Below are 72,089 nucleotides of genomic sequence, written 5' to 3' on the forward strand. Positions count from 1 at the left end.
AAAACTCTGCATGGGTCACCCATGTGACAAGACCTTGAATGTGGTCTGCCTAAAGGGGCATTGAGACATCATAACTGTGCACTGGTCACACAGGTGACAGACCCTTGTCTGTGATCTGCATATGGGGTTATTGTGACATCATAACTATGCACGGGTCACCCAAGTGACAGACCCTTGTCTGTGATCTGCCTAAGGGTGTATTGTGACATCCTAAGTCTGCACGAGTCACCCTGGTGACAGACCCTTGTCTTTGAAATTCTTAAGTGGTCATTGTGACATCATAACTCCGCACTGGTCACCAAGGTGACAGACCCTTGTCTTTGATCTGTTTACGGGAGCATTGTGACATCATAACTCTGCACTGGTCATCGTGGTGATGGATCCTTGTCTGTGATCTGCCTAAGGGGGCATTGTGACATCATAACTCTGCACGCGTCACCCAGGTGACAGACCCTTGACTGTGATATGCGTAAGGGGGCATACTGGTATCATAACACTGCACGGTCACCCAGGTGACAGTACATTGTCTGCAATCTGCCTAAGGGGCATTGACACATAATAAGTCTGCACTGCTCACCCAGGTGACAGTCCCCTGTGTTTGTTCTGCTTGAGGGGGCATTGTGACATCATAACTCTGCACTGGTCACCGAGGTGACAGACCTTTGTGTGTGATCTGCCTAAGTGGGCATTGTGACATCATAATTCTGCAATGGTCACCCAGGTGACAGGCCCTTGCCTGTGATCTACCTAAGGGGGCATTGTGACATCATAACTCTGCACTGGTCACCCAGGTGACAGGCCCCTGTCTGTGATATGACAAAGGGAGCTTTGTGACATCATAACCCTGCACTGGTCACCCAGGTGACAGACCCATTTCTGTGATCTGCCTAATGGGTTATTGCGACATCATAACTCTGCACCAGTCACCCTGGTGACACATCCTTGTTCGTTATCTGCCTAAGGGTTCATTGTGACTTCATAACTCTGCACTGGTTACCCAGGTGACAGACCCTTGTCTTTGATCTGCCTAAGGGGGCATTGTGACCTCATAACTAGCCACTCGTCGCCCAGGCGGCAGACCCTTGTCTGTGATCTGCCTAAGGGGGCATTGTTATATCATAAATCTGCACTGTTCACCCAGGTGAGAAACCCTTGTCTGTAAACTGCATAAGGGGGAATTGTGACATCATAACTCTGCTCTAGTCACGCAGGTGACCGACACTTGTCTGTGATCTGCCTAAGGGGGCACTGTGACATCATAACTCTGCACTGGTCACCCAGGTGACAGACCCTTATCTGTGAACTGCCTAAGCGGGCATAGTGACATCATAACTCTGCACTGGTCACCCAGGTGACAGACCCTTGTCTTTGTTCTGCCTAAGGGGGCATTTTGACATCATAACTCTGCACGAGGCACCCAGGTGGCAAACCCTTGTCTGTGATCTGCCTAAGGAGGCATTGTGACATCATAACTCGTCACTCGTCACCCAGGCGGCAGACCCTAGTCTGTGATCTGCCTAAGGGGGCGTTGTGACATCATAACTCGGCACTGGTCACCGAGGTGACAGAACCTTGTCTCTGATCTATATAAGGAGACATTGTGACATCATAACTCTGCACTGGTTTTCGTGGTGACAGAACCTTGCCTGTGCTCTGCCTAAGGAGGCATTGTGACATCAAAACTCTGCATGGGTCACCCATGTGACAAGACCTTGAATGTGGTCTGCCTAAAGGTGCATTGAGACATCATAACTGTGCACTGGTCACACAGGTGACAGACCCTTGTCTGTGATCTGCATATGGGGTTATTGTGACATCATAACTATGCACGGGTCACCCAAGTGACAGACCCTTGTCTGTGATCTGCCTAAGGGTGTATTGTGACATCCTAACTCTGCACGAGTCACCCTGGTGACAGTCCCTTGTCTTCGAAGTTCTTAAGTGGTCATTGTGACATCATAACTCCACACTGGTCACCCAGGTGACAGACCCTTGTCTTTGATCTGCCTACGGGAGCATTGTGACATCATAACTCTGCACTGGTCATCATGGTGACGGACCCTTGTCTGTGTTCTGCCTAAGGGGGCATTGTGACATCATAACTCTGCACTGGTCATCGTGGTGACGGATCCTTGTCTGTGATCTGCCTAAGGGGGCATTGTGACATCATAACTCTGCACGCGTCACCCAGGTGACAGAACCTTGACTGTGATATGCGTAATGGGGCATACTGGTATCATAACACTGCACGGTCACCCAGGTGACAGTACATTGTCTGCTATCTGCCTAAGGGGCATTGTGACATCATAAGTCTGCACTGCTCACCCAGGTGACAGTCCCCTGTGTTTGTTCTGCTTGAGGGGGCATTGTGACATCATAACTCTGCACTGGTCACCGAGGTGACAGACCCTTGTGTGTGATCTGCCTAAGTGGGCATTGTGACATCATAATTCTGCAATGGTCACCCAGGTGACAGGCCCTTGCCTGTGATCTACCTAAGGGGGCATTGTGACATCATAACTCTGCACTGGTCACCCTGGTGACAGACCATTGTCCGTTATATGCCGACGGGGGCATTGTGACATCATAACTCTGCACTGGTCACCCAGGTGACAGACCCTTGTCTGTGATCTGCCTAAGGGGGCAATGTGACATCATAACTCTGCACTGGTCACCCAGGTCACAGACCCTTGTCTGTGATCTGCCTAAGAGGGCATTGTGACATCATATCTCTGCACAGGTCACCGAGGTGACAGACCCTTGTCCGTGGTCTGCCTAAGGGGACATTGTGACATCATAGCCCTGCACTGGTCACCCAGGTGACAGACCCATTTCTGTGATCTGCCTAATGGGGTATTGCGACATCATAACTCTGCACCAGTCACCCTGGTGACACATCCTTGTTCGTTATCTGCCTAAGGGTTCATTGTGACTTCATAACTCTGCACTGGTTACCCAGGTGACAGACCCTTGTCTTTGATCTGCCTAAGGGGGCATTGTGACCTCATAACTAGCCACTCGTAACCCAGGCGGCAGACCCTTGTCTGTGATCTGCCTAAGGGGGCATTGTTATATCATAAATCTGCACTGCTCACCCAGGTGAGAAACCCTTGTCTGTAAACTGCATAAGGGGGAATTGTGACATCATAACTCTGCTCTAGTCACGCAGGTGACCGACACTTGTCTGTGATCTGCCTAAGGGGGCACTGTGACATCATAACTCTGCACTGGTCACCCAGGTGACAGACCCTTATCTGTGAACTGCCTAAGCGGGCATAGTGACATCATAACTCTGCACTGGTCACCCAGGTGACAGACCCTTGTCTTTGTTCTGCCTAAGGGGGCATTGTGACATCATAACTCTGCACGAGGCACCCAGGTGGCAAACCCTTGTCTGTGATCTGCCTAAGGAGGCATTGTGACATCATAACTCGTCACTCGTCACCCAGGCGGCAGACCCTAGTCTGTGATCTGCCTAAGGGGGCGTTGTGACATCATAACTCGGCACTGGTCACCGAGGTGACAGAACCTTGTCTCTGATCTATATAAGGAGACATTGTGACATCATAACTCTGCACTGGTTTTCGTGGTGACAGAACCTTGTCTGTGCTCTGCCTAAGGAGGCATTGTGACATCAAAAGTCTGCATGGGTCACCCATGTGACAAGACCTTGAATGTGGTCTGCCTAAAGGTGCATTGAGACATCATAACTGTGCACTGGTCACACAGGTGACAGACCCTTGTCTGTGATCTGCATTTGGGGTTATTGTGACATCATAACTATGCACGGGTCACCCAAGTGACAGACCCTTGTCTGTGATCTGCCTAAGGGTGTATTGTGACATCCTAACTCTGCACGAGTCACCCTGGTGACAGACCCTTGTCTTTGAAGTTCTTAAGTGGTCATTGTGACATATAACTCCGCACTGGTCACCCAGGTGACAGACCCTTGTCTTTGATCTGCCTACGGGAGCATTGTGACATCATAACTCTGCACTGGTCATCATGGTGACGGACCCTTGTCTGTGTTCTGCCTAAGGGGGCATTGTGACATCATAACTCTGCACGCGTCACCCAGGTGACAGACCCTTGACTGTGATCTGCGTAATGGGGCATACTGGTATCATAACACTGCACGGTCACCCAGGTGACAGTACATTGTCTGCTATCTGCCTAAGGGGCATTGTGACATCCTAAGTCTGCTCTGCTCACCCAGATGACAGTCCCCTGTGTTTGTTCTGCTTGAGGGGGCATTGTGACATCATAACTCTGCACTGGTCACCGAGGTGACAGACCCTTGTGTGTGATCTGCCTAAGTGGGCATTGTGACATCACAACTCTGCAATGGTCACCACAGTGACAGGCCCTTGCCTGTGATCTACCTAAGGGGGCATTGTGACATCATAACTCTGCACTGGTCACCCAGGTGACAGGCCCTTGTCTGTGATCTGACAAAGGGAGCTTTGTGACATCATAACTCTGCACTGGTCACCCTGGTGACAGACCATTGTCCGTTATATGCCGACAGGGGCATTGTGACATCATAACTCTGCACTGGTCACCCAGGTGACAGAACCTTGTCTGTGATCTGCCTAAGGGGGCAATGTGACATCATAACTCTGCACTGGCCACCCAGGTCACAGACCCTTGTCTGTGATCTGCCTAAGAGGGCATTGTGACATCATATCTCTGCACAGGTCACCGTGGTGTCAGACCCTTGTCTGTGATCTGCCTAAGGGGACATTGTGACATCATAACCCTGCACTGGTCACCCAGGTGACAGACCCATTTCTGTGATCTGCCTAATGGAGTATTGCGACATCATAATTCTGCACTGGTCACACAGGTGACAGACCCTTGTCTGTGATCTGCATATGGGGTTATTGTGACATCATAACTATGCACGGGTCACCCAGGTGACAGACCCTTGTCTGTGATCTGCCTAAGGGTGCATTGTGACGTCCTAACTCTGCACGAGTCACCCTGGTGACAGATCCTTGTCTTTGAAGTTCTTAAGTGGTCATTGTGACATCATAACTCCACACTGGTCACCCAGGTGACAGACCATTGTCTGTGAACTGCCTAATGGGGCATTGTGACTTCATATCACTGCACTTGTCACCGAGGTGACATACCCTTGTCTCTGAACTGCCTAAGGGGGCATTGTGGCATCATAACTCTGCACTGGTCACCCAGGTGACAGACCCTTGTCTTTGATCTCCCTAAGGGGGCATTGTGACATCATAACTCTGCACGAGGCACAAAGGTGGCAGACCGCTGTCTGTGATCTGCCTAAGGGGGCATTGTGACATCATAACTCCGCACAGGTCACCCTGTAGTCAGACGCTTGACTGTGATCTGCCTCAGGGGGCGTTGTGTCATCATAACCCTGCACTGGTCACCCAGGTGACAGGCGCTTGTCTGTGATCTGCCTAAGGGGGCTTTGTGACATCATAACTATGCACTGGTCACCCAGCTGACAGACCCTTGTCTGTGATCTGCCTAACGGGGCATTGTGACATCACAACTCTCCACTGGTCACCCAGGTGACCGGCCCTTATCTGTGATCTGCCTAAGGGGGCATTGTGACATCATTACTCTGCACGGGTCACCCAGGTGACAGGCAATTGTCTGTGATCTGCCTAAGTGGGCATTGTGACATCAAAATTCTGCATGCGTCTCCCAGGTGTCAGGCCCATGTCTGTGATCTCCCTGAGGGGGAATTGTGACATCATAATTCTGCGCTGGTAACCCAGGTTACAGACCATTGTCTGTGATCTGCTTAGGGGGCATTGAGACATCTTAACTCTGCACTGGTCACCCAGGTGACAGACCCTTGAGTTTGATTTGCCTAAGGGGGTATTGTTGCATCATACCTCTTCGCTAGTCACTGTTGAGACACACCCTTGTCTCTGTTCTGCCTAAGAGGGCATTGTGACATTTTACCTGTGCACTAGTAATCATGGTGACCTACCCTTGTCTTTGATCCGCCTAAGGGGGCATTGGGACATCATAACTCTGCACTGTTCACCCAGGTGAAAGACCCTTGTCTGTGATCTGCCTAAGGGTGCGTTGTGACATCCTAACCCTGCACGGGTCACCCTGGTGACAGACCCTTGTCTTTGATCTTCTTAAGTGGTCATTGTGACATCGTAACTCTGCACTGGTCACCCAGGTGGCAGACCCTTGTCTGTGAACTGCCTTAGGGGGCATTGTGACATTATATCTCTGCACTTTTCACCGAGGTGACAGACCCTTGTCTCTGAACTGCCTAAGGGGGCATTGTGACATCATAACTCTGCACGGGGCACCCAGGAGACAGACCCTTGTCTGTGATCTGCCTAAGGGGTATTGTGACATCATAACTCTGCACTGGTCACCCTCGTGACAGACCATTCGCTATCTGCCTAAGGGAGCATTGTGACATCATAGGTCTGCACTGGGTACCCAGGTGACCGGCTCTTGTCTGTGATCTGCCTAAGGGGGCATTGTGACATCATAACTCTGCTCGGGTCACCCATGTGACAGGACCGTTCCTGTGATCTGCCTAATGGGGTATTGTGACATCATAACTCTGCACTGGTCACCCTGGTGACAGACCTTTGTCCGCTATCTGCCTAAGGGTGCATTTTGACATCATAACTCTGCACTGGTTACCCAGGTGACAGACCCTTGTCTGTGACCTGTCTAAGGGGGCATTGTGACCTCATATGTCGCCACTCGTCACCCAGGCGACCGACCCTTGCCTGTGATCTGCCTAAGGGGGCATTGTGACATCATAACTCTGCACTGGTCACCCAGGTGACAGACCCATTTCTGTGATCTGCCTAAGAGGGCATGGTTGCATCATAACTCTTCACTAGTCACCGTGGTGACTGACCCTTGTCTGTGATCTGCCTAAGAGGGCATTGTGACATCATAACTGAGCACTGGTATCCCAGGTGACATACCCTTCACTGTGATTTGCCTAAGGGGGCATTGTCACATCATAACTCTGCACTGGTCACCCAGGTGACAGGCCACTGTCTGTGATCTGCCTAAGGGGGCATTCTGATATCATAACCCTGCAATGGACACCCAGGTGAGAGACCATTGTCTGTAACCTGCCTAAAGGGGCATTGTGACATCATAACTCTACACTGGTCACCCGGGTGAAGGACCCTTGTCTGCGGTCTGCCTAAGGGGGCATTGAGACATCATAACTCTGCCGTGGTCACCCAGGTGACAGGCGGTTGTCTGTGATCTTCCTAAGGGGGCATTTTGGCATCATAGCTCTGCACTGCTCTCCCAGGTGACAGTCCCTTGTCTGTGATCTGCCTGAGGTGGCATTGTGACATCATAACTCTGCACTAGTCACCCAGGAGATATAACCTTGTCTGTGATCTGCCTAACGGGGCATTGTGACACCATAACTCTGCACTGGTCACTGTGGTTACAGACCCTTATCTCTGATCTGCCTAAGGGGGCATTGTGACATTATAACTCTGCACTGGTCACACAGGTAACAGACCCTGACCTGTGATCTGCCTAACAGGGCATTGTGACATCATAAACCTACACTGGGCAGCCAGGTGACAGGCCCTTGTCTGAGATCTGCCTAAGGGGGCATTGTGACATCATAACTCTGCGCTGTTCACCCAGGTGACAGACCCTTGTGTTTCATCTCCATAAGGGAGAATTGTGTCATCATAACTCTGCACTCGTCACCCAGGTGAGAGTCCCTGGTCTGTGATCTGCCTAGGGTGGCATTGTAACATCATAACAATGCACTGGGCACCCAAGTGAACGACCATTTTGTGTGATCTGCCTAAGGGGGCATTTAGACCTCATAACACTGCACTGGTCACCCAGGTGACAGACCCTTCTCTGTGATCCACCTAAGGGGGCATTGTGACATCACAACTCTGCACTGGGCACGGAGGTGACAGTCCCTAGTCTTTGATGTGCATAAGGGGGCATTGTGACATTATAACTCTGCACTGGGCACCCAGGTGACAGGCCCTTCTCTGGGATCTGCCTAATTGAGCATTGTGTCATCATAACTCTGCACTCGTCACCCAGGTGAGAGACCCTGGTCTGTGATCTGCCTAGGGCGGCATTGTGACATCATAACTATGAACTGGGCACCCATGTGAACGACCATTGTGTGTGATCTGCCTATGGGGGCATTTAGACCTCATAACACTGCACTTGTCTCCCAGGTGACAGACCCTTCACTGTGATCCGCGTAAGGGGGCATTGTGACATCATAACTCTGCACTGGGCACTGAGGTGACCGTCCCTAGTCTCTGATGTGCATAAGGGGGCATTGTGACATTATAACTCTGCACTGCTCACCCAGGTGACAGAGCCTAGTCTGTGAACTGCCTAACGGGGCATTGTGACCAGTGCAGAGTTATAATGTCACAATGCCCCCTTAGGCACATCACAGAGAAGAGCCTTTCACCTGGGTGACCCGTGCAGAGTTATGATGCCACAATGCCCCCTTAGGCAGATCAAAGACAAGAGTCTGTCACCTGTGTGACCAGTGCGGAGTTATGATATCAGAATGCCCACTTAGGCAGATCACAGACAAGGGTGTGTCACCTGGGTGTCCCATGCAGAGTTATGATGTCACAATACCCGTTAGGCAGATCACAGACAAGGGTCTGTCACCTGGGTTACCTGTGCAGTGTTGTGATGTCACAATGCCCCCTTATCTAGATAACAGACAAGTGCCTGTCATCTGGGTGACCCATGCAGAGTTATGATGTCACAAAGCGCCCTTAGGCATATCACAGACAAGGGCCTGTCACCTGGCTGACCGGTGCAGAGTTATGATGTCACAATGCTCCCTTAGACAAATCACAGACAAGAGTCTGTCTCCTGGGTGACCAGTGCAGAGTTATGATGTCACAATGCCCCCTTAGGCAGATCACAGACAAGGGTCTGTCACCTGGGTGCCCAGTGCACAGTTATGATGGCACAATGGCCCCTTAGGCGGGTCACACACAAGGGTCTGTCACCAGAGCGACCAGTGCAGAGTTATGATGTCACAATGGCCCCTTAGGCAGATCACAGACAAGGGTCTGTCACCTGGGTGAGCCGCGTAAAGTTATGATGTCACAATGCCCCCTTAGGCAGATCAAAGGCAAGTGACTGTCACCTGGGTGATCAGTGCAGAGTTATGATGTCACAATGCCCACTTAGGCATATCAAAGACAAGGGTATGTCACCTGTCTGACCAGTGCAGAGTTATGATGTCAGACTGCCCCTTAGGCAGATCACAGACAAGGGTCTGTCACCGGGGTTACCCGCGCAGTGTTATGATGTCACAATGTCCCCTTATCTAGATCACAGACAAGGACCTTTCATCTGGGTGACCCGTGCAGTGTTATGATGTCACAATGTGCCCTTAGGCCGATCACAGACAAGGGCCTGTCACCTGGGTGACCAGTGCAGAGTTATGAGGTCACATTGCCCCCATAGGCACATCACAGACAAGGGCCTGACACCTGGGTGACCAGTGCAGAGTTATGATGTCAAAATGCCCCTTAGCCAGATCACAGACAAGGGCCTGTCACCTGGGTGACCTTTTCAGAGTTATGATGTCACAATGCCCCCTTAGGCAGATCAAAGACAAGAGTCTGTCACCTGTGTGACCAGTGCAGAGTTATGATATCAGAATGCCCACTTAGGCAGATCACAGACAAGGGTGTGTCACCTGGGTGTCCCATGCAGAGTTATGATGTCACAATGCCCGTTAGGCAGATCACAGACAAGGGTCTGTCACCTGGGTTACCCATGCAGTGTTATGATGTCACAATGCCCCCTTATCTAGATAACAGACAGGTGCCTGTCATCTGGGTGACCCGTGCAGAGTTATGATATCACAATGCGCCCTTAGGCATATCACAGACAAGGGCCTGTCAACTGGTTGACCGGTGCAGAGTTATGATGTCACAATGCCCCCTTAGGCAAATCACAGACAAGAGTCTGTCTCCTGGGTGACCAGTGCAGAGTTATGATGTCACAGTGCCCCCTTAGGCAGATCAGAGACAAGGTTCTGCCACCTGGGTGACCAGTGCAGAGTTATAATGTCACAATTTCCACTTAGGCAGATCACAGACAAGGGTCTTTCACCTGGGTGACCAGAGCAGAGTTCTGATGTCACAATGGCCCCTTAGCAGATCACAGACAGTGGTCCGTCACCTGTGGGGCCAGCGCACAGTTATGATGATTCAATGCCCCTTAGGTAGATCACAGACAAGGGTCTGTCTACTGTGTGACCAGTGCAGGGTTATGATGTCACAATACCCCCTTAGGGAGATCACAGACAAGGGTCTGTCACCTGGGTGCCCAGTGTTGATTTATGATTTCCCAACGCCCACTTAAGCAGATCAAATACAAGAGTCTGTCACCAGGGTGATCCGTGCAGAGTTATGATGTCACAATGCACCCTTAGTCAGATCACAGACAAGGGTTTGTCACCTGGGTGACCCATGCAGACTTATGATGTCACAATGTACCCTAAGGCAGATCAGAGACAAGGGTCTGTCACCACGGTGACCAGTGCAGACTTATGGTGTCACAATGTCTCCTTAGACAGATCACAAGCAACGGTCTGTAAATAGGGTGACATGTGCAGAGCTATGATGTCACAATGGCCCCTTAGGCAGATCACAGACAAGTGTCTGTCACCACCGTGACCAGTGCAGAGTTATGATGTCACATGGCCCCCTTAGGGAGATCACACACAAGGCTCTGTCACCTGGGTGACACGTGCAGAGTTATGATGTCACAATGCCCCCTTAGGCAGATCAAAGAAAAGGGTCTGTCTCCTGTGTGACCAGTGCAGTGATATGATGTCACAATGCCCACTTAGGCAGATCACAGACAAGGGTGTGTCACCTGGGTGTCCCATGCAGAGTTATGATGTCACAATGACCCCTTAGGCAGATCAAAGACAAGGGTATGTCCCCTGGTTTACCCGTGCAGTGTTATGATGTCACGATGTCCCCTTAGCTAGATCAGAGACAAGGGCCTGTCACCTGGGTGACCCGTGCAGAGTTATGATGTCACAATGCCCCCTTAGGCACATCACAGACAATGGCCTGTCACCTGTGTGACACACGCCGCGTTATGATGTCAGAATGCCCCCTTGGGCGGATCACAGACAAGGTCCTGTCACCTGGGTGTCCAGTGCAGAGTTATGATGTCACAATCCCTCCTTAGGCAGATGACAGACAAGGGCATGTCACCTGGGTGCCCACTGCAGAGTTATAATGTCAGAGTGCTCCCTTCGGCACATGACAGACAAGGGCCTGTCACCTGGGTGCTCCGGGCAGAGTTATGACATCACAATCACCCCTTAAGGAGATCACAGAAAAGGGCCTGTCACATGGGTGCCCAGTGCAGAGTTATCATGTCACAATGCCCCGTTAGTCAGATCAGACAAGGGCCTGTCACCTGGGTGCCCAGGGCAGAGTTATCATGTCACAATGACCCCTTTGCCAGATCTCAGACAAGGGTCTGTCACCTGGGTTACCCTTGCAGTGTTATGATGTCACAGTGCCCCATTAGGCAGATCACGGACAAGGGCCTGTCACCTGGGTGACCCATGCTGAGTTATGATGTCACAATGCCCCCTTAGGCAGATCACAGACACATGCCTGTCACCTGTGTGACCCGTGCAGAGTTATGATGTCACAATGCACCCTTAGTCAGATCACAGACAAGGGTTTGTCACCTGGGTGACCCGTGCAGACTTATGATGTCACAATGTACCCTTAGGCAGATCAGAGACAAGGGTCTGTCACCACGGTGACCAGTGCAGACTTATGGTGTCACAATGTCTCCTTAGACAGATCACAAACAAGGGTCTGTAAATAGGGTGACATGTGCAGAGCTATGATGTCACAATGGCCCCTTAGGCAGATCACAGACAAGTGTCTGTCACCACCGTGACCAGTGCAGAGTTATGATGTCACATGGCCCCCTTAGGGAGATCACACACAAGGCTCTGTCACCTGGGTGACCCGTGCAGAGTTATGATGTCACAATGCCCCCTTAGGCAGATCAAAGAAAAGGGTCTGTCTCCTGTGTGACCAGTGCAGTGATATGATGTCACAATGCCCACTTAGGCAGATCACAGACAAGGGTGTGTCACCTGGGTGTCCCATGCAGAGTTATGATGTCACAATGACCCCTTAGGCAGATCACAGACAAGGGTATGTCCCCTGGTTTACCCGTGCAGTGTTATGATGTCACGATGTCCCCTTAGCTAGATCAGAGACAAGGGCCTGTCACCTGGGTGACCCGTGCAGAGTTATGATGTCACAATACCCCCTTAGGCACATCACAGACAATGGCCTGTCACCTGTGTGACACACGCAGCGTTATGATGTCAGAATGCCCCCTTGGGCGGATCACAGACAAGGTCCTGTCACCTGGGTGTCCAGTGCAGAGTTATGATGTCACAATCCCTCCTTAGGCAGATGACAGACAAGGGCATGTCACCTGGGTGCCCACTGCAGAGTTATAATGTCAGAGTGCTCCCTTCGGCACATGACAGACAAGGGCCTGTCACCTGGGTGCTCCGGGCAGAGTTATGACATCACAATCACCCCTTAAGGAGATCACAGAAAAGGGCCTGTCACATGGGTGCCCAGTGCAGAGTTATCATGTCACAATGCCCCGTTAGTCAGATCAGACAAGGGCCTGTCACCTGGGTGCCCAGGGCAGAGTTATCATGTCACAATGACCCCTTTGCCAGATCTCAGACAATGGTCTGTCACCTGGGTTACCCTTGCAGTGTTATGATGTCACAGTGCCCCATTAGGCAGATCACGGACAAGGGCCTGTCACCTGGGTGACCCATGCTGAGTTATGATGTCACAATGCCCCCGTAGGCAGATCACAGACACATGCCTGTCACCTGTGTGACCCGTGCAGAGTTATGATGTCACAATGCACCCTTAGTCAGATCACAGACAAGGGTTTGTCACCTGGGTGACCCGTGCAGACTTATGATGTCACAATGTACCCTTAGGCAGATCAGAGACAAGGGTCTGTCACCACGGTGACCAGTGCAGACTTATGGTGTCACAATGTCTCCTTAGACAGATCACAAACAAGGGTCTGTAAATAGGGTGACCTGTGAAGAGCTATGATGTCACAATGGCCCCTTAGGCAGATCACAGACAAGTGTCTGTCACCACCGTGACCAGTGCAGAGTTATGATGTCACATGGCCCCCTTAGGGAGATCACACACAAGGCTCTGTCACCTGGGTGACCCGTGCAGAGTTATGATGTCACAATGCCCCCTTAGGCAGATCAAAGAAAAGGGTCTGTCTCCTGTGTGTCCAGTGCAGTGTTATGATGTCACAATGCCCACTTAGGCAGATCACAGACAAGGGTGTGTCACCTGGGTGTCCCATGCAGAGTTATGATGTCACAATGACCCCTTAGGCAGATCACAGACAAGGGTATGTCCCCTGGTTTACCAGTGCAGTGTTATGATGTCACGATGTCCCCTTAGCTAGATCAGAGACAAGGGCCTGTCACCTGGGTGACCCGTGCAGAGTTATGATGTCACAATGCCCCCTTAGGCACATCACAGACAACGGCCTGTCACCTGTGTGACACACGCAGCGTTATGATGTCAGAATGCCCCCTTGGGCGGATCACAGATAAGGTCCTGTCACCTGGGTGTCCAGTGCAGAGTTATGATGTCACAATCCCTCCTTAGGCAGATGACAGACAAGGGCATGTCACCTGGGTGCCCACTGCAGAGTTATAATGTCAGAGTGCTCCCTTCGGCATGTGACAGACAAGGGCCTGTCACCTGGGTGCTCCGGGCAGAGTAATGACGTCACAATCACCCCTTAAGGAGATCACAGAAAAGGGCCTGTCACATGGGTGCCCAGTGCAGAGTTATCATGTCACAATGCCCCGTTAGTCAGATCAGACAAGGGCCTGTCACCTGGGTGCCCAGGGCAGAGTTATGACATCACAATGACCCCTTAGCCAGATCTCAGACAAGGGTCTGTCACCTGGGATACCCTTGCAGTGTTATGATGTCACAGTGCCCCCTTAGGCAGATCACGGACAAGGGCCTGTCACCTGGGTGACCCATGCTGAGTTATGATGTCACAATGCCCCCGTAGGCAGATCACAGACACATGCCTGTCACCTGTGTGACCCGTGCAGAGTTATGATGTCACAATGCCCCCTTAGGCAGATCACAGGCAAGGGTCTGTCACGTGGGTGACCAGTGCAGAGTTATGATGTCACAATGCCGATTTGGCAGATCAAAGGCAAGGTTCCGTCACCTTGGTGAGAAGTGCAGAATTATGATGTCACAATGCCCCCTTATGGTGATCACATATAAGGGTCTGTCACCTGTGTTACCAGTGCAGAGTTATGATGTCACAATGGCCTTTAGGCAGATCACAGACAAAGTTCTGCCACCATGGTGACCAGTGCAGAGGTATGATGTCACAATTGCCCCTTAGTCAGATCACAGACAAGGGTCTGTCACCTGGGTGACCCGTGCAGAGTTATGATGTCACAATGCCCCTTTAGGCAGATAAAGGCAAGTGTTTGTCACCTGGGTGTCCAGTGCAGAGTTATGTTATCACAGTGCCCACTTAGGCAGATCACAGACAAGGGTGTGTCACCTAGGTGACCCATGCAGAGTTATGATGTCACAATGCCCCCTTAGGCAGATCACAGGCAAGGGTCTGTCTCCTGCTTTACCCATGCAGTGTTATGATGTCACAATATCTCGTTAGGCAGATCACAGACAAGGGCCTGTCACCTGGGTGACCCGGGCAGAGTTATGATGTCACAATGTCCCCTTAGGCAGATCACAGACAAGGTCCTGTCACCTGCATACCCAGTGCAGAGTTATGTTGTCACAATGCCCCCTTCGGCAGATCACAGACAAGGGCATGTCACCTGGGTGCCCAGTGCAGAGTTATAATGTCACAATGCCCCTTAGGCACATGACAGACAAGGGTCTGTCACCTGAGTGCCCAGAGCAGAGTTATGATGTCACAAAGCCCCCTTAGGGCGATCACAGACAAGAGCCTGTCACCTGGTTGCCCAGTGCAGAGTTAAAATGTCACAATGCCCCCTTAGTCACATCATACAAGGACCTGTCACCTGGGTGCCCAGTACAGAGTTATGATGTCAAAATGCCCCCTTAGACAGATCACAGACAAGGGCCTGTCACCTGTGTGACCAGTGGAGAGTTATGAAGACACTTTGCCCCCTTAGGCTAATCACAGACAAGGGCCTGTCACCTGGGTGACCAGTGCAGAGTTATGATGTCACAATGCCCCCTTAGGCAGCTCACTGACAAGGGCCTGTCACCTGGGTGACCAGTGCAGATTTATGATGTCACAAAGCCCCCTTAGGCAGATCACAAACAAGGGTCTGTCACCTGGGTGACCTGTGCACAGTTTTGATGTCACAATGCCCCCTTAGGCTGATCACAGACAAGGGCCTTTCACCTGGTTGACCCGTGCAGAGTTATGGTTTCACAATGCCCCCTTAGGCAGATCACATACAAGGTCCTGTCAGGTCGGTTCCCAGTGCAGAGTTATGATCTCACAATGCCTCCTTAGGCAGATCACAGACAAGGCCATGTCACCTGGGTGACCAGAGCAGAGCTATAATGTCACAATGCCCCCTTAGGCAGATCACAAACAAGGGTCTGTCACCTGGGTGACCAGTGCAGAATTATGATGTCACAATTCCCCATGAAGCAGATCACAAACACGGGTCTGTCACCTGGGTGACCAGTGCACAGTTATGATGTCACATTGGCCCCTTAGGCAGATCACAGACAAGGCTCTTTCACATGGGTGACCGTGCAGAGTTATGATGTCACAGTGCCCCCTTAGGCAGATCACAGACAAGAGTCTGCCATCTGGGTGATCAGTGCACAGTTATGATGTCACAATGCCCCCTTAGGCTGATCACAGACAAGGGCCTGTCACTTGGTTGACCCGTGCAGAGTTATGATGTCACAATGCCCCCTTAGGCAGATCACAGACAAGGTCCTGTCACGTCGGTTCCCAGTGGAGAGTTATGATGTCACAATGCCTCCTTAGGCAGATCACAGACAAGGGCATGTCACCTGGGTGCCAGAGCAGAGCTATAATGTCACAATGCTCCCGTAGGCAGATCACAGACAAGGGTCTGTCACCTGGGTGACCAGTAGAGACTTATGATGTCAAAATGGCCACTTAGGCAGATCAAAGACAAGGGTCTGTCACCTGGGTGACCATTACAGAGTTATTATATCACAATGCCCCCATAGGCAGATCAGAGACAAGGGTCTGTTGCCTGGGTGACCGTGCAGAGTTATGATGTCACAATGCCCCCTTAGGCAGATAACAGACAAGGACCTGTCACAAGGGTGACCCGTGCAGAGGTATGATGACACAATGCCCCCTTTCTGCAGATCACAGACAAGGTCCTGTCACGTCGGTGCCCAGTGCAGAGTTATGATATCACGATGCCCCCTTAGGCAGATCAAAGACAAGTATCTGTCACCACGGTGACAAGTACAGATTTATGGTGTCACATTGCCCCATTAGGCAGATCACAGAAAAGGGTCTGTCACCTGGGTGACCAGTGCAGAATTATGATGTCACAATGCCTCATTAGGCAGATTACAAACAATGGCCTGTCACGTGGGTGACCAGTGCAGAGTTATGAAGTCACAATGCCCATTAGGCAGATCACAGACAAGGGCCTGTCACCTGGGTGACCAGTGTGGCATTATGATATCACACTGCCGCCTTAGGCAGATCACAGACAAGAGCCTGTCTCCTGGGTGACCAGTGGAGAGTTATGTTGTCACAATGCCACCCTAGGCAGGTCACAGACAAGGCTCTCTCACATGGGTGACGAGTGCAGACTTTTGATGTCACAATGACCCCTTAGGCAGATCACAGGCAAAGGCCTGTCAGCTGGGTGCCCAGTGCAGACTTATGATGTCACAATGCAACCTTGGGCAGATAACAGACCAGGATCTGGGACCTGGGTGTCCCGTGAAGTGTTATGTTGTCACAATGCCACCTTAGGCAGATCACTGTCAAGGGTCTCTCACCTGCATGACCAGTGCAGAGATATGATGTCATAATGCCCCTTAGGAAGATCACAGAAAAGCGTCTGTCACCTGGGTGCCCCGTCCAGAGTTATGATGTAACAATGCCCCCTTAGACAGATCAAAGACAAGGGTCTGTAACTTGGCTGACCAGTGCAGAGTTATGATGTCACAATGCCCCCTTAGCAGATCACAGGCAAGGGTCTGTCACCTGGGGGACCCGTGCAGTGTTATGATGTCACAATGCCCCCTTAGGCCGTTCTCAGAAAAGGGTCTGTCACCTGGGTGACACGTGCAGTGTTATAATTTCACAATGCCCCCTTAGGCAGAACACAGTCAATGGCTTGTCAACTGCGTGATGTGTGCAGAGTTATGGTGTCACAATGCCCCCTTAGGCAGATAACAGACAAGGGTCTGTCACCTGTGTGAGCAGTGCAGAGTTACGATGTCACAATGCCCCCCTAGGCAGATCCCAGACAAGGGTCTCTCACCTGGGTGACGAGTGCAGACTTATGATGTCACAATTCAACCTTGGGCAGATCACAGACCAGGGTCTGTCACCTGCGTGAGCAGTGGAGAATTGTGATGTCACAATGCCCACTTAGGCAGTTCACAGACAAGGGTCTGTCACCACGGTGACCAGTGAAGTTTTATGATTTCACAATGCCCCCTTAGGCAGATCACTGACAAGGGTCTGTCACCGGGGTGGCCAGTGTAGAGGTATGATGACACAATGCCCCCTTAGGCAGATCCTGAGTAGGGTCTGTCACCTGGGTGATCAGTGCAGAGTTATGATGTCACAATGCACACTGAGGCAGATCACAGAGAAGGGTCTGTCACCTGGGTGACCAGTGGAGAATTTTGATGTCACAGTGCCACCTTAGGCAGATCACAGACAAGGGTCTGTCACCATGGTGACCAGTGCAGATTTATGATGTCACAATGCCCCCTTAGGCATATCAAAGACAAGGATCTGTCACCTCCCTGACAGGTGCAGAGTTATGATGTCACAATGACCCTTAGGCAGATCACAGACAAGGGTCTGTCACCTGGGGGACCCGTGCAGTGTTTAAATGTCACAATGCCCCCTTAGGCAGACCACAGACAAGGGCCTGTGACCTGGGTGACCAGTGCAGAGTTGTGATGTCACAATGCCCCCTTAGGCAGATCACAGACAAGGGCCTGTCACCTGGGTGATGACGGCAGAATTATGATGTCACAATAACCTCTTAGGCTGATCACAGACAAGAGGCTGACCCCTGGGTGACCCATGCACAGTTATGATGTCACAATGCCCCCTTAGGCAGATAACAGACAAGGGTCTGTCACCAGCGTGACCAGCGCAGAGGTATGATGTCACAATGCCTCCTTAGGCAGTTCACACACAAGGGTCCGTCACCTGGGTGACCAGTGCAGAGTCATGATGTCACAATGCCTCCTTAGGCAGATCACTGACCACGGTCTGTCACCTCGGTGACCAGTGCAGATTTATGATGTCACAATGCCCCCTTAGGCAGTTTACAGACAAGGGTCTCTCACCTGAGTTTCCAGTGCAGGGTTGTGACATCACAATGCCCCCTTAGGAAGAACGCAGACAATGTTCTGTCACCTGGGTGACCAGTGCAGAATTATGAACTCACAATGCCACCTTAGGGAAATCATAGACATGTGCCTGTCACCTGGGTGACCAGTGCAGAGTTATGTAGTCACAATGCCCTCGCAGGCAGATCACAGAGAAGGGGCTGACACCAGGGTTACCCGTGCAGTGTTTTGATGTCACAATGCCCCCTGAGGCAGATCACAGACAAGGGTCTGACAGCTGGGTGACCAGTACAGAGTTATGATGTCATATTGCCAACTTAAGCAGATCACAGACACGGGTCTGTCCCCTGGGTGACCCGTGCAGAGTTATGATGTCACAATGCCCCTTAGGCCGATCGCAGACAAGGGTCTGTCACCTGTGTCACCAGTGCAGAGTTATGATGTCACAATGCACACTTAGGCAGATCAGAGACAAGGGTCTGTCACCTGGGTGACCCGTGCTGAGATATGATGTCACAATGCCCCCTTACGCATATCACAGACAAGGGTCTGACACCTGGGAGACGCGTGCAGAGTTATGATGTCACAATGCCCCCTTAGGCAGATCATACATAAGGGTTGGTAACCGCAGTGACCAATGCAGAGTTATGGTGTCACAATGCCCCCTTAGGCAGTTCACAGACAGGGTTCTGTCACCACGGTGATCAGTGATGATTTATGATGTCACAATGCCCCCTTAGGCTGATCAAAGACAAGGGTCCGTCACCTGGGTGCCCAGTGCAGAATTATGAAGTCACAATGCACCGTTAGGCAGATCACAGACAAGGGTCTGTCACCTGGGTGCCCCTTGCAGAGTTTTGATGTCACAATGCCACCTTAGTCTGTTAACGGACAATGGTCTGTCACCAGGGTGACCAGCGCAAAGTTATGATGTCACAATGCCGCATTAGGCAGTTCGCAGACAAGCGTCTTTCACGTAGGTGACCAGTGGAGAGTTATGGTGTCACAATGCCCCCTTAGGCAGTTTACCGACAAGGGTCTGTCACCTTGGTGACCAGTGCAGAGTCGTGATGTCACAATGCCCACTTAGGCAGATAAAGAGAAGGGTCTGACACCTGGGTGACCAGTGCAGAATTATGATGTCACAATGCCCCCTTATGCAGTTCACAGACAGTTCACAGACAAGGGTCTGTCACCTGACTGACCAGTGCAGATTTATAATGTCACAACTCCCCCTTAGGCATATCAAAGACAATGGTCTGTCACCTTGGAGACCAATGCAAATTATGATGTCACAATGCGTCCTTAGGCAGATGACAGAAAAGGGTCTCTCACCTGCATGGCCAGCGCAGAGATATGATGTCACAGGGCCCCCTTAGGCAGATCACAGACAATGGTCTGTCACTGGAGTGACCAGTGCAGAGTTATGATGTCACAATGCCTACTTAGGCAGATCAAAGAGAAGGGTCTGACACCTGGGTGACCAGTGCAGAATTATGATGTCACAATGCCCCCTTAGGCTGATAACGGACAACGGTCCGTCATCTGGGTGAAACGTGCAGAGTAATGATGTCACAATGCCCCCTTAGGCTGATCACAGATAAGGGTCTGTCACCTGGGTGACACGTGCAGTGTTATAATGTCACAATGCCCCCTTAGGCAGACCACAGTCAAGGGCCTGTCAACTGTGTGGCACGTGCAGTGTTATGATGTCACAATGCCCCGTTAGGCAGATCACAGACAAGGGTCTTTCTCCTGGGTGACCAGTGCACAGTTATGATGTCACAATGCCCCCTTAGGCAGATCACAGACAAGGTTCTGTCACCTGGGTGACCAGTGCAGAGTTCTGATGTCACAATTCCCCCTGAGGCAGATCACGCACAAGGGTGTGTCACCTGGGTGACCAGTGCAGAGTTATAATGTCTCTTTGCCCCGTTAGGCAGATCACAGACAAGGGTCTGTCACCTGGGTGACCCGTGCAGAGTTATGATGTCACAATGCCCCCTTAGGCAGATCACAGACAAGGGCCTGACACCTGGGTGCCCAGTGCAGACCTATGATATCACAATGCCTCCTTAGGCAGATCACAGACAAGGGTCTGTCACCTGGGTGCCCAGTGCACAGTTATGATGTCACAATGACTCCTTAGGCAGATCACATTCAAGGACCTGTCACATGGGTGACCAGAGCAGAGTTATAATGTCAAAATGACCCCTTAGGCAGATCACAGACAAGGGTCTGTCACCTGGGTGCCCCGTGCAGAGTTATGATTTCACAATGCCCCCTTAGGCAGATCAGAGACAAGGGCCTGTCACCTGGGTGACCAGTGCAGATTTATGATGTCACAATGTGCCGTTAGGCAGATGACAGACAAGGGTTTGTCATCTGGGTGACCAGTGCCGATTTATGATGTCACAACGACCCTTAGGCAGATCAAAGGCAACGGTCTGCACCTTGGTGACCAATGCAGAGTTATGATGTCACAATGTGCCGTTAGGCAGATGACAGACAAGGGTCTGTCACCTGGGTGACCAGTCCACAGTTATGATGTCACAATGTCCACTTAGGCAGATCAAAGAGAAGGGTCTGTCACCTGCGTGACCAGTGCACAATTATGGTGTCACAATGCCCCCTTAGGCAGATCACACACAAGGGTCTGTCACCTGGGTGACTCGTGCCGAATAATGATGTCACAATGACCCCTTAGGCGGATCACTGACATGGGTCTGTCACCTGGGAGACACGTGCAGTGTTATAATGTCAGAATGCCACCTTAGGCAGATCACAGACAAGCGCCTGTCACCTGGGTGACCAGTGCAGAGTTATGATGTCACAATGCCCCCTTAGGCAGCTCACTGACAAGGGCCTGTCACCTGGGTGACCAGTGCAGATTTATGATGTCACAAAGCCCCCTTAGGCAGATCAGAAACAAGGGTCTGTCACCTGGGTGACCTGTGCACAGTTATGATGTCACAATGCCCCCTTAGGCTGATCACAGACAAGGGCCTTCCACCTGGTTGACCCGTGCAGAGTTATGGTTTCACAATGCCCCCTTAGGCAGATCACATACAAGGTCCTGTCAGGTCGGTTCCCGGTGCAGAGTTATGATCTCACAATGCCTCCTTAGGCAGATCACAGACAAGGCCATGTCACCTGGGTGACCAGAGCAGAGCTATAATGTCACAATGCCCCCTTAGGCAGATCACAAACAAGGGTCTGTCACCTGGGTGACCAGTGCAGAATTATGATGTCACAATTCCCCATGAAGCAGATCACAAACACGGGTCTGTCACCTGGGTGACCAGTGCACAGTTATGATGTCACATTGGCCCCTTAGGCAGATCACAGACAAGGCTCTTTCACATGGGTGACCATGCATAGTTATGATGTCACAGTGCCCCCTTAGGCAGATCACAGACAAGGGTCTGCCATCTGGGTGATCAGTGCACAGTTATGATATCACAATGCCCCCTTAGGCTGATCACAGACAAGGGCCTGTCACCTGGTTGACCCGTGCAGAGTTATGATGTCACAATGCCCCCTTAGGCAGATCACAGACAAGGTCCTGTCACGTCGGTTCCCAGTGGAGAGTTATGATGTCACAATGCCTCCTTAGGCAGATCACAGACAAGGGCATGTCACCTGGGTGCCAGAGCAGAGCTATAATGTCACAATGCTCCCGTAGGCAGATCACAGACAAGGGTCTGTCACCTGGGTGACCAGTAGAGACTTATGATGTCAAAATGGCCACTTAGGCAGATCAAAGACAAGGGTCTGTCACCTGGGTGACCATTACAGAGTTATTATATCACAATGCCCCCATAGGCAGATCAGAGACAAGGGTCTGTTGCCTGGGTGACCGTGCAGAGTTATGATGTCACAATGCCCCCTTAGGCAGATAACAGACAAGGACCTGTCACCAGGGTGACCCGTGCAGAGGTATGATGACACAATGCCCCCTTTCTGCAGATCACAGACAAGGTCCTGTCACGTCGGTGCCCAGTGCAGAGTTATGATATCACGATGCCCCCTTAGGCAGATCAAAGACAAGTATCTGTCACCACGGTGACAAGTACAGATTTATGGTGTCACATTGCCCCATTAGGCAGATCACAGAAAAGGGTCTGTCACCAGGGTGACCAGTGCAGAATTATGATGTCACAATGCCCCCTTTGGCAGATCAGAGACAGTGGCTTGTCACCTGGGAGACCATGGTAGAGTTATGATGTCACAATGCCCCCTTAGGCAGATCACAGACAAGGGCGTGTCACCTGGGTGAGCAGTGCAGAGTTATGATGTCACAATGCCCCCTTAGGCAGTTCACAGAAAAGGGCCTGTCACCTGGGTGCCCAGTGCAGAGTTATGATGTCACAATGCCCCCATAGGCAGATCTCAGCCAAGGGCCTGTCAACTGGGTAGCACGTGCAGTGTTATGATGTCACAATGCCCCCTTAGGCAGATGACTGACAAGGTTCTGTCGCCTGGGTGACCTGTGCAGAGTTATGATGTCACAATGCCCCCTTAGGCAGATCACAGACAAGGTTCTGTCACCTGGGTGACCAGTGCAGAGTTCTGATGTCACAATTACCCCTGAGGCAGATCACGCACAAGGGTGTGTCACCTGGGTGACCAGTGCAGAGTTATAATGTCTCTTTGCCCCGTTAGGCAGATCACAGACAAGGGTCTGTCACCTGGGTGACCCGTGCAGAGTTATGATGTCACAATGCCCCCTTAGGCAGATCACAGACAAGGGCCTGACACCTGGGTGCCCAGTGCAGACCTATGATATCACAATGCCTCCTTAGGCAGATCACAGACAAGGGTCTGTCACCTGGGTGACCAGTGCAAAATTATGATGTCACAATGACCACTTAGACAGATCACATTCAAGGGCTTGTCACATGGGTGACCCGAGGAGAGTTATGATGTCATCATGCCCCCTTAGACAGATCACAGACAAGGGTCTGTCACCTGGGTGAGCAGTGTAGTGGTATGATGTCACAATGTCCAATTAGGCAGATCACAGACAGGGGTCTGTCACATGGGTGACCAGGGTAGAGTTCTGATGTCACAATGACACGTAGGCAGATCAGAGACACGGGTCTGTCGCCTGGGTGACCAGTGCAGAGTTATGAAGTCACAATGCCCCCTTAGGCAGATCACGGACAAGGGTCCCTCTCCAGGGTGACCTGTGCAGAGTTATGATGTCACAATGCCCCCTTAGGCAGATCACTAACAAGGGTCTGTCACCTCATTGACCAGTGCAGTGTTATGATGTCTTAATGGCCCCCTAGGGAGATCACACACATGTGTCTCTCACCCGGTTGACGAGTGCAGAGTTATGACGTCACATTGCCACCTTATGCAGATCAGGGACAAGGGCCTGTCACCTGGTAGCCCAGTGCAGACTTATGATGTCACAATGCCGCCTTAGGCAGAACACAGACAAGGGTCTGTCACTTGGGTGACCAGTGCAGAGTTATGATGTCACAATGACTCCTTAGGCAGATCACATTCAAGGACCTGTCACATGGGTGACCAGAGCAGAGTTATGATGTCAAAATGCCCCCTTAGGCAGATCACAGACAAGGGTCTGTCACCTGGGTGCCCCGTGCAGAGTTATGATTTCACAATGCCCCCTTAGGCAGATCAGAGACAAGGGCCTGTCACCTGGGTGACCAGTGCAGATTTATGATGTCACAATGTGCCGTTAGGCAGATGACAGACAAGGGTTTGTCATCTGGGTGACCAGTGCCGATTTATGATGTCACAACGACCCTTAGGCAGATCAAAGGCAACGGTCTGCACCTTGGTGACCAATGCAGAGTTATGATGTCACAATGTGCCGTTAGGCAGATGACAGACAAGGGTCTGTCACCTGGGTGACCAGTCCACAGTTATGATGTCACAATGTCCACTTAGGCAGATCAAAGAGAAGGGTCTGTCACCTGCGTGACCAGTGCACAATTATGGTGTCACAATGCCCCCTTAGGCAGATCACACACCAGGGTCTGTCACCTGGGTGACTCGTGCCGAATAATGATGTCACAATGACCCCTTAGGCGGATCACTGACATGGGTCTGTCACCTGGGAGACACGTGCAGTGTTATAATGTCAGAATGCCACCTTAGGCAGATCACAGACAAGCGCCTGTCACCTGGGTGACCAGTGCAGAGTTATGATGTCACAATGCCCCCTTAGGCAGCTCACTGACAAGGGCCTGTCACCTGGGTGACCAGTGCAGATTTATGATGTCACAAAGCCCCCTTAGGCAGATCAGAAACAAGGGTCTGTCACCTGGGTGACCTGTGCACAGTTATGATGTCACAATGCCCCCTTAGGCTGATCACAGACAAGGGCCTTCCACCTGGTTGACCCGTGCAGAGTTATGGTTTCACAATGCCCCCTTAGGCAGATCACATACAAGGTCCTGTCAGGTCGGTTCCCGGTGCAGAGTTATGATCTCACAATGCCTCCTTAGGCAGATCACAGACAAGGCCATGTCACCTGGGTGACCAGAGCAGAGCTATAATGTCACAATGCCCCCTTAGGCAGATCACAAACAAGGGTCTGTCACCTGGGTGACCAGTGCAGAATTATGATGTCACAATTCCCCATGAAGCAGATCACAAACACGGGTCTGTCACCTGGGTGACCAGTGCACAGTTATGATGTCACATTGGCCCCTTAGGCAGATCACAGACAAGGCTCTTTCACATGGGTGACCGTGCATAGTTATGATGTCACAGTGCCCCCTTAGGCAGATCACAGACAAGGGTCTGCCATCTGGGTGATCAGTGCACAGTTATGATGTCACAATGCCCCCTTAGGCTGATCACAGACAAGGGCCTGTCACCTGGTTGACCTGTGCAGAGTTATGATGTCACAATGCCCCCTTAGGCAGATCACAGACAAGGTCCTGTCACGTCGGTTCCCAGTGGAGAGTTATGATGTCACAATGCCTCCTTAGGCAGATCACAGACAAGGGCATGTCACCTGGGTGCCAGAGCAGAGCTATAATGTCACAATGCTCCCGTAGGCAGATCACAGACAAGGGTCTGTCACCTGGGTGACCAGTAGAGACTTATGATGTCAAAATGGCCACTTAGGCAGATCAAAGACAAGGGTCTGTCACCTGGGTGACCATTACAGAGTTATTATATCACAATGCCCCCATAGGCAGATCAGAGACAAGGGTCTGTTGCCTGGGTGACCGTGCAGAGTTATGATGTCACAATGCCCCCTTAGGCAGATAACAGACAAGGACCTGTCACCAGGGTGACCCGTGCAGAGGTATGATGACACAATGCCCCCTTTCTGCAGATCACAGACAAGGTCCTGTCACGTCGGTGCCCAGTGTAGAGTTATGATATCACGATGCCCCCTTAGGCAGATCAAAGACAAGTATCTGTCACCACGGTGACAAGTACAGATTTATGGTGTCACATTGCCCCATTAGGCAGATCACAGAAAAGGGTCTGTCACCAGGGTGACCAGTGCAGAATTATGATGTCACAATGCCCCCTTTGGCAGATCAGAGACAGTGGCTTGTCACCTGGGAGACCATGGTAGAGTTATGATGTCACAATGCCCCCTTAGGCAGATCACAGACAAGGGCGTGTCACCTGGGTGAGCAGTGCAGAGTTATGATGTCACAATGCCCCCTTAGGCAGTTCACAGAAAAGGGCCTGTCACCTGGGTGCCCAGTGCAGAGTTATGATGTCACAATGCCCCCATAGGCAGATCTCAGCCAAGGGCCTGTCAACTGGGTAGCACGTGCAGTGTTATGATGTCACAATGCCCCCTTAGGCAGATGACTGACAAGGTTCTGTCGCCTGGGTGACCTGTGCAGAGTTATGATGTCACAATGCCCCCTTAGGCAGATCACAGACAAGGTTCTGTCACCTGGGTGACCAGTGCAGAGTTCTGATGTCACAATTACCCCTGAGGCAGATCACGCACAAGGGTGTGTCACCTGGGTGACCAGTGCAGAGTTATAATGTCTCTTTGCCCCGTTAGGCAGATCACAGACAAGGGTCTGTCACCTGGGTGACCCGTGCAGAGTTCTGATGTCACAATGCCCCCTTAGGCAGATCACAGACAAGGGCCTGACACCTGGGTGCCCAGTGCAGACCTATGATATCACAATGCCTCCTTAGGCAGATCACAGACAAGGGTCTGTCACCTGGGTGACCAGTGCAAAATTATGATGTCACAATGACCACTTAGACAGATCACATTCAAGGGCTTGTCACATGGGTGACCCGAGGAGAGTTATGATGTCATCATGCCCCCTTAGACAGATCACAGACAAGGGTCTGTCACCTGGGTGAGCAGTGTAGTGGTATGATGTCACAATGTCCAATTAGGCAGATCACAGACAAGGGTCTGTCACATGGGTGACCAGGGTAGAGTTCTGATGTCACAATGACACGTAGGCAGATCAGAGACACGGGTCTGTCGCCTGGGTGACCAGTGCAGAGTTATGAAGTCACAATGCCCCCTTAGGCAGATCACGGACAAGGGTCCCTCTCCAGGGTGACCTGTGCAGAGTTATGATGTCACAATGCCCCCTTAGGCAGATCACTAACAAGGGTCTGTCACCTCATTGACCAGTGCAGGTTTATGATGTCATAATGGCCCCCTAGGGAGATCACACACATGTGTCTCTCACCCGGTTGACGAGTGCAGAGTTATGACGTCACATTGCCACCTTATGCAGATCAGGGACAAGGGCCTGTCACCTGGTAGCCCAGTGCAGACTTATGATGTCACAATGCCGCCTTAGGCAGAACACAGACAAGGGTCTGTCACTTGGGTGACCAGTGCAGAGTTATGATGTCACAATGACTCCTTAGGCAGATCACATTCAAGGACCTGTCACATGGGTGACCAGAGCAGAGTTATGATGTCAAAATGACCCCTTAGGCAGATCACAGACAAGGGTCTGTCACCTGGGTGCCCCGTGCAGAGTTATGATTTCACAATGCCCCCTTAGGCAGATCAGAGACAAGGGCCTGTCACCTGGGTGACCAGTGCAGATTTATGATGTCACAATGTGCCATTAGGCAGATGACAGACAAGGGTCTGTCATCTGGGTGACCAGTGCCGATTTATGATGTCACAACGACCCTTAGACAGATCAAAGGCAACAGTCTGCACCTTGGTGACCAATGCAGAGTTATGATGTCACAATGTGCCGTTAGGCAGATGACAGACAAGGGTCTGTCACCTGGGTGACCAGTCCACAGTTATGATGTCACAATGCCCACTTAGGCAGATCAAAGAGAAGGGTCTGTCACCTGCGTGACCAGTGCACAATTATGGTGTCACAATGCCCCCTTAGGCAGATCACACACAAGGGTCTGTCACCTGGGTGACTCGTGCTGAATTATGATGTCACAATGACCCCTTAGGCGTATCACTGACATGGGTCTGTCACCTGGGAGACACGTGCAGTGTTATAATGTCAGAATGCCACCTTACGCAGATCACAGACAAGGGCCTGTCACCTGTGTGACCTGTGCAGATTTATGATGTCACAATGCCTCATTAGGCAGATTACAAACAATGGCCTGTCACGTGGGTGACCAGTGCAGAGTTATGAAGTCACAATGCCCATTAGGCAGATCACAGACAAGGGCCTGTCACCTGGGTGACCAGTGTGGCATTATGATATCACACTGCCGCCTTAGGCAGATCACAGACAAGAGCCTGTCTCCTGGGTGACCAGTGGAGAGTTATGTTGTCACAATGCCACCCTAGGCAGGTCACAGACAAGGCTCTCTCACATGGGTGACGAGTGCAGACTTTTGATGTCACAATGACCCCTTAGGCAGATCACAGGCAAAGGCCTGTCAGCTGGGTGCCCAGTGCAGACTTATGATGTCACAATGCAACCTTGGGCAGATAACAGACCAGGATCTGTGACCTGGGTGTCCCGTGAAGTGTTATGTTGTCACAATGCCACCTTAGGCAGATCACTGTCAAGGGTCTCTCACCTGCATGACCAGTGCAGAGATATGATGTCATAATGCCCCTTAGGAAGATCACAGAAAAGCGTCTGTCACCTGGGTGCCCCGTCCAGAGCTATGATGTAACAATGCCCCCTTAGACAGATCAAAGACAAGGGTCTGTAACTTGGCTGACCAGTGCAGAGTTATGATGTCACAATGCCCCCTTAGCAGATCACAGGCAAGGGTCTGTCACCTGGGGGACCCGTGCAGTGTTATGATGTCACAATGCCCCCTTAGGCCGTTCTCAGAAAAGGGTCTGTCACCTGGGTGACACGTGCAGTGTTATAATTTCACAATGCCCCCTTAGGCAGAACACAGTCAATGGCTTGTCAACTGCGTGATGTGTGCAGAGTTATGGTGTCACAATGCCCCCTTAGGCAGATAACAGACAAGGGTCTGTCACCTGTGTGAGCAGTGCAGAGTTACGATGTCACAATGCCCCCCTAGGCAGATCCCAGACAAGGGTCTCTCACCTGGGTGACGAGTGCAGACTTATGATGTCACAATTCAACCTTGGGCAGATCACAGACAAGGGTCTGTCACCTGCGTGAGCAGTGGAGAATTGTGATGTCACAATGCACACTTAGGCAGTTCACAGACAAGGGTCTGTCACCACAGTGACCAGTGAAGTTTTATGATTTCACAATGCCCCCTTAGGCAGATCACTGACAAGGGTCTGTCACCGGGGTGGCCAGTGTAGAGGTATGATGACACAATGCCCCCTTAGGCAGATCCTGAGTAGGGTCTGTCACCTGGGTGATCAGTGCAGAGTTATGATGTCACAATGCACACTGAGGCAGATCACAGAGAAGGGTCTGTCACCTGGGTGACCAGTGGAGAATTTTGATGTCACAGTGCCACCTTAGGCAGATCACAGACAAGGGTCTGTCACCACGGTGACCAGTGCAGATTTATGATGTCACAATGCCCCCTTAGGCATATCAAAGACAAGGATCTGTCACCTCCCTGACAGGTGCAGAGTTATGATGTCACAATGACCCTTAGGCAGATCACAGACAAGGGTCTGTCACCTGGGGGACCCGTGCAGTGTTTAAATGTCACAATGCCCCCTTAGGCAGACCACAGACAAGGGCCTGTGACCTGGGTGACCAGTGCAGAGTTGTGATGTCACAATGCCCCCTTAGGCAGATCACAGACAAGGGCCTGTCACCTGGGTGATGACGGCAGAATTATGATGTCACAATAACCTCTTAGGCTGATCACAGACAAGAGGCTGACCCCTGGGTGACCCGTGCACAGTTATGATGTCACAATGCCCCCTTAGGCAGATAACAAACAAGGGTCTGTCACCAGCGTGACCAGCGCAGAGGTATGATGTCACAATGCCTCCTTAGGCAGTTCACACACAAGGGTCCGTCACCTGGGTGACCAGTGCAGAGTCATGATGTCACAATGCCTCCTTAGGCAGATCACTGACCACGGTCTGTCACCTCGGTGACCAGTGCAGAGTTATGATGTCACAATGCCCCCTTAGGCAGTTTACAGACAAGGGTCTCTCACCTGAGTTTCCAGTGCAGGGTTGTGACATCACAATGCCCCCTTAGGAAGAACGCAGACAATGTTCTGTCACCTGGGTGACCAGTGCAGAATTATGAACTCACAATGCCACCTTAGGGAAATCATAGACATGTGCCTGTCACCTGGGTGACCAGTGCAGAGTTATGTAGTCACAATGCCCTCGCAGGCAGATCACAGAGAAGGGGCTGACACCAGGGTTACCCGTGCAGTGTTTTGATGTCACAATGCCCCCTGAGGCAGATCACAGACAAGGGTCTGACAGCTGGGTGACCAGTACAGAGTTATGATGTCATATTGCCAACTTAAGCAGATCACAGACACGGGTCTGTCCCCTGGGTGACCCGTGCAGAGTTATGATGTCACAATGCCCCTTAGGCCGATCGCAGACAAGGGTCTGTCACCTGTGTCACCAGTGCAGAGTTATGATGTCACAATGCACACTTAGGCAGATCAGAGACAAGGGTCTGTCACCTGGGTGACCCGTGCTGAGATATGATGTCACAATGCCCCCTTACGCATATCACAGACAAGGGTCTGACACCTGGGAGACGCGTGCAGAGTTATGATGTCACAATGCCCCCTTAGGCAGATCATACATAAGGGTTTGTAACCGCAGTGACCAATGCAGAGTTATGGTGTCACAATGCCCCCTTAGGCAGTTCACAGACAGGGTTCTGTCACCACGGTGATCAGTGATGATTTATGATGTCACAATGCCCCCTTAGGCTGATCAAAGACAAGGGTCCGTCACCTGGGTGCCCAGTGCAGAATTATGAAGTCACAATGCACCGTTAGGCAGATCACAGACAAGGGTCTGTCACCTGGGTGCCCCTTGCAGAGTTTTGATGTCACAATGCCACCTTAGTCTGTTAACGGACAATGGTCTGTCACCAGGGTGACTAGCGCAAAGTTATGATGTCACAATGCCGCATTAGGCAGTTCGCAGACAAGCGTCTTTCACGTAGGTGACCAGTGGAGAGTTATGGTGTCACAATGCCCCCTTAGGCAGTTTACCGACAAGGGTCTGTCACCTTGGTGACCAGTGCAGAGTCATGATGTCACAATGCCCACTTAGGCAGATAAAGAGAAGGGTCTGACACCTGGGTGACCAGTGCAGAATTATGATGTCACAATGCCCCCTTAGGCAGTTCACAGACAGTTCACAGACAAGGGTCTGTCACCTGACTGACCAGTGCAGATTTATAATGTCACAACTCCCCCTTAGGCATATCAAAGACAATGGTCTGTCACCTTGGAGACCAATGCAAATTATGATGTCACAATGCGTCCTTAGGCAGATGACAGAAAAGGGTCTCTCACCTGCATGGCCAGCGCAGAGATATGATGTCACAGGGCCCCCTTAGGCAGATCACAGACAATGGTCTGTCACTGGAGTGACCAGTGCAGAGTTATGATGTCACAATGCCTACTTAGGCAGATCAAAGAGAAGGGTCTGACACCTGGGTGACCAGTGCAGAATTATGATGTCACAATGCCCCCTTAGGCTGATAACGGACAACGGTCCGTCATCTGGGTGAAACGTGCAGAGTAATGATGTCACAATGCCCCCTTAGGCTGATCACAGATAAGGGTCTGTCACCTGGGTGACACGTGCAGTGTTATAATGTCACAATGCCCCCTTAGGCAGACCACAGTCAAGGGCCTGTCAACTGTGTGGCACGTGCAGTGTTATGATGTCACAATGCCCCGTTAGGCAGATCACAGACAAGGGTCTTTCTCCTGGGTGACCAGTGCACAGTTATGATGTCACAATGCCCCCTTAGGCAGATCACAGACAAGGTTCTGTCACCTGGGTGACCAGTGCAGAGTTCTGATGTCACAATTCCCCCTGAGGCAGATCACGCACAAGGGTGTGTCACCTGGGTGACCAGTGCAGAGTTATAATGTCTCTTTGCCCCGTTAGGCAGATCACAGACAAGGGTCTGTCACCTGGGTGACCCGTGCAGAGTTATGATGTCACAATGCCCCCTTAGGCAGATCACAGACAAGGGCCTGACACCTGGGTGCCCAGTGCAGACCTATGATATCAAAATGCCTCCTTAGGCAGATCACAGACAAGGGTCTGTCACCTGGGTGCCCAGTGCACAGTTATGATGTCACAATGACTCCTTAGGCAGATCACATTCAAGGACCTGTCACATGGGTGACCAGAGCAGAGTTATAATGTCAAAATGACCCCTTAGGCAGATCACAGACAAGGGTCTGTCACCTGGGTGCCCCGTGCAGAGTTATGATTTCACAATGCCCCCTTAGGCAGATCAGAGACAAGGGCCTGTCACCTGGGTGACCAGTGCAGATTTATGATGTCACAATGTGCCGTTAGGCAGATGACAGACAAGGGTTTGTCATCTGGGTGACCAGTGCCGATTTATGATGTCACAACGACCCTTAGGCAGATCAAAGGCAACGGTCTGCACCTTGGTGACCAATGCAGAGTTATGATGTCACAATGTGCCGTTAGGCAGATGACAGACAAGGGTCTGTCACCTGGGTGACCAGTCCACAGTTATGATGTCACAATGTCCACTTAGGCAGATCAAAGAGAAGGGTCTGTCACCTGCGTGACCAGTGCACAATTATGGTGTCACAATGCCCCCTTAGGCAGATCACACACAAGGGTCTGTCACCTGGGTGACTCGTGCCGAATAATGATGTCACAATGACCCCTTAGGCGGATCACTGACATGGGTCTGTCACCTGGGAGACACGTGCAGTGTTATAATGTCAGAATGCCACCTTAGGCAGATCACAGACAAGCGCCTGTCACCTGGGTGACCAGTGCAGAGTTATGATGTCACAATGCCCCCTTAGGCAGCTCACTGACAAGGGCCTGTCACCTGGGTGACCAGTGCAGATTTATGATGTCACAAAGCCCCCTTAGGCAGATCAGAAACAAGGGTCTGTCACCTGGGTGACCTGTGCACAGTTATGATGTCACAATGCCCCCTTAGGCTGATCACAGACAAGGGCCTTCCACCTGGTTGACCCGTGCAGAGTTATGGTTTCACAATGCCCCCTTAGGCAGATCACATACAAGGTCCTGTCAGGTCGGTTCCCGGTGCAGAGTTATGATCTCACAATGCCTCCTTAGGCAGATCACAGACAAGGCCATGTCACCTGGGTGACCAGAGCAGAGCTATAATGTCACAATGCCCCCTTAGGCAGATCACAAACAAGGGTCTGTCACCTGGGTGACCAGTGCAGAATTATGATGTCACAATTCCCCATGAAGCAGATCACAAACACGGGTCTGTCACCTGGGTGACCAGTGCACAGTTATGATGTCACATTGGCCCCTTAGGCAGATCACAGACAAGGCTCTTTCACATGGGTGACCATGCATAGTTATGATGTCACAGTGCCCCCTTAGGCAGATCACAGACAAGGGTCTGCCATCTGGGTGATCAGTGCACAGTTATGATATCACAATGCCCCCTTAGGCTGATCACAGACAAGGGCCTGTCACCTGGTTGACCCGTGCAGAGTTATGATGTCACAATGCCCCCTTAGGCAGATCACAGACAAGGTCCTGTCACGTCGGTTCCCAGTGGAGAGTTATGATGTCACAATGCCTCCTTAGGCAGATCACAGACAAGGGCATGTCACCTGGGTGCCAGAGCAGAGCTATAATGTCACAATGCTCCCGTAGGCAGATCACAGACAAGGGTCTGTCACCTGGGTGACCAGTAGAGACTTATGATGTCAAAATGGCCACTTAGGCAGATCAAAGACAAGGGTCTGTCACCTGGGTGACCATTACAGAGTTATTATATCACAATGCCCCCATAGGCAGATCAGAGACAAGGGTCTGTTGCCTGGGTGACCGTGCAGAGTTATGATGTCACAATGCCCCCTTAGGCAGATAACAGACAAGGACCTGTCACCAGGGTGACCCGTGCAGAGGTATGATGACACAATGCCCCCTTTCTGCAGATCACAGACAAGGTCCTGTCACGTCGGTGCCCAGTGCAGAGTTATGATATCACGATGCCCCCTTAGGCAGATCAAAGACAAGTATCTGTCACCACGGTGACAAGTACAGATTTATGGTGTCACATTGCCCCATTAGGCAGATCACAGAAAAGGGTCTGTCACCAGGGTGACCAGTGCAGAATTATGATGTCACAATGCCCCCTTTGGCAGATCAGAGACAGTGGCTTGTCACCTGGGAGACCATGGTAGAGTTATGATGTCACAATGCCCCCTTAGGCAGATCACAGACAAGGGCGTGTCACCTGGGTGAGCAGTGCAGAGTTATGATGTCACAATGCCCCCTTAGGCAGTTCACAGAAAAGGGCCTGTCACCTGGGTGCCCAGTGCAGAGTTATGATGTCACAATGCCCCCATAGGCAGATCTCAGCCAAGGGCCTGTCAACTGGGTAGCACGTGCAGTGTTATGATGTCACAATGCCCCCTTAGGCAGATGACTGACAAGGTTCTGTCGCCTGGGTGACCTGTGCAGAGTTATGATGTCACAATGCCCCCTTAGGCAGATCACAGACAAGGTTCTGTCACCTGGGTGACCAGTGCAGAGTTCTGATGTCACAATTACCCCTGAGGCAGATCACGCACAAGGGTGTGTCACCTGGGTGACCAGTGCAGAGTTATAATGTCTCTTTGCCCCGTTAGGCAGATCACAGACAAGGGTCTGTCACCTGGGTGACCCGTGCAGAGTTATGATGTCACAATGCCCCCTTAGGCAGATCACAGACAAGGGCCTGACACCTGGGTGCCCAGTGCAGACCTATGATATCACAATGCCTCCTTAGGCAGATCACAGACAAGGGTCTGTCACCTGGGTGACCAGTGCAAAATTATGATGTCACAATGACCACTTAGACAGATCACATTCAAGGGCTTGTCACATGGGTGACCCGAGGAGAGTTATGATGTCATCATGCCCCCTTAGACAGATCACAGACAAGGGTCTGTCACCTGGGTGAGCAGTGTAGTGGTATGATGTCACAATGTCCAATTAGGCAGATCACAGACAGGGGTCTGTCACATGGGTGACCAGGGTAGAGTTCTGATGTCACAATGACACGTAGGCAGATCAGAGACACGGGTCTGTCGCCTGGGTGACCAGTGCAGAGTTATGAAGTCACAATGCCCCCTTAGGCAGATCACGGACAAGGGTCCCTCTCCAGGGTGACCTGTGCAGAGTTATGATGTCACAATGCCCCCTTAGGCAGATCACTAACAAGGGTCTGTCACCTCATTGACCAGTGCAGTGTTATGATGTCTTAATGGCCCCCTAGGGAGATCACACACATGTGTCTCTCACCCGGTTGACGAGTGCAGAGTTATGACGTCACATTGCCACCTTATGCAGATCAGGGACAAGGGCCTGTCACCTGGTAGCCCAGTGCAGACTTATGATGTCACAATGCCGCCTTAGGCAGAACACAGACAAGGGTCTGTCACTTGGGTGACCAGTGCAGAGTTATGATGTCACAATGACTCCTTAGGCAGATCACATTCAAGGACCTGTCACATGGGTGACCAGAGCAGAGTTATGATGTCAAAATGCCCCCTTAGGCAGATCACAGACAAGGGTCTGTCACCTGGGTGCCCCGTGCAGAGTTATGATTTCACAATGCCCCCTTAGGCAGATCAGAGACAAGGGCCTGTCACCTGGGTGACCAGTGCAGATTTATGATGTCACAATGTGCCGTTAGGCAGATGACAGACAAGGGTTTGTCATCTGGGTGACCAGTGCCGATTTATGATGTCACAACGACCCTTAGGCAGATCAAAGGCAACGGTCTGCACCTTGGTGACCAATGCAGAGTTATGATGTCACAATGTGCCGTTAGGCAGATGACAGACAAGGGTCTGTCACCTGGGTGACCAGTCCACAGTTATGATGTCACAATGTCCACTTAGGCAGATCAAAGAGAAGGGTCTGTCACCTGCGTGACCAGTGCACAATTATGGTGTCACAATGCCCCCTTAGGCAGATCACACACCAGGGTCTGTCACCTGGGTGACTCGTGCCGAATAATGATGTCACAATGACCCCTTAGGCGGATCACTGACATGGGTCTGTCACCTGGGAGACACGTGCAGTGTTATAATGTCAGAATGCCACCTTAGGCAGATCACAGACAAGCGCCTGTCACCTGGGTGACCAGTGCAGAGTTATGATGTCACAATGCCCCCTTAGGCAGCTCACTGACAAGGGCCTGTCACCTGGGTGACCAGTGCAGATTTATGATGTCACAAAGCCCCCTTAGGCAGATCAGAAACAAGGGTCTGTCACCTGGGTGACCTGTGCACAGTTATGATGTCACAATGCCCCCTTAGGCTGATCACAGACAAGGGCCTTCCACCTGGTTGACCCGTGCAGAGTTATGGTTTCACAATGCCCCCTTAGGCAGATCACATACAAGGTCCTGTCAGGTCGGTTCCCGGTGCAGAGTTATGATCTCACAATGCCTCCTTAGGCAGATCACAAACAAGGGCCTGTCACCTGGGTGCCCAGTGCAGAGATATGATGTCACAATGCCCCCTTAGCCAGATCACAGACACGGGTCTGTCCCCTGGGTGACCCGTGCAGAGTTATGATGTCACAATGCCCCTTAGGCCGATCGCAGACAAGGGTCTGTCACCTGTGTCACCAGTGCAGAGTTATGATGTCACAATGCACACTTAGGCAGATCAGAGACAAGGGTCTGTCACCTGGGTGACCCGTGCTGAGATATGATGTCACAATGCCCCCTTACGCATATCACAGACAAGGGTCTGACACCTGGGAGACGCGTGCAGAGTTATGATGTCACAATGCCCCCTTAGGCAGATCATACATAAGGGTTTGTAACCGCAGTGACCAATGCAGAGTTATGGTGTCACAATGCCCCCTTAGGCAGTTCACAGACAGGGTTCTGTCACCACGGTGATCAGTGATGATTTATGATGTCACAATGCCCCCTTAGGCTGATCAAAGACAAGGGTCCGTCACCTGGGTGCCCAGTGCAGAATTATGAAGTCACAATGCACCGTTAGGCAGATCACAGACAAGGGTCTGTCACCTGGGTGCCCCTTGCAGAGTTTTGATGTCACAATGCCACCTTAGTCTGTTAACGGACAATGGTCTGTCACCAGGGTGACCAGCGCAAAGTTATGATGTCACAATGCCGCATTAGGCAGTTCGCAGACAAGCGTCTTTCACGTAGGTGACCAGTGGAGAGTTATGGTGTCACAATGCCCCCTTAGGCAGTTTACCGACAAGGGTCTGTCACCTTGGTGACCAGTGCAGAGTCGTGATGTCACAATGCCCACTTAGGCAGATAAAGAGAAGGGTCTGACACCTGGGTGACCAGTGCAGAATTATGATGTCACAATGCCCCCTTATGCAGTTCACAGACAGTTCACAGACAAGGGTCTGTCACCTGACTGACCAGTGCAGATTTATAATGTCACAACTCCCCCTTAGGCATATCAAAGACAATGGTCTGTCACCTTGGAGACCAATGCAAATTATGATGTCACAATGCGTCCTTAGGCAGATGACAGAAAAGGGTCTCTCACCTGCATGGCCAGCGCAGAGATATGATGTCACAGGGCCCCCTTAGGCAGATCACAGACAATGGTCTGTCACTGGAGTGACCAGTGCAGAGTTATGATGTCACAATGCCTACTTAGGCAGATCAAAGAGAAGGGTCTGACACCTGGGTGACCAGTGCAGAATTATGATGTCACAATGCCCCCTTAGGCTGATAACGGACAACGGTCCGTCATCTGGGTGAAACGTGCAGAGTAATGATGTCACAATGCCCCCTTAGGCTGATCACAGATAAGGGTCTGTCACCTGGGTGACACGTGCAGTGTTATAATGTCACAATGCCCCCTTAGGCAGACCACAGTCAAGGGCCTGTCAACTGTGTGGCACGTGCAGTGTTATGATGTCACAATGCCCCGTTAGGCAGATCACAGACAAGGGTCTTTCTCCTGGGTGACCAGTGCACAGTTATGATGTCACAATGCCCCCTTAGGCAGATCACAGACAAGGTTCTGTCACCTGGGTGACCAGTGCAGAGTTCTGATGTCACAATTCCCCCTGAGGCAGATCACGCACAAGGGTGTGTCACCTGGGTGACCAGTGCAGAGTTATAATGTCTCTTTGCCCCGTTAGGCAGATCACAGACAAGGGTCTGTCACCTGGGTGACCCGTGCAGAGTTATGATGTCACAATGCCCCCTTAGGCAGATCACAGACAAGGGCCTGACACCTGGGTGCCCAGTGCAGACCTATGATATCACAATGCCTCCTTAGGCAGATCACAGACAAGGGTCTGTCACCTGGGTGACCAGTGCAAAATTATGATGTCACAATGACCACTTAGACAGATCACATTCAAGGGCTTGTCACATGGGTGACCCGAGAAGAGTTATGATGTCATCATGCCCCCTTAGGCAGATCACAGACAAGGGTCTGTCACCTGGGTGAGCAGTGTAGTGGTATGATGTCACAATGTCCAATTAGGCAGATCACAGACAAGGGTCTGTCACATGGGTGACCAGGGTAGAGTTCTGATGTCACAATGACACGTAGGCAGATCAGAGACACGGGTCTGTCGCCTGGGTGACCAGTGCAGAGTTATGAAGTCACAATGCCCCCTTAGGCAGATCACGGACAAGGGTCCCTCTCCAGGGTGACCTGTGCAGAGTTATGATGTCACAATGCCCCCTTAGGCAGATCACTAACAAGGGTCTGTCACCTCATTGACCAGTGCAGGTTTATGATGTCATAATGGCCCCCTAGGGAGATCACACACATGTGTCTCTCACCCGGTTGACGAGTGCAGAGTTATGACGTCACATTGCCACCTTATGCAGATCAGGGACAAGGGCCTGTCACCTGGTAGCCCAGTGCAGACTTATGATGTCACAATGCCGCCTTAGGCAGAACACAGACAAGGGTCTGTCACTTGGGTGACCAGTGCAGAGTTATGATGTCACAATGCCTACTTAGGCAGATCAAAGAGAAGGGTCTGACACCTGGGTGACCAGTGCAGAATTATGATGTCACAATGCCCCCTTAGGCTGATAACGGACAACGGTCCGTCATCTGGGTGAAACGTGCAGAGTAATGATGTCACAATGCCCCCTTAGGCTGATCACAGATAAGGGTCTGTCACCTGGGTGACACGTGCAGTGTTATAATGTCACAATGCCCCCTTAGGCAGACCACAGTCAAGGGCCTGTCAACTGTGTGGCACGTGCAGTGTTATGATGTCACAATGCCCCGTTAGGCAGATCACAGACAAGGGTCTTTCTCCTGGGTGACCAGTGCACAGTTATGATGTCACAATGCCCCCTTAGGCAGATCACAGACAAGGTTCTGTCACCTGGGTGACCAGTGCAGAGTTCTGATGTCACAATTCCCCCTGAGGCAGATCACGCACAAGGGTGTGTCACCTGGGTGACCAGTGCAGAGTTATAATGTCTCTTTGCCCCGTTAGGCAGATCACAGACAAGGGTCTGTCACCTGGGTGACCCGTGCAGAGTTATGATGTCACAATGCCCCCTTAGGCAGTTTACAGACAAGGGTCTCTCACCTGAGTTTCCAGTGCAGGGTTGTGACATCACAATGCCCCCTTAGGAAGAACGCAGACAATGTTCTGTCACCTGGGTGACCAGTGCAGAATTATGAACTCACAATGCCACCTTAGGGAAATCATAGACATGTGCCTGTCACCTGGGTGACCAGTGCAGAGTTATGTAGTCACAATGCCCTCGCAGGCAGATCACAGAGAAGGGGCTGACACCAGGGTTACCCGTGCAGTGTTTTGATGTCACAATGCCCCCTGAGGCAGATCACAGACAAGGGTCTGACAGCTGGGTGACCAGTACAGAGTTATGATGTCATATTGCCAACTTAAGCAGATCACAGACACGGGTCTGTCCCCTGGGTGACCCGTGCAGAGTTATGATGTCACAATGCCCCTTAGGCCGATCGCAGACAAGGGTCTGTCACCTGTGTCACCAGTGCAGAGTTATGATGTCACAATGCACACTTAGGCAGATCAGAGACAAGGGTCTGTCACCTGGGTGACCCGTGCTGAGATATGATGTCACAGTGCCCCCTTACGCATATCACAGACAAGGGTCTGACACCTGGGAGACGCGTGCAGAGTTATGATGTCACAATGCCCCCTTAGGCAGATCATACATAAGGGTTTGTAACCGCAGTGACCAATGCAGAGTTATGGTGTCACAATGCCCCCTTAGGCAGTTCACAGACAGGGTTCTGTCACCACGGTGATCAGTGATGATTTATGATGTCACAATGCCCCCTTAGGCTGATCAAAGACAAGGGTCCGTCACCTGGGTGCCCAGTGCAGAATTATGAAGTCACAATGCACCGTTAGGCAGATCACAGACAAGGGTCTGTCACCTGGGTGCCCCTTGCAGAGTTTTGATGTCACAATGCCACCTTAGTCTGTTAACGGACAATGGTCTGTCACCAGGGTGACTAGCGCAAAGTTATGATGTCACAATGCCGCATTAGGCAGTTCGCAGACAAGCGTCTTTCACGTAGGTGACCAGTGGAGAGTTATGGTGTCACAATGCCCCCTTAGGCAGTTTACCGACAAGGGTCTGTCACCTTGGTGACCAGTGCAGAGTCATGATGTCACAATGCCCACTTAGGCAGATAAAGAGAAGGGTCTGACACCTGGGTGACCAGTGCAGAATTATGATGTCACAATGCCCCCTTAGGCAGTTCACAGACAGTTCACAGACAAGGGTCTGTCACCTGACTGACCAGTGCAGATTTATAATGTCACAACTCCCCCTTAGGCATATCAAAGACAATGGTCTGTCACCTTGGAGACCAATGCAAATTATGATGTCACAATGCGTCCTTAGGCAGATGACAGAAAAGGGTCTCTCACCTGCATGGCCAGCGCAGAGATATGATGTCACAGGGCCCCCTTAGGCAGATCACAGACAATGGTCTGTCACTGGAGTGACCAGTGCAGAGTTATGATGTCACAATGCCTACTTAGGCAGATCAAAGAGAAGGGTCTGACACCTGGGTGACCAGTGCAGAATTATGATGTCACAATGCCCCCTTAGGCTGATAACGGACAACGGTCCGTCATCTGGGTGAAACGTGCAGAGTAATGATGTCACAATGCCCCCTTAGGCTGATCACAGATAAGGGTCTGTCACCTGGGTGACACGTGCAGTGTTATAATGTCACAATGCCCCCTTAGGCAGACCACAGTCAAGGGCCTGTCAACTGTGTGGCACGTGCAGTGTTATGATGTCACAATGCCCCGTTAGGCAGATCACAGACAAGGGTCTTTCTCCTGGGTGACCAGTGCACAGTTATGATGTCACAATGCCCCCTTAGGCAGATCACAGACAAGGTTCTGTCACCTGGGTGACCAGTGCAGAGTTCTGATGTCACAATTCCCCCTGAGGCAGATCACGCACAAGGGTGTGTCACCTGGGTGACCAGTGCAGAGTTATAATGTCTCTTTGCCCCGTTAGGCAGATCACAGACAAGGGTCTGTCACCTGGGTGACCCGTGCAGAGTTATGATGTCACAATGCCCCCTTAGGCAGATCACAGACAAGGGCCTGACACCTGGGTGCCCAGTGCAGACCTATGATATCACAATGCCTCCTTAGGCAGATCACAGACAAGGGTCTGTCACCTGGGTGACCAGTGCAAAATTATGATGTCACAATGACCACTTAGACAGATCACATTCAAGGGCTTGTCACATGGGTGACCCGAGAAGAGTTATGATGTCATCATGCCCCCTTAGGCAGATCACAGACAAGGGTCTGTCACCTGGGTGAGCAGTGTAGTGGTATGATGTCACAATGTCCAATTAGGCAGATCACAGACAAGGGTCTGTCACATGGGTGACCAGGGTAGAGTTCTGATGTCACAATGACACGTAGGCAGATCAGAGACACGGGTCTGTCGCCTGGGTGACCAGTGCAGAGTTATGAAGTCACAATGCCCCCTTAGGCAGATCACGGACAAGGGTCCCTCTCCAGGGTGACCTGTGCAGAGTTATGATGTCACAATGCCCCCTTAGGCAGATCACTAACAAGGGTCTGTCACCTCATTGACCAGTGCAGGTTTATGATGTCATATGGCCCCCTAGGGAGATCACACACATGTGTCTCTCACCCGGTTGACGAGTGCAGAGTTATGACGTCACATTGCCACCTTATGCAGATCAGGGACAAGGGCCTGTCACCTGGTAGCCCAGTGCAGACTTATGATGTCACAATGCCGCCTTAGGCAGAACACAGACAAGGGTCTGTCACTTGGGTGACCAGTGCAGAGTTATGATGTCACAATGACTCCTTAGGCAGATCACATTCAAGGACCTGTCACATGGGTGACCAGAGCAGAGTTATAATGTCAAAATGACCCCTTAGGCAGATCACAGACAAGGGTCTGTCACCTGGGTGCCCCGTGCAGAGTTATGATTTCACAATGCCCCCTTAGGCAGATCAGAGACAAGGGCCTGTCACCTGGGTGACCAGTGCAGATTTATGATGTCACAAAGCAGACTTGGGCAGATCAAAGGCCAGGGTCTGTCACCTGGGTGACCAATGCAGAATTATGATGTCACAATGAACCCTTAGGCAGATCACATTCAACGGCCTGACACATGGGTGGCCAGAGCAGAGTTATGGTGTCACATTGCCCCATTAGCAGATCACAGACAAGGGTCTGTCACCTGGGTGACCCGTGCAGATTTATGATGTAACAATGCCCCCTTAGACACATCAAAGACAACGGTCTGTCACCTGGCTGACCATTGCAGAGTTATGATGTCACAATGCCCCGTTAGGCAGATCAAAGGCAAGAATCTGTCACCTGGGTGTCCATTTCAGAGTTATGATGTCACACTGCCCAATTAGGCAGCTCACAGACAAGGGTCTGTCTCCTGCATGAGCAATGGAGTATTGTGATGTCACAATGCCCCCTTAGGGAGTTCACAGACAAGGGTCTGTCACCACGGTGACCAGTGAAGATTTATGATGTCACAAAGCCCCCTTAGGCAGATCAAAGACAAGGGTCTGTAACCTCGGTGACACGTGCTGAATTATGATTTCAAAATGCCCCTTTAGGGAGATCAAAGACAAGGGTCTGTCACCTGGGTGCCCAGTGCAGAGTTGTGATGTCACAATGCACTCTTAGGCAGATCACAGACATGGGTATGTCACCTGGATGCCCCTTGCAGAGTTATGATGTCACAATACCCCCTTAGGCAGATCACAGACAAGGGTCTGTCACCTGGGTGACCATGCAGAGTTATGATGTCACAATGCCCCCTTAGGCAGATAACAGACAAGGGTCTGTCACCTTGGTGAGCAGTACAGAGATATGAAGTCACAAAGTCCACTTAGGCAGATCACAGACAAGGGCCAGTCACCTGGGTGACCAGTGCAGAGTTAAGATGTCACAATGCCCCCTTAGGCAGATCACAGGCAATGGTCTGTCACCTGGGAGAGCAGTGCAGAGTTATGTCACAATGACCCCTTAGGCAGTTCCCAGAGAAGGGTCTGTCACCTGGGTGACCAGTGCAGAATTATGATGTCACAAAGCGCCCTTAGGCAGATCACAGACAATGGTCTGTCACCTTGGTGACCAATGCAGGGTTACGATGTCACAATAACATCTTAGGCAGATCACAGACAATGGCCTGTCACCTGCGTGACCAGTGCAGAGTTATGATGTCACAATACCTCCTTAGGCAGATGACAGACAAGGGTCTGTCACCTGGGTGACCAGTGTAGAGATATGATGTCACAATACCCCATTAGGCAGATCACAGACAAGGGTCTGTCACCTGGGTGACCCGGGCAGAGTTACGTTGTCACAATGGCCCCTTAGGCAGATAACAGAGAAGGTTCTGTCACCAGGGATAACAGTGCAGAGTTATGATGTCACACTGCCCCATTAGGCAGATCACAGATAAGTGTCTGTCACATGCGTGAACCGTGCAGAGATATGATGTCACAATGCCCACTTAGCAGATCACAGACAAGGGTCTGTCACCTGGGGGACCCGTGCAGTGTTATAATGTCACAATGCCCCCTTAGGCATTTCTCAGACAAGGTTCTGTCATCTGGGTGAACAGTGCAGATTTGTGATGTCACAACGCCCCCTTAGGCAGATCAAAGGCAATGGTCTGTCAACTTGGTGGCCAATGCAGAGTTATGATATCACAATGCTGACTTACGCAGATCACAGACAAGGGTCTCTAAACTGCATGACCAGTTCAGAGTTATGATATCACAATGCCCCCTTAGGCAGATCGCTGACAAGGGTCTGTCACCTGGGTGACCAGTGTAGAGGTATGATGACACAATGCCCCCTTAGGGAGATCTCAGACAAGGTTCTGTCACGTGGGTGATCAGTGCAGAGTTATGATGTCACAGTGCCCACTTAGGCAGATCAAAGAGAAGGGTCCGTCAACTGGGTGACCAGTGCATAGTTATGATGTCACAATGCCCACTTACGCAGATCACAGACAAGGGTCTGTCACCTGGGTGAACGGTGCAGAGTTATGATGTCACAATGCCCCCTTAGGCAGATGACAGACAAAGGCCTGTCACCTGGGTGCCCAGTGCAGACTTATGATGTCACAATGCCCCCTTAGGCAGATCACAGAGAGGGGTCTGTCACCTGGGTGACCAATACAGAGTTTTGATGTCACAATGCCCCTTTAGGGAGATGACATGCAAGAGTCTGTCACCTGGGTGACCAGTGCAGGGTTATTATGTCACAATACCCCCTTAGGCAGATCACAGACCAGGGTCTGTCACCTGTTTGTCCAGCGCAGAGTTATGAAGTCACAATACCCTCTTAGGCAGATAACAGACAAGGGTCTGTCACCTTGGTGACGAGTGCAGAGTTATGAAGTCACAATTCCCCCTTAGGCAGATGACAGACAAAGGCCTGTCACCAGGGTGCCCAGTGCAGACTTGTGATGTCACAATGCCCCCATAGGCAGATCACAGAGAGGGGTCTGTCACCTGGGTGACCAATGCAGAGCTGTGATGTCACAATGACCCCTTAGGCAGATCAAATTCAAGGGACTGTCACATGGGTGACTCGAGCAGAGTTGTGATGTCATAATGCCCCCTTAGGCAGTTTACAGACACGGGTCTCTCACCTGGGTGTCCAGTGCAGGGATATGATATCACAATGTCCCCTTAGGCAGATCACAGACAATGCTCTGTAACCTGGATGACCCGTGCAGAGTTATGATGTCACAATGACCACTTAAGAAGATCAAAGACAAGGGTCTGTCACCAGGCTGACCCGTGCAGAATTATGATGTCACAATGCAACCTTTGGCAGATAACAAATTAGGGTCGGTCACCAGGTTGCCCAGTGCAGATTTATGAGGTCAACTTGCCAGCTAAGGCAGATCAAAAACAGGGGTCTGTCACCTGGGTGCCCAGTGCAGACTTGTGATGTCACAATGCCCCCTTAGGCAGATCACAGACAAGTGTCTGTCACCTGGGTGACCAGTGCAGAGTTAGGATGTCACAATGCCTCCTTAGGCAGATCACAGACAAGAGTCTGTCCCCTGGGTTAAACGTGCAGAGTTATGATGTCACAATGCCCTCTTAGGCAGATCATACATAAGGGTCTGTAACCGCGGTGACCAGTGCAGAGTTATGGTGTCACAATGCCCCCTTAGGCATTTCTCAGACAAGGGTCTGTCACCTGGGAAAACAGTGCAGATATATGATGTCACAACCACCCCTTAGGCAGATCAAAGACAATGGTCTGTCAATTTGGTGACCAATGCAGAGTTATGATGTCACAATGCCCCCTTAGGCAGATAACAGACAAGGGTCTGTCACCTGCGTGACCAGTACAGAGTTATGACGTCACAATGCCCCCTTAGGCAGATCACAGACAAGGGTCTGTCACCTGGGTGAGCAGTGTAGAGGTATGATGACACAATGCCCCCTTAGGCTGATCTCAGACAAGGGTCTGTCACCTGGGTGACCAGTGCAGAGTTATGATGTCACAATGCCCCCTTAGGCAGGTTACAAACAAGGGCCTGTCACCTGGGTGACCAGTGCAGAGTTATGAAGTCACAATGCCACCTTGGGGAGATCACAGACAAGGGCCTGTCACCTGGGTTCCAAGTGCAGAGTTATGATGTCACAATGCCCCCTCAGGCAGATCACAGACAAGGGTCTGTCACCTGGGTGACCCGGGCAGAGTTACGTTGTCACAATGGCCCCTTAGGCAGATAACAGAGAAGGTTCTGTCACCAGGGATAACAGTGCAGAGTTATGATGTCACACTGCCCCATTAGGCAGATCACAGATAAGTGTCTGTCACATGCGTGAACCGTGCAGAGATATGATGTCACAATGCCCACTTAGCAGATCACAGACAAGGGTCTGTCACCTGGGGGACCCGTGCAGTGTTATAATGTCACAATGCCCCCTTAGGCAGTTCTCAGACAAGGTTCTGTCATCTGGGTGAACAGTGCAGATTTGTGATGTCACAACGCCCCCTTAGGCAGATCAAAGGCAATGGTCTGTCAACTTGGTGGCCAATGCAGAGTTATGATATCACAATGCTGACTTACGCAGATCACAGACAAGGGTCTCTAAACTGCATGACCAGTTCAGAGTTATGATATCACAATGCCCCCTTAGGCAGATCGCTGACAAGGGTCTGTCACCTGGGTGACCAGTGTAGAGGTATGATGACACAATGCCCCCTTAGGGAGATCTCAGACAAGGTTCTGTCACGTGGGTGATCAGTGCAGAGTTATGATGTCACAGTGCCCACTTAGGCAGATCAAAGAGAAAGGTCCGTCAACTGGGTGACCAGTGCATAGTTATGATGTCACAATGCCCACTTACGCAGATCACAGACAAGGGTCTGTCACCTGGGTGAACGGTGCAGAGTTATGATGTCACAATGCCCCCTTAGGCAGATAACAGACAAGGGTCTGTCACCAGGGTGAGCAGTGCGGAGTTATAATGTCACAATGCCCCCCTAGGCAGATCACAGTCAAGGGTCTCTCACCTGGGTGACAAGTGCAGAGTTATGAAGTCACAATTTCCCGTTAGGCAGGTCACAGACAAGGGTCTGTCACCTGGGTGCCCCGTGCAGAGTTATGATTTGACAATGTCCGCTTAGACAGATCAAAGACAAAGGTCTGTCACCTGGCTGACCAGTGCAGACTTATAATGTCACAATGCCGCCTTAGGCAGATCAAAGACAAGGATCTGTCACCTGGGTGAGCAGTGCAGAGTTATGATGTCACAAAGCCCCCTTAGGCAGATCACAAACAAGGGTCTGTCACCTGGGTGTCCATTGAAGTGTTACGATGACCCAATGCCCCCTTAGGCAGATCACAGACAAGGGTCTGCCACCTGGGTGACCAGTGGAGAATTATGATGTCACAACACCCCCTTAGGGAGATCACAGACAAGAATCTCTCACCACGGTGACCAGTGCAGATTTATGAAGTCACAATGACCCCTTAGGCAGATCAAATGCAACGGTCTGTCACCACGCTGACCTGCAAAGTTATGATGTCAAAATGCCCCTTTAGGCAGATCAAAGACAAGGGTCTGTCACCTGGGTGCCCAGTGCAGAGTTATGATGTCACAATGCACCCTTAGGCAGATCACAGTCTAGGGTCTGTCACCTGGGTGCCCCGTGCAGAGCTTTGATGTCACAATGCCCCCTTAGGCAGATAACAGACAAAGGTCTGTCACCTGGGTAAGCAGTGCAGAGTTATGAAGTCACAATGCCCCCTTAGGCAGACCACGGACAAGGGTCTGTCACCTGGGTGACCAGTGCAGAGTTATGATGTCACAATGCCCCCTTAGGCAGATCGCAAACAAGGGTCTGTCGCTTGGGTGACGAGTGGTGAGTTATGAGGTCGCAATGCCCCCTTGGGCAGATCAAAGACAGGGGTCTGTTACCTGGGCGTCCAGTGCAGAGTTTTGATGTCACACTGCCCCCTTAGGCAGATGACATGCAAGGGTCTGTCACCTGGGTGACCAGTGCAGGGTTATTATGTCACAATACCCCCTTAGGCAGATCACAGACAAGGGTCTGTCTACTGTTTGTCCAGCACAGAGTTATGATGTCACAATGCCCCCTTAGGCAGATAACAGACAAGGGTCTGTCACCAGGGTGAGCAGTGCAGGGTTATAATGTCACTATGCCCCTCTAGGCAGATCACAGACAAGGGTCTCTCACCTTGGTGATGAGTGCAGAATTATGAAGTCACAATTTCCCCTTAGGCAGATGACAAACAAAGGCCTGTCACCTGGGTGCCCAGTGCAGACTTATGATGTCACAATGCCCCCTTAGGCAGATCACAGAGAGGGGTCTGTCACCTGGGTGACCAATACAGAGTTTTGATGTCACAATGCCCCTTTAGGGAGATGACATGCAAGAGTCTGTCACCTGGGTGACCAGTGCAGGGTTATTATGTCACAATACCCCCTTAGGCAGATCACAGACCAGGGTCTGTCACCTGTTTGTCCAGCGCAGAGTTATGAAGTCACAATACCCTCTTAGGCAGATAACAGACAAGGGTCTGTCACCTTGGTGACGAGTGCAGAGTTATGAAGTCACAATTCCCCCTTAGGCAGATGACAGACAAAGGCCTGTCACCAGGGTGCCCAGTGCAGACTTGTGATGTCACAATGCCCCCATAGGCAGATCACAGAGAGGGGTCTGTCACCTGGGTGACCAATGCAGAGCTGTGATGTCACAATGACCCCTTAGGCAGATCAAATTCAAGGGACTGTCACATGGGTGACTCGAGCAGAGTTGTGATGTCATAATGCCCCCTTAGGCAGTTTACAGACACGGGTCTCTCACCTGGGTGTCCAGTGCAGGGATATGATATCACAATGTCCCCTTAGGCAGATCACAGACAATGCTCTGTAACCTGGATGACCCGTGCAGAGTTATGATGTCACAATGACCACTTAAGAAGATCAAAGACAAGGGTCTGTCACCAGGCTGACCCGTGCAGAATTATGATGTCACAATGCAACCTTTGGCAGATAACAAATTAGGGTCGGTCACCAGGTTGCCCAGTGCAGATTTATGAGGTCAACTTGCCAGCTAAGGCAGATCAAAAACAGGGGTCTGTCACCTGGGTGCCCAGTGCAGACTTGTGATGTCACAATGCCCCCTTAGGCAGATCACAGACAAGTGTCTGTCACCTGGGTGACCAGTGCAGAGTTAGGATGTCACAATGCCTCCTTAGGCAGATCACAGACAAGAGTCTGTCCCCTGGGTTAAACGTGCAGAGTTATGATGTCACAATGCCCTCTTAGGCAGATCATACATAAGGGTCTGTAACCGCGGTGACCAGTGCAGAGTTATGGTGTCACAATGCCCCCTTAGGCATTTCTCAGACAAGGGTCTGTCACCTGGGAAAACAGTGCAGATATATGATGTCACAACCACCCCTTAGGCAGATCAAAGACAATGGTCTGTCAATTTGGTGACCAATGCAGAGTTATGATGTCACAATGCCCCCTTAGGCAGATAACAGACAAGGGTCTGTCACCTGCGTGACCAGTACAGAGTTATGACGTCACAATGCCCCCTTAGGCAGATCACAGACAAGGGTCTGTCACCTGGGTGAGCAGTGTAGAGGTATGATGACACAATGCCCCCTTAGGCTGATCTCAGACAAGGGTCTGTCACCTGGGTGACCAGTGCAGAGTTATGATGTCACAATGCCCCCTTAGGCAGGTTACAAACAAGGGCCTGTCACCTGGGTGACCAGTGCAGAGTTATGAAGTCACAATGCCACCTTGGGGAGATCACAGACAAGGGCCTGTCACCTGGGTTCCAAGTGCAGAGTTATGATGTCACAATGCCCCCTCAGGCAGATCACAGACAAGGGTCTGACAGCAGGGTGACCCGTGCAGTGTTATGATGTGACAATGCCCCCTGAGGCAGATCACAGACAAGGGTCTGACACCTGGTTTACCAGTACAGAGTTATGATGTCATATTGCCCCCTTAAGCAGATCACAGACAAGGGTCTCTCACCTGGGTGACCCGTGCAGAGTTATGATGTGAAAAAGCCCCTTAGGCAGATCACAGACAAGGGTCTGTCACCTGTGAGACCAGTGCAGAGTTATGATGTCACAATGCACACTTAGGCAGATCAGAGACAAGGGTCTGTCACCTGGTTGACCCGTGCTGAGATATGATGTCACAATGCCCCCTTACGCATATCACAGACAAGGGTCTGACACCTGGGAGACGCGTGCGGAGTTATGATGTCTCAATACCCCGTTAGGCAGCTCACAAATAAGGGTCTGTCTCCTGGGCGACCAGTGCAGAGTTATGATGTCACAATGCCCCCTTAGGCATATCAAAGACAAGGTTCTGTCACCTGGGGAGCAGTGCAGATTTATGATGTCTCAATGCCCCCTTAGGCAGATCACATTCAAGGGCCTCTCACATGGGTGACGCTTGCAGTGTTTTGATGTCACAATACCACCTTAGGCAGATCACAGACAAGGGACTGCCACCTGGGTGCCTCGTGCAGAGTTATGATGTCACAATGTCCCCTTAGGCAGTTTACAGACACGGGTCTCTCACCTGGGTGTCCAGTGCAGGGTTATGATATCACAATGCCCCCTCAGGCGGATCACAGACAATTGTCTGTCACCTGTGTGACCAGTGCAGAGTTATGATGTCACAATACCCCCTTAGGCAGATCACAGACAAGGGTATGTCACCTGGGTGACCAGTGCAGAGTTATGATGTCACAATGGCCACTTAAGAAGAACAAAGACAAGGGTGTGTCACTAGGGTGACCCGTGCAGAATTATGATGTCACAATGCACCCTTAGGCAGATCACGGACAAGGGTCTGTCACCTGAGTGACCCATGCAGTGTTATGATGTCACAATGCCCTCTTATGCAGATCACAGACAAGGGTCTGTCACCTGGGTGACCAGTGCAGAGGTGTGATGTCACAATGCCACCTTAGGCAGATCACAGTCAAGGGTACGTCACCTGTGTTAGCAGTGCACAGTTATGATGTCACAGTGCCCCCTAAGGCACATCACAGACAAGGGTACGTCACCTGGGTTACCAGTGCACAGTTATGATGTCACAATTCCCTCTTAGGCATATCACAGACAAGAGTCTGTCACCGCGGTGACTAGTGAAGAGTTATGATGCAACAATGCCCCCTTAGGCATATCACAGACAAGAGTCTGTCACCGCGGTGACTAGTGAAGAGTTATGATGCAACAATGCCCCCTTAGGCAGATCACAGAAAAGGGTATGTCACCTAGGTGACCAGTGGAGGATTATGATGTCACAATGCCCCCTTAGGCAGATCACAGACCAGGGTTTGTCACCTGGGTGACCCGTGCAGTGTTATGATGTCACAATGCCCCCTTAGGCAGATCACAGAACAGAGTTTGTCACCTGGGTGACCAGTGCAGAGTTATGATGTCACAATGCCCCCTTACGCTGTTTACAGGCAAGGGTCTCTCACTTCGGTGTCCAGTGCACGGTTATGATATCACAATGACCCCTTAGTCAGATCGCAGACAATGGTCTGTCACCTGGGTGACAAGTGGAGAGTTATGATGCCAAAATGCCCCCTTAGGCAGAACACAGACAAAGTTCTGTCACCTGGGTGACACGAGCAGAGTTATGATGTCACAATGACCCCTTAGGGAGATCACAGACAAGGGTCTCTCACCTCGGTGATCAGTGCCGAGTTGTGATGTCACAACGCCACCTTAGGCAGATCACACTCAAGGGTACATCACCTGGGTTACCAGTGCACAGTTGAGATGTCACAATGACCCCTTAGGCAGTTCACAGTCAACGGTACATCTTCTGGGTTACCAGTGCACAGTTATGATGTCACAATGCCCTCTTAGGCAGATCACAGACAAGGGTCTGTCACCACGGTGACTAGTGAAGTGTTATGATGCAACAATGCCCCCTTAGGAAAATCACAGAAAAGGTTCTGTCACCTGGGTTACCAGTGCAGAGTTATGATGTCACAATGCACCCTTAAGCTGATCACAAGCAAGGGTCTGTCGCCTGGGTGACGGGTGGCGAGTTATGAGGTCACAATGCCCCGTTAAGCAGATCACAGACAAAGGTCGGTCACCTGGGTAGCGAGTGCAGAGTTATGATGTCACAATGCACCCTTAGGCAGATAGCAGAGAAGGGTCTGTCACCTGGGTGACCAGTACAGAGTTATGATGTCACAATACCCCATTAGGCCGATCACAGAAAAGGGTCTGTCCCCTGGGTGACCATTTCAGCTTTATGATATCACAATGCCCCCTTAGGCAGGTCACAGAAAAGGGTATGTCACCTGGGTGACGAACTCAGACTTATGATGTCACAATGCCCCCTTTGGCTGATCACAGACAAGGGCCTGTCACCTGGGTGCCCAGTGCAGAATTATGATGTCACAATGCTCCCTTAGACAGATAACCGACAAGTGTCTGTCACCTTGGGGAGCAGTGCAGAGTTATGATGTCACAATGACCCCATCGGCAGATCACATTCAAGGGACTGTCACATGGGTGACCCGAGAAGAATTATGATGTCACAATGGCCCTTAGGCAGATCACAGACAACCGTCAATCACCTGGGTGCCCCGAGCAGAGTTGTGATGTCACAGTGCCCCCTTAGGCAGATCAAAGTCAAGGGTCTGTCACGTGGGTGACCAGTGCAGAGTTATGATGTCACAATGCCCCCTTAGGCAGCTCACAGACAAGGTTCTGTCACCTGGGTGATCCGTGCAGAGTTATGTTGTCACAATGACCCCTTAGGCAGATCACAGACAAGGGTCTGTCACCTGGGGGAAACGTGCAGACTTAAGATGTCACAATGCCCCCTTAGACAGATCACAGGCCAGGGTCTGTCACCTGGGTAACCAGTGCAGAGTTATGATGTCACAATGCCCCCTTAGGCAGATCACAGACAAGTTTCTTTCACCTAGGTGACCAGTGCAGAGTTATGATGTCACAATGTCCCATTAGGAAGATCACAGAAAAGTGTCCATCAGCTGGGTGACCAGTGCACACTTATGATGTCACAATGCCCCCTAAGGCAGATCACAGACAAGGGTCTGTCACCACGGTGACCAGTGCAGTGTTATGATGTCACAATGCCCTCTTAGTCAGATCATGGACAAGGGTGTGTCACCTGGGTGACCAGTGCAGTGTTGTGATGTCACAATGCCCCCTTAGGCAGATCACAGACAAGGGTCTGTCACCTTTGTGACCAGTGCAGAGCAATGATGTCACAATGCTCCATTAGGGAGATCACAGACAAGGGTCTGTCACTTGGGTAATCAGTGCAGAGTTATGATGTCACAATGCTCCCTTTAGCAGATAACGGACAACGGTCTGTCACCAGGGTGACCAGTGAAGAGTTATGATGTCAAAATGCCCCGTTAGGCAGTTCACAGTCAAGGGTCTGTCACCTGGGTGACCAGTGGAGGGTTATGATGTCACAATGCACCCTTAAGCAGATCACAGACAAGGGTCTGTCACCAGGGGGACAAGTGCGGAGTTATGATGTCACAATGCCCCCTTAGGCAGATCACAGACAAGGGTTTGTAACGTGGGTGACCAGTGCAGAGATATGATGTAACGATGATCCCTTAAGCAGATCACTTTCAAGGGCCCGTCTCATGGGTGACACGTGCAGACTTATGATGTCACAATGCACACTTAGGCAGATAACAGACAATGGTCTGTCACCTGGGTGACCCATGCTGAGATATGATGTCACAATGCCCCTTACGCATATCACAGACAAGGGTCTGACACCTGGGAGATTCGTGAAGAGTTATGATGTCACAATGCCCATTTAGGCAGATCACAAACATGGGTCTGTCTCCTGGGTGACCAGTGCAGAGTTATGATGTCGCAATGCCCACTTAGGCAGATCAAAGACAAGGGTCTGTCACCTCGGTGACCAATGCAGAGTTATGAAGCCTTATTGCCCCCCTAGGCAGATCACATTCAAGGGCCTGTCACATGGGTGACCCGTGCAGAGTTTTGATGTCACAATGCCCCCTTAGGCAGATCACAGACAAGGGTCTGTCACCTGGGTGACCCGTGCAGAATTATGATGTCACTATGCCCCCTTTGGCAGATAACAGACAACGGTCTGTCACCTGGGTGAGCAGTGCAGAGTTATGAAGTCACAATGCCCCCTTAGGCAGATCACAGACAAGGGCCTGTCACCTGGGTGACCAGTGCAGGGTTATGATGTCACAATGCCCCCTTAGGCAGATCACAGACAATGGTCTTTCACCTTGGTGACCAATGCAGTGTTATGATGTCACAATGCCCCCTTAGGCAGATCAGAAACAATGGTCTGTCACCTGCGTGCCCAGTGCAGAGTTATGATGTCACAATACCCCCTTAGGGAGATCACAGACAAGGGTCTGTCACCTGGGTGACCAGTATAGAGATATGATGTCACAATGCCCCGTTAGGCAGATGACAGACAAGGGTCTGTCACCAGGGTGACCCGGGCAGAGTTATGATGTCACAATGGTCCCTTAGGCAGACAAAACAGAAAGTTCTGTCCCCTGGGTGACCAGTGCAGAGTTATGATGTCACAATGCCACCTTAGGCTGATCACAGACAAGGATCTGTCACCTGGGTGACCCGTGCAGAATTATGATGTCACAATGCCCCCTTAGGCAGATCAAAGATAGTGGTCTGTAAACTTGGTGACCAATGCAGAGTTATGTTGTCACAATGCCCCCGTAGGCAGATAAAAGACAAGGGCCTGTCACCTGGGTGACCACTGCAGAATTATGATGGCACAATGCCCCCTTAGGCAGAAGATAGACAAGGGTCTGTCACATGGGTGACCCGTGCAGTTTTATAATGTCACAATGCCCCCTTAGGCAGACCACAGACAAGGGCCTGTCACTTGTGTGACCCGTGCAGAGTTTTGATGTCACAATGCCCCCTAAGGCAGAACACAGACAAGTGCCTGTCACCTGGGTGCTCCGTACAGAGTTATGGGGTCACAATGCCCCCTTAGGCAGATAACAGACAATGTCCTGTCACCTGGGTGACCAGTGAAGAGTTATGATGTCACAATGCCGTCTTAGGCAGATCACAGACAAGGGTCTGTTACCTGGGTGACCCGTGCAGAGTTATAATGTCACAATGCCTTCTTAGCAGCTCACAGACAAGGTTCTGTCACTTGTGGGACCCGTGCAGTGTTATAATGTCACAGTGCCCCCTTAGGGAGTTCTCAGAGAAGGGTCTGTCACCTGGGTTACCAGTGCAGATTTATGATGTCACAACGCCCCCTTAGGCAGATCAAAGACAATGGTCTGTCAACTTGGTGACCAATGCCGAGTTATGATATCAGAATGCCCCTTTAGGCAGATCACAGAAAAGGGTCTTTCACCTGCGTGACCAGTTCAGAGTTATGATGTCACAATGCCCCCTTAGGCAGATCACTGACAAAGGTCTGTCACCTGGGCGACTGGTGCAGAGTTATGATGTCACAATGCCTCCTTAGGCAGATAACAGAAAGGGGTCTGTAACCAGGGTGAGCAGTGCAGGGTTATAATGTTGCAATCCCGCCCTAGGCAGATCACAGACAAGGGTCTCTCACCTGGGTGACGAGTGCAGAGTTATGAAGTCACAATTCCCCCTTAGGCAGATCACAGACAAGTGTTTGTCACCTTGGTGCCCCGTGCACAGTTATGATGTGACAGTGCCCCCTTAGACAGATCAAAGACAAGGGTCTCTCAACTGGCTGACCAGTGCAGAGTTATGATGTCACAATGCCCCCTTAGGCAGGTCAAAGACAAGGATCTGTCACCTGGGTGTCCATTGCAGTGTTATGATGTCACAATGCCCCCATAGGCATATCACAGACAAGGGTCTGTCACCACGGGGACCAGTGCAGATTTATGATGCCACAATGCACCCTTAGACAGATAAAAGACAAGGGTCTGTCACATCGCTGACACGTGCAGAGTTATGATGTCAAAATGCCCCTTTAGGCAGATCAAAGACAAGGGTCTCTCAACTGGCTGACCAGTGCAGAGTTATGATGTCACAATGCCCCCTTAGGCAGGTCAAAGACAAGGATCTGTCACCTGGGTGTCCATTGCAGTGTTATGATGTCACAATGAACCCTTAGGCAGTTCACAGCCAAGAGTCTGTCTCTTGGGTGACCAGTGCAGAGTTATGATGTCACAATGACCCGTTTAGGCAGATCACAGACAAGGGTCTGTTACCTGGGTGACCAGTGCAGAGTTATGATGTCACAATGACCTCTTAGGCAGATCACAGAAAATTGGTCTGTCACCTGAGTGACCAGTGCAGATTTATGATGTCACAACGCCCCCTTAGGCAGATCAAAGACAATGGTCTGTCACCTTGGTTACCAATGCAAATTTAAGATGTCACAATGCCTCCTTAGGCAGATCACAGACAAGGGCCTCTCACCTGCTTGACCAGTGCAGAGATATGATGTCACAATGAACCCTTAGGCAGTTCACACCCAAGAGTCTGTCACTTGGGTGACCAGTGCAGAGTTATGATGTCACAATCACCCGTTTAGGCAGATCACAGACAAGGGTCTGTTACCTGGGTGACCAGTGCAGAGTTATGATGTCACAATGACCTCTTAGGCAGATCACAGAAAATTGGTCTGTCACCTGTGTGTCCAGTGCAGAGTTATGATGTCACAATGCCCCTTTAGGCAGATCAAAGACCAGGGTCTGTCACCTGGGTAACCAGTGCAGAGTTATGATGTCACAATGCCCACTTAAGCAGATCAAAGACAATGGTCTGTAACCAGGTTGACCCGTGCAGAGTTATGAAGTCACAATGCCCCCTTAGGCAGATCACAGACAAGGGTCTGTAACCACAATGACCAGTGCAGTGTTATGATGTCACAATGCCCCCTTAGGCACATCACAGACAAGCATCTGTCACCTGGGTGACCAGTGCAGGGTTATGGTGTCACAATGCCCCGTTAAGCAGATCACAGACGAGGGTCTGCCACCTGGGTGACCAGTGCAGAGTTAGGATGTCACATTGAACACTTAGGCAGATCACAGACAAGGGTCTGTCACCTGGGTTACCAGTGCAGAGTTCTGATGTCACATTGCCCCCTTATGCAGATCACGGTAAAAGGTCTCTCACCATTGTGGCCAGTGCACAGTTATGGTGTCACAATGCGCCCTCAAGCAGATCACAGACGAGGGTCTGCAACCTGGGAGACTAGTGCAGAGTTATGATGTCAAAATGCACCATAAGGCAGATCACAGACAGGGGTCTGTCACCTGGGTGAGCCATGCAGAGTTATGATGTCACAATGCCCTCTTAGGCAGATCACAGACAAAGGGCTGTCGCCTGGGTGATCTGTGCAGAATTATGATGTCACAATGCCTCCTAAGGAATATCACGGAAAATGGTCTGTCACCTTGGTGGCCAGTGCAGAGTAACGATGTCACAATACCCCCTTAGGCAAATCACAGACAAGGGTCTGTCACCTGGGTGCCCAGTATAGAGTTATGATGTCACAATGCCCCATTAAGCAGATCACAGACAAGGGTCTGCCACCTGGGTGACCATTGCATAGTTATGATGTCACAATGATCCCTTTAGGAAGATCACAGACAAGGGTCTGTCACCTGGGTGACGAGTGCAGGGTTATGATGTCACAATGACCCCTTAGGCAGATCACAGACAAATGGTCTGAAACCTGGGTGTCCAGTGCAGAGTTATGATGTCACAATGCCCCTTTAGGCAGATCAAAGACAAGGGTCTGTCACCTGGGTTACCAGTGCAGAGTTATGATGTCACAATGCCCACTTAAGCAGATCAAAGACAATGGTCTGTAACCAGGGTGACCCGTCCAGAGTTATGAAGTCACAATGCCCCCTTAGGCAGATCACAGACAAGGGTCTGTCACCACGATGACCAGTGCAGTGTTATGATGTCACAAAGCCCCCTTAGGCAGATCACAGACAAGCATCTGTCACCTGTGTGACCAGTGCAGAGTTATGGTGTCACAATGCCCCCTTAAGCAGATCACAGACGCGGGTCTGCCACCTGGCAGACCAGTGCAGAGTTATGATGTCACATTGCCCACTTAGGCAGATCACAGACAAGGGTCTGTCACGTGGGTGACCAGTGTAGAGTTATGAGGTCACAATGCCCCCTTAGCCTGGTCACAGACAAGGGTCTGTCTCCTGGGTGACGAATGAGGAGTTATGATGTCACTATGCCCCTTAGGCAGATCACAGACTAGAGTCTGTCACCTGGGTGACCAGTGCAGAGTTATGATGTCACAATGGCCCCTAAGGCAGATCAGAGACAAGGGTCTGTCACCTGAGTGACCAGTGCAGAGTTATGATGTCACAATGCCCCCTTAGGCATGTCACAGACCAGGGTCTGTCTCCTGGGTGACGAATGAGGGTTTATGATGTCACTATGCCCCCTTAGGCAGATCACAGACATGGGCCTGTCACGTGGGTGCCCAGTGCAGACTTATGATGTCACAATGCCCCCTTAGGCAGTTCACAGACAAGGGTCTGTCACCTGGGTGACCAGTGGAGAGTTATGATGTCACAATGCCCCTTTAGGCAGATCACAGACAAGGGTCTGTCACCTGGGGTCTCAGTGCAGAGTTATGATATCCCAATACACACTTAAGCAGATCAAAGACAAGGGTCTGTCATCAGGGTGACCCGTGCAGGGTTATGATGTCACAATGCCCCATTAGGCAGATCACAAACATGGGTCTGCCACCTGGGTGACCCATGTAGTGTTATGATGTCACAATGCCCCCTTAGGCAGATAACACACAAGGGTCTGTCACCAGGGTGACCAGGGCAGAGTTATGATATCACAATGCCCCCTTAGGCATACCACAGACAATGGTCTGTCACCTAGGTGACGAGTGCAGAGTTATGATGTCACAATGCCCCCTTAGGCAGATCACAGACAAGGGCCTGTCACCTGGGTGCCCCGTGCAGTGTTATGATGTCAAAATGACCCCTTAAGCAGATCACAGACAAGGGTCTGTCACCTGGGTTACCAGTGTAGAGTTATGATATCACAATGTCCCTTTAGGCAGTTCACAGACAGGGGTCTGTCACCTGAGTGACCAGTGCAGATTTATGATGTCACAACGCCCCCTTAGGCAGATCAAAGACAATGGTCTGTCACCTTGGTTACCAATGCAAATTTAAGATGTCACAATGCCTCCTTAGGCAGATCACAGACAAGGGATTCTCACCTGCTTGACCAGTGCAGAGTTATGATGTCACAATGACCCATTAAGCAGATCACAGACAAGGATCTGCCTCCTGGGTGACCAGTGCATAGTTATGATGTCACAATGACCCCTTTAGGCAGATCACAGACAAGGGTCTGTCACCTGGGTGACCAGTGCAGTGTTATGATGTCACAATGACCTCTAAGGCAGATCACAGAAAAATGGTCTGTCACCTGTGTGTCCAGTGCGGAGTTATGATGTCACAATGCCCCTTTAGGCAGATCAAAGACCAGGGTCTGTCAACTGGGTGACCACTGCAGAGTTATGATGTCACAATGCCCCTTAGGCAGATCACAGGAAAGGGTCTTTCGCCAGGGTGACCAGTGCAGGGTTATGATGTCACAATGCCCCTTTAGGCAGATCACGGACAAGGGTCCGTCACCTGGGTTGTCAGTGCGCTATTATGATGTCACAATGCCTCTTAGGCAGATAACAGACAACGGTCTGTCACCACGGTTACCAGCACAGAGTTAAGATGCGACAACGCCCACATAGGCAAATCACAGACAGTGGTCTGTCACCTGGGTGACCCGTGCAGAGTTATAATGTCACAATTCCGCCTTAGGCAGATCACAGACAATGGTCTGTCACCTGGATGACCGGTGCACTATTATGATGTCACAATGCTCCCTTAGGCAGATAACAGACAAGGTTCTGTCACCTGGGTGACCAGTGCAGAGTTTAGATGTCACAATGACCCCTTAGGCAGATCACAGAAAAGGGTCTGTCACCAGGGTGACCAGTGCAGAGTTATGATGTTACAATACCCCCTTAGGCAGGTCACAGACAAGGGTCTGTCACCACGATGACCAGTGCAGTGTTATGATGTCACAATGCATCCTTAAGAAGATCACAGATGAGGGTCTGCCACCTGGGTGACCAGTGCAAAGTTATGATGTCACAATTCCGCCTTAGGCAGGTCACAGACAAGGGTCTGTCACCTGGGTGACCAGTGCAGAGTTATGATGTCACAATGCCCCCTTAAGCAGTTCACAGACAAGGGTCTCTCACCAGGGAGCCGAGTGTAGAGTTATGATGCCACATTGTCCCCTTAGGCAGATCACAGACAATGGTCTGTCACCTGGGTGACCAGTGCAGAATTATGATGTCACAATGACCCCTTAGGCAGATCACAGACAAGGGTCTGTCACATGGGTGACCAGTGGAGAGTTATGACGTCACAGTGCCCCCCTAGGCAGATCACAGACAAGGGTCTGTCAACTGGGTGACCAGTGCAGAGTTATGATGTCATAATTCCGCATTAGACAGATGACGGACAAGGGTCTGTCACCAGGGTGACCAGTGCAGAGTTATGATGTCACAATGCCCTATTAGGGAGATCACACAAAAGGATCTGTCACCTGGGTGACCAGTGCAGAGTTATGACGTCACAATGCCCCCTTAGGCAGATCACTGACAAGGGTCTGACACCAGAGAGCCTAGTGTAGAGTTATGATGCCACATTGCCCCCTTAGGCAGATCACAGACAAGGGTCTGTCACCTGGGTGACCCGTGCAGAATTATGATGTCACAATGGACCCTTAAGCAGTTCACAGACAAGGGTCTGTCAACTCGGTGAGCAGTGCAGAGTTATGATGTCACAATGCCTCCTTAGGCATATCACAGACAATGCTCTGTCACCTGGGTACCCAATGTAGAGTTATGATGTCACAATACCCCATTAAGCAGATCACAGACAAGGGTCTGTCACCTGGGTGCCCAGTGTAGAGTTATGATGTCACAATGCCTTATTAAGCAGATCGCAGAAAAGGGTCTGCCACCTGGGTGACCATTGCACAGTTACGATGTCACAATGACCCCTTAGGCAGATCACAGACAGGGGTCTGTCGCCTGGTTGACCAGGGCAGAGTTATGATGTCACAATGACCCCTTAGGCAGATCACAGACAAATGATCTTTCACCTAGGGGACGAGTGCAGAGTTATGATGTCACAATGCCCCTTAAGGCAGATCAAAGACAAGGGTCTGTCACCTCGGTTTCCAGTGCGGAGTTATGATGTTACAATGCCGACTTAAGCAGATCAAAGACAATGGTATCTCACCTGGTTGACCCGTGCAGAGTTATGATGCCACAATGCCCCCTTAGGCAGATCACATACAAGGGTGTGTCACCTGGGTGACCAGTGCGCAGTTATGAAGTCACAATGCCCCCTTAGGCAGATCACAGACAAGTGTCTGTCACCTGGGTGACCAGAGCACAGTTATGATGTCACAATGCCCCCTTAGGCAGATCACAGACAAGGGTCTGTCACCATGCTGACCAGTGCAGAGTTATGATGTCACAATGCCCTCTCAGGCAGATCACAGACATGGGTCTGTCACCTGGGTGACAAGTACAGAGTTATGACGTCACAATGCCCCCTTAGGCAGATCACAGACAAGGGTCTGTCACCAGAGAGCCTAGTGTAGAGTTATGATGCCACATTGCCCCCTTAGGCAGATCACAGACAAGGGTCTGTCACCTGGGTGACCCGTGCAGAATTATGATGTCACAATGACCCCTTAGGCAGATCACAGACAAGGGTCTGTCACCTGGGTAACGAATGAGGAGTTATGATGTCACTATGCCCTCTTAAGAAGATCACCGACAATGGCCTGTCTCCTTGGTGCCCAGTGCAGACTTATGATGTCACAATGCCCCCTTAGGCAGATCACAGACAATGGTCTGTCAACTTGGTGACCACTGCAGAGTTATGATGTCACAATGCCCCCTTAGGCAGATCACAGGAAAGGGTCTTTCACCAGGGTGACCAGTGCAGGGTTATGATATCACAATGCCCCCTTAAGCAGATCACTGACAAGGGTCCGTCACCTGGGTTACCAGTGCACTATTATGATTTCACAATGCCCCCTTAGGCAGATAACAGACAACGGTCTGTCACCACGGTTACCAGCACAGAGTTAAGATGCAACAACGCCCACGTATGCAAATTACAGACAGTGGTCTGTCACCTGGGTGACCCGTGCCGAGTTATAATGTCACAATTCCACCTTAGGCAGATCACAGACAAGGGTCTGTCACCTGGATGACCAGTGCACTATTATGATGTCACAATGCTCCCTTAGGCAGATAACAGACAAGGTTCTGTCACCTGGGTGACCAGTGCAGAGTTTAGATGCCACAATGACCCCTTAGGCAGATCACAGAAAAGGGTCTGTCACCAGGGTGACCAGTGCAGAGTTATGATGTTACAATGCCCCCTTAGGCAGACCACAGACAAGGGTCTGTCACCACGGTGACCAGTGCAGTGTTATGATGTCACAATGCATCCTTAAGCAGATCACAGACGAGGGTCTGCCACCTGGGTGACCAGTGCAGAGTTATGATGTCACAATTCCGCCTTAGGCAGGTCACAGACAAGGGTCTGTCACTTGGGTGACCAGTGCAGAGTTATGATGTCACAATGCCCCCTTAAGCAGTTCACAGACAAGGGTCTGTCACCAGAGAGCCGAGTGTAGAGTTATGATGCCACATTGCCCCCTTAGGAAGATCACAGACAATGGTCAGTCACCTGGGTGACCAGTGCAGAATTATGATGTCACAATGACCCCTTAGGCTGATCACAGACAAGTGTCTGTCAACTGGGTGACCAGTGCAGAGTTATGATGTCACAATGGACCCTTAAGCAGTTCACAGACAAGGGTCTGTCAACTCGGTGAGCAGTGCACAGTTATGATGTCACAATGCCTCCTTAGGCATATCACAGACAATGCTCTGTCACCTGGGTGCCCAGTGTAGAGTTATGATGTCACAATGCCCCCTTAGGCAGATCACAGACAAGGGTCTGTCACCTGGGTGCCCAGTGTAGAGTTATGATGTCACAATGCCTTATTAAGCAGATCGCAGAAAAGGATCTGCCACCTGGGTGACCATTGCACAGTTATGATGTCACAATGCCCCCTGAGGCAGATCACAGACAACGGCATGTCACTTGTTGCCTCATTGCAGAGCTATGATGTCACAATTCCCACTTAAGCAGATCAAAGACCAGGGTCTGTCACCAGGGTGACCCGCGCAGAGTTATGATGTCACAATGTCCCCTTATGCAGATCACAGACAAGGGTCTGTCACCTGGGTGACCCGTGCAGAGTTATGATGTCACAATGCCCCCTTAGGCAGATCACAGACATGGGTCTGTCACCTGGGTGACCAGTGCAGATTTATGATGTCACAATGCCCCCTTAGGCAGATCACACACAAGGGTGTTACACCTGGATGACCACTGCAGACTTATGATGTCACAATGACCCCTTAGGCAGATCACAGACATGGGTCTGTCACCTGGGTGACCAGTGCAGATTTATGATGTCACAATGCCCCCTTAGGCAGATCACACACAAGGGTGTTACACCTGGATGACCACTGCAGACTTATGATGTCACAAAGCCCCCTTAGGCAGATCACAGACAAGTGTCTGTCACCTGGGTGACCAGTGCAGAGTTATGATGTCACAATGCCCCCTTAGGCAGATCACAGACAAGGCTCTGCCACCACGGTGACCAGTGCAGAGTTATGATGTCACAATGCCCTCTCAGGGAGATCACAGACAGGGATCTGTCATCTGGCTGACGAGTACAGGGTTATGATCTCATAATGCCCCCTTAGGCAGATCACAGACAAGGGTCTGCCACTGGGTGACCAGTGGATAGTTACGTTGTCACAATCACACCTTAGGCAGATCACAGACAAGGGTCTGTCACCTGTGTGACCAGTGCAGAGTTATAATGTCATAATGCCCCCTGAGGCATATGACGGATATGGCTCAGTCACCATTGAGACCAGTGCAGAGTTATGATGTCACAATGCCCCCGTAGGCAGATCACAGACAACGGCCTGTCACCTGGGTGACCAGTGCAGAGTTATGATGTCGCAATGCCCCCTTAGGCAGATGACAAACAAGGGTCTGTAAACACGGTGACCTGTGCAGAGTTATGATGTCACAATGCCTCATTAGCCAGATCACAGACAAGGGTCTGTCACCACAGTGGCCAGTGCCGAGTTATGATGTCACAATACCACTTTAGGCAGTTTACAGACAAGGGTCTGTCACCTGGGTGACCAATGAAGATTTGTGATGTCAAAATGCACCCTTAGGCAGATGACAGACAATGGTCTGTCACCTGGGGGACCAGTGCAGACTTGTGATGTCACAATGCCCCCTTAGGCAAATCACAGACAAGGGTCCTTCACCTGGGTGACCAGCGCACACTTATGAAGTCACAATGCCCCCTTAGGCAGATCACAGACAATGATCTGTCACCTGGGTGACCAGGGCAGAGTTATGAGGTCACAATGCCCCCTTAGGCAGTTCACAGACAAGGGTCTGTCACCTGGGAGACCAGTGCAGAGTTATAATGTCACAATGCCCCCTTAGACACATCACAGACAGGGGTCTGTCACCTGGGTGACCATTGCAGAGTTATGATGTCACTATGACCCCTTAGGCAAATCACAGACAAGGGTCTGTCATCTGGGTGACGAGTGCAGGGCTGTGATGTCACAATACCCCCTTATGCAGATAACGGACAAGGGTCTGTCACCAGGGTGGCCAGTGCAGAGTTACGATGTCACAATGCCCCGTTAGCCAGTTCACAGAGAAGTGTCTGTCACCTGGGTGACGAGTGGGGAGTTATGATGTCACAATTCCCACTTAGGCAGATCACAGTCAAGGGCCTGTCACCTGGGTGTCCAGTGCAGACTTATGATGACACAATGCCCACTTAGGCAGATCACAGACAAGGGTCTGTCACTGGGTGACCAGTGGATAGTTACGATGTCACCATCATACCTTAGGCAGATCACAGACAAGGGACTGTCACCTATGTGAACAGTGCAGAGTCATAATGTCACAATGCCCGCTGAGGCATATGACGGATATGGTTCTGTCAACAGGGTGACTAGTGCAGAGTTATGATGTCACAATGCCCCCGACGGCAGATCACAGACAAGCGTCTGTCACCTGGCTGCCCAGTGCACAGTTATGATGTCCCAAAGCTGCCTTAGGCAGATCACAGACAAGGGTCTGTCTCCTGGGTGACCAGGGCAGAGTTATGATGTCACAATGCCCCCATAGGCAGATCACTGAGCAGGGTCTGTCACCTGGGTGACCAATGCAGAGTTTAGATGTCACAATGACCCCTTAGGCAGATCACAGACATAGGTGTGTCACCTGAGTGACCAGTGCAGAGTTCTGATGTCAGAATTCCGCGTTAGGCCGATGACGGTCAAGGGTCTGTCACCAGGGTGAACAGTGCAGAGTTATGATATCACAGTGCCCGAATAGGGAGATCACAGAAAAGGGTCTCTCACCTGGGTGACCAGTGCAGAGTTATGATGTCACAATGCCCCCTTAGGCAGATCACAAACAAGGGTCTGTCACCAAGGATCCCAGTGTAGAGTTATGATGTCACATTGCCCCCTTAGGCAGAGCACAGACACGGTGCTGTCACCTGGGTGACCAGTGCAGAGTTATGATGTCACAATGACCCCATAGGCAAATCACAGACAAGGGTCTGTCACCTGGGTGACCAGTGCAGAGTTATGATGTCACAATGACCCTTTAGTCAGATCAAAGACAACGGTCTGTCACCTGGGTTGCCCATGCAGAGTTATGATGTTACAGTGCCCACTTCAGCAGATCAAAGACAATGGTCGGTAACCAGGGTGACCCGTGCAGTGTTATGATGTCACAATGCACCCTTAGGCAGATCACAGACAAGGGTGTGTCACCTGGGTGACCAGTGCACAGTTATGAAGTCACAATTCCCCCTTTGGCAGATCACTGACAAAGGTCTGTCACCACGATGACCAGCGTAGAGTTATGATGTCACAATGCCTCATTAGGCAGATCACAGACAAGGGTGTGTCACCTGGGTGACCAGTGCACAGTTATGAAGTCACAATGCCCCCCTTGGCAGACCACAGACAATCGTGTGTCACCAGGGTGACCAGTGCCGAGTTAAGATGCAACGACGCCACCATACGCAGATCACAGACAAGGGTCTGCCACGTGGTTGACCAATGCAGAGTTTTGATGTCACAATGCCCACTTAGGCAGATCACAGACAAGGGTCTGTCACCTCGGCGACCAGTGCACAGTTTAGATGTCACAATGACCCCTTAAACAGATCACAGACCAGGGTCTGTCACCAGGGAGCCCACTGTAGAGTTATGATGTCACATTGCCCCCTTAGGCAGATCGCACAAAAGGGTCTGTCACCTGGGTGACCAGTGCAGAGTTGTGATATCACAATTCCCACTTAAGCACAACAAAGTCAATGGTCTGTCACCAGGGTGACCCTTGCAGAGTTACGATTTCACAATGCCCTTTAGGCCGTTCACAGACAAGGGTCTGTCACCTGGGTGACCCGTGCAGAGTTATGATGTCACAATGCCCACTTTGGGAGATCACAGACAAGGGTGTGTCACCTGGGTGACCAGTGCAGGGCTATGATGTCACAATGACACTGTAGGCAGATGACAAACAAGGGTCTGTCACCACGGTGGTGTGTGCAGAGTTATGATGTCACAATACCTCATTAGCCAGATCACAGACAAGGGTCTGTCACCACAGTGACCTGTGCCGAGTTATGATGTCACAATGCCCCCTTAGGCAGTTTACAGACAAGGGACTGTCACCTGGGTGACCAGTGCAGAGTTATGATGTCACAATGCCCCCTTAGGCAGATCACAGACAAGGGTCCTTCACCTGTGTGACCAGCTCACACTTATGAAGTCACAATGGCCCCTTAGGCAGATCACAGACAATGATCTGTCACCTGGGTGACCAGTACAGAGTTATGATGTCACAATGCCCTCTTAGGTAGTTCACAGAGAAGGGTCTGTCACCTGGGGGACCAGTGCAGAGTTTTAATGTCACAATGCCCCCTTAGACACATCACAGACAGGGGTCTGTCACCTGGGTGACCAGTGCAGAGTTATGATGTCACTATGACCCCTTAGGCAGATCACCGACAAGGGTCTGTCACCTGGGTGACCAGTGCAGACTTATGATGTCACTATGACACCTTAGGCAGATCATCGACAAGGGTCTGTCACCTGGGTGACTGGTGGAGAGTTATGATGTCACAATTCCCACTTGGGCAGATCACAGTCAAGGGCCTGTCACCTGGGTGCACAGTGCAGACTTATGATGTCACAATGCCCGCTTAGGCAGATCACAGTGAGGGGTATGTCACCTGGGTGCCCCGTGCAGGGTTATGATGTCACAATGCACCTTAGGCAAATCACAGAAAATAGTCTGTCACCTTGTAGACCTGTGCAGAGTAATGATGTCAAAATGCCCCCTTAGGCAGATCGCAGAGAGGGGTCTATCATCATCTGGGGGAACAGTGCAGAGTTATGATGTCAAAATGCCCCCTTAGGCAGATGCCAGACAAGGGTGTGTCACCTGGGTGACCATTGCATAGTTATGATGTCACAATGACTCCTTAGGCAGATCACAGACAAGGGTCTGTCACCTGGGTGACCAGTGCAGAGTTATGATGTCACAATGCCAACCTTAGGCAGATCACAGACAAGCGTCTGTCACCTGGGTGACCAGTGCACAGTTATGATGTCACAATGCCGCCTTAGCCAGATCACAGACAATGGTCTGTCACCTCGGTGACCAGTGGACAGATATGATGTCACAATGACCCCTTAGGCAGATTACAGACAAGGGTCTGTCACCTGGGTGACCATTGCAGAGATATGATGTCACAATTAACCCTTAGGCAGATCAGAGACCAATGGTCTGTCACCTGGGTGTCCAGGGCAGAGTTAGGATGTCACAATGCCCCTTTTATCAGATCAAATTCGACGGTCTGTCACCTGAGTTACCCGTGCAGAGTTATGATGCTACAATGCCCACTTAATCTGAACAAAGACAATGGTCTTTTTCCAGGGTGACCTGTGCAGAGTTATGATCTCACAATGCACTCTTAGGCAGATCACAGACAACGGCCTGTCACCTGGGTGACCCGTTCAGAGTTATGATATCACAATGCCAGCATAGACAGATCACAGACAAGGGTCTGTCACCACGATGACCAGTGCAGACTTATGTTGTCACAATGCCCCCTTAGGATGATCACAGACAAGGGTGTTTCACCTGGGTGACCAACGCAGTTATGATGTCACAATGCCACCTTAGGCAGATCACAGACAAGGGTCTGTCACCTGGGTGACCAGTGCAGAGTTATGATGTCACAATGCCTCATTAGCTAGATCACAGACAAGGGTCTGTCACCACAGTGACCAGTGCCGGGTTATGATGTCACAATGCCCCCTTAGGCAGTTTACAGACAAGGGTCTGTCACCTGGGTAACCAGTGCAGAGTTATGATGTCACAATGCCCCCTTAGGCAGATCACAGACAAGAGTCCTTCACCTGTGTGACCAGCTCACACTTATGAAGTCACAATGGCCCCTTAGGCTGATCACAGACAATGATCTGTCACCTGGGTGACCAGTGCAGAGTTATGATGTCACAATGCCCCCTTAGGTAGTTCACAGAGAAGGGTCTGTCACCTGGGAGACCAGTGCAGAGTTATTATGTCACAATGCCCCCTTAGACACATCACAGACAGGGGTCTGTCACCTGGGTGACCAGTGCAGAGTTATGAGGTCACTATGACCCCTTAGGCAGATCACCGACAAGGCTCTGTCACCTGGGTGACCAGTGCAGAGTTATGATGTCACTATGACCCCTTAGGCAGATCACCGACAAGGGTCTGTCACCGGGGTGACCGATGCGGGGTTACGATGTCACAATGCCCCGTTAGGCAGTTCACAGACAAGGTTCTGTCACCTGGGTGACTGGTGGAGAGTTATGATGTCAAAATTCCCACTTAGGCAGATCACAGTCAAGGGCCTGTCACCTGGGTGCCCAGTGCAGACTTATGATGTCACAATGCCCGCTTAGGCAGATCACAGAGAGGGGTATGTCACCTGGGTGCCCCGTGCAGGGTTATGATGTCACAATGCCCCCTTAGGCAAATCACAGAAAATAGTCTGTCACCTTGTTGACCTGTGCAGAGTAATGATGTCAAAATGCCCCCTTAGGCAAATCACAGACAACGATCTGTCACCTGGGTGCCCAGTGTAGAGTTATGATGTCACAGTGCCCCATTAAGCATATCACAGACAAGGGTCTGCCAACTGGGTGACCATTGCATAGTTATGATGTCACAATGACTCCTTAGGCAGATCCCAGTCAAGGGTCTGTCACCGGGGTGACCAGTGCAGAGTTATGATGTCACAATGACCCCTTAGGCAGATCACAGACAAATGATCTGTCACCTGGGTGACCAGTGCAGTGTTGTGATGTCACAATGCCCCTTTAGGCAGATCAAAGACAAGGGTCTGTCACCTGGGTTACCAGTGCAGAGTTATGGTGTCACAATGCACACTTAAGCAGATCAAAGACAGTGGTCTATAACCAGTGTGACCCGTGCAGAATTACGAAGTCACAATGCACCCTTAGGCAGATCACAGACAAGTGTCTATCACCACGATGACCAGTGCAGTGTTATAATGTCACAATGCCCCCTTAGGCAGATCACAGACAAGGGTCTGTCACCACAGTGACCTGTGCCGAGTTATGATGTCACAATGCCCCTTTAGGCAGTTCACAGACAAGGGTCTGTCACCTGGGTGACCAGTGCAGTGTTATGACGTCACAATGCCCACTTAGGGAGATCACAGACAAGGGTGTGTCACCTGGGTGACCAGTGCACAGTTATGAAGTCACAATGCCCCCTTAGGCAGATCACAGACAAGGGTCTGTCACCACGATGACCAGTGCAGAGTTATTATGTCACAGTGCCCCCTTAGGCAGATCACAGACAAGGGCATGTCACCTGGGTGACCAGTGCAATGTTATGCTGTCACAATGACCCCTTAGGCAGATCACAGACAAGGGTCTGTCACTTGGGTGACCAGTGCATAATTATGATCTCACAATGCCCCCTTAGGCAGATCACAGACAAGGGTCTGTCACCACGGTGACCAGTGCAGAGTTATGATGTCACAATGCCCCCTCAGGGAGATCACAGACAGGGGTCTGTCACAAGGGAGCCCAGTGTAGAGTTATGATGTCACATTGCCCCCTTAGGCAGATTGCACACAAGGGTCTGTCACCAGGGTTGCCAGTGCAAAGTTATGATGTCACAATGCCCACTTAAGCACATCAAAGTCAATGGTCTCTCACCAGGGCGACCCTTGCGGAGTTATGATTTCACAATGCCCCTTTAGTCAGATCACAGACAAGGGTCTGTCACCTGGGTGACCCGTGCAGAGTTATGATGTCACAATGCCCCCTTAGGTAGTTCACAGAGAAGGGTCTGTCACCTGGGAGACAAGTGCAGAGTTATAATGTCACAATGCCCCCTTAGACACATCACAGACATGGGTCTGTCACCTGGGTGACCAGTGCAGAGTTATGATGTCACTAAGACCCCTTAGTCAGGTCACCGACAAGGGTCTGTCACCAGGGTGACTGATGCGGGGTTACGATGTCACAATGCCCCGTTAGGCAGTTCACAGACAAGGTTCTGTCACCAGGGTGACTGGTGGAGAGTTATGATGTCACAATTCCCACTTAGGCAGATCACAGTCAAGGGCCTGTCACCTGGGTGCACAGTGCAGACTTATGATGTCACAATGCCCGCTTAGGCAGATCACAGAGAGGGGTATGTCACCTGGGTGCCCAGTGCAGGGTTATGATGTCACAATGCCCCCTTAGGCAAATCACAGAAAATAGTCAGTCACCTTGTTGACCTGTGAAGAGTAATGATGTCAAAATGCCCCCTTAGGCAAATCACAAACAACGGTCAGTCACCTAGGTGCCCAGTGTTGAGTTATGATGTCACAGTGCCCCATTAAGCATATCACAGACAAGGGTCTGCCAACTGGGTGACCATTGCATAGTTATGATGTCACAATGACTCCTTAGGCAGATCCCAGTCAAGGGTCTGTCACCGGGGTGACCAGTGCAGAGTTATGATGTCACAATGACCCCTTAGGCAGATCACAGACAAATGATCTGTCACCTGGGTGACCAGTGCAGAGTTGTGATGCCACAATGCCCCTTTAGGCAGATCAAAGACAAGGGTCTGTCACCTGGGTTACCAGTGCAGAGTTATGGTGTCACAATGCACACTTAAGCAGATCAAAGACAGTGGTCTATAACCAGTGTGACCCGTGCAGAGTTATGAAGTCACAATGCACCCTTAGGCAGATCAGAGACAAGTGTCTGTCACCACGATGACCAGTGCAGTGTTATAATGTCACAATGCCCCCTTAGGCAGATCACAGACAAGGGTCTCTCACCACGGTGACCAGTGCAGAGGTATGATGTCACAATGCCCCCTCAGGGAGATCACAGACAGGGGTCTGTCACCTGGGTGACCAGTACAGGGTTATGATGTCATAATGCCCCCTTAGGCAGATCACAGACAAGGGTCTGTCACTGGGTGACCAGTGGATAGTTACGATGTCACAATCATACCT

The sequence above is a fragment of the Gorilla gorilla genome, chromosome 14 (genome assembly GCF_029281585.2).
Source record: "Gorilla gorilla gorilla isolate KB3781 chromosome 14, NHGRI_mGorGor1-v2.1_pri, whole genome shotgun sequence".
Taxonomy (NCBI): domain Eukaryota; kingdom Metazoa; phylum Chordata; class Mammalia; order Primates; family Hominidae; genus Gorilla; species Gorilla gorilla.